The sequence below is a fragment of the Lycium barbarum genome, chromosome 12, assembly GCF_019175385.1.
Source record: "Lycium barbarum isolate Lr01 chromosome 12, ASM1917538v2, whole genome shotgun sequence".
Classification (NCBI taxonomy): domain Eukaryota; kingdom Viridiplantae; phylum Streptophyta; class Magnoliopsida; order Solanales; family Solanaceae; genus Lycium; species Lycium barbarum.
In genome coordinates, this window is record NC_083348.1 from 84,181,741 (window position 1) to 84,252,439 (window position 70,699).

General features: G+C 35.8%; 5 protein-coding genes across 21 annotated transcripts; 1 reads left to right on the forward strand and 4 right to left on the reverse strand.

Annotated features, from left to right (window-relative positions):
* Window positions 1-22,334: 22,334 nt before the first annotated feature.
* LOC132623784 (uncharacterized) lies at window positions 22,335-25,472 on the forward strand. Of its 6 annotated transcripts, none has more exons than XM_060338591.1 (5): window positions 22,335-22,473; window positions 22,648-22,697; window positions 23,044-23,199; window positions 23,903-24,017; window positions 24,735-25,472. In XM_060338591.1, the coding sequence occupies exons 3-5, from the start codon at window positions 23,144-23,146 to the stop codon at window positions 25,041-25,043; spliced, it is 480 nt and encodes a 159-aa protein (XP_060194574.1). In that variant the 5' UTR covers window positions 22,335-22,473; window positions 22,648-22,697; window positions 23,044-23,143; the 3' UTR covers window positions 25,044-25,472. The 6 variants fall into 6 exon arrangements, 5 of the variants coding, with proteins under 5 accessions (XP_060194574.1, XP_060194573.1, XP_060194576.1 ...); XM_060338590.1 differs by having other exon boundaries at window positions 22,336-22,473; window positions 22,776-23,199; XR_009576425.1 differs by lacking the exon at window positions 22,335-22,473 and having other exon boundaries at window positions 22,485-23,199; window positions 23,920-24,017.
* Window positions 25,473-26,538: 1,066 nt separating this feature from the next.
* Window positions 26,539-36,516, reverse strand: LOC132621804 (uncharacterized). 5 transcript variants are annotated; one of them, XR_009575694.1, is made up of 13 exons: window positions 36,352-36,516; window positions 36,111-36,218; window positions 35,082-35,163; window positions 32,586-32,683; window positions 31,951-32,060; window positions 31,645-31,861; window positions 31,209-31,258; window positions 30,938-31,048; window positions 30,394-30,546; window positions 28,409-28,563; window positions 27,866-27,983; window positions 27,577-27,765; window positions 26,539-26,994 (listed from the first exon to the last, which is right to left on the reverse strand). XR_009575694.1 is itself a non-coding variant. In XM_060336231.1 (10 exons), exons 4-10 carry the CDS (start codon window positions 32,656-32,658, stop codon window positions 30,041-30,043), a joined length of 882 nt encoding a protein of 293 aa, XP_060192214.1. In that variant the 5' UTR covers window positions 32,659-32,683; window positions 35,104-35,163; window positions 36,111-36,218; window positions 36,352-36,516; the 3' UTR covers window positions 29,457-30,040. The 5 variants fall into 5 exon arrangements, 4 of the variants coding, with proteins under 4 accessions (XP_060192214.1, XP_060192212.1, XP_060192213.1 ...); XM_060336231.1 differs by lacking the exons at window positions 26,539-26,994; window positions 27,577-27,765; window positions 27,866-27,983; window positions 28,409-28,563 and adding an exon at window positions 29,457-30,208 and having other exon boundaries at window positions 35,104-35,163; XM_060336229.1 differs by lacking the exons at window positions 26,539-26,994; window positions 27,577-27,765; window positions 27,866-27,983; window positions 28,409-28,563 and adding an exon at window positions 29,457-30,208 and having other exon boundaries at window positions 36,352-36,515.
* Window positions 36,517-40,327: 3,811 nt separating this feature from the next.
* On the reverse strand, window positions 40,328-51,345 carry LOC132623247 (uncharacterized). Of its 7 annotated transcripts, none has more exons than XR_009576174.1 (13): window positions 51,002-51,342; window positions 50,694-50,791; window positions 50,215-50,327; window positions 49,899-50,125; window positions 49,410-49,449; window positions 49,227-49,329; window positions 43,978-44,457; window positions 43,692-43,772; window positions 43,141-43,250; window positions 42,854-43,046; window positions 41,596-41,708; window positions 41,296-41,493; window positions 40,329-40,712 (listed from the first exon to the last, which is right to left on the reverse strand). XR_009576174.1 is itself a non-coding variant. In XM_060337975.1 (7 exons), exons 1-7 carry the CDS (start codon window positions 51,025-51,027, stop codon window positions 48,672-48,674), a joined length of 630 nt encoding a protein of 209 aa, XP_060193958.1. In that variant the 5' UTR covers window positions 51,028-51,345; the 3' UTR covers window positions 44,465-48,671. The 7 variants fall into 7 exon arrangements, 1 of the variants encoding a protein (XP_060193958.1); XR_009576176.1 differs by having other exon boundaries at window positions 40,331-40,712; window positions 42,854-43,250; window positions 43,978-44,094; window positions 44,300-44,457; XR_009576175.1 differs by having other exon boundaries at window positions 40,331-40,712; window positions 42,854-43,250; window positions 43,978-44,094; window positions 44,224-44,457.
* Window positions 51,346-59,223: 7,878 nt separating this feature from the next.
* On the reverse strand, window positions 59,224-61,310 carry LOC132622484 (transcriptional corepressor LEUNIG-like). Its single transcript, XM_060337101.1, has 4 exons — window positions 61,085-61,310; window positions 60,878-61,002; window positions 60,209-60,406; window positions 59,224-59,625 (listed from the first exon to the last, which is right to left on the reverse strand). Exons 1-4 carry the CDS (start codon window positions 61,155-61,157, stop codon window positions 59,476-59,478), a joined length of 546 nt encoding a protein of 181 aa, XP_060193084.1. The 5' UTR covers window positions 61,158-61,310; the 3' UTR covers window positions 59,224-59,475.
* Window positions 61,311-64,407: 3,097 nt separating this feature from the next.
* On the reverse strand, window positions 64,408-69,753 carry LOC132621093 (nonsense-mediated mRNA decay factor SMG7-like). 2 transcript variants are annotated; one of them, XM_060335246.1, is made up of 7 exons: window positions 69,543-69,753; window positions 69,407-69,428; window positions 68,453-68,578; window positions 67,791-68,369; window positions 67,550-67,672; window positions 67,234-67,445; window positions 64,408-66,604 (listed from the first exon to the last, which is right to left on the reverse strand). In XM_060335246.1, exons 3-7 carry the CDS (start codon window positions 68,513-68,515, stop codon window positions 64,690-64,692), a joined length of 2,892 nt encoding a protein of 963 aa, XP_060191229.1. In that variant the 5' UTR covers window positions 68,516-68,578; window positions 69,407-69,428; window positions 69,543-69,753; the 3' UTR covers window positions 64,408-64,689. The 2 variants fall into 2 exon arrangements, with proteins under 2 accessions (XP_060191229.1, XP_060191228.1); XM_060335245.1 differs by lacking the exon at window positions 69,407-69,428.
* Window positions 69,754-70,699: the final 946 nt, after the last annotated feature.

The following is a 70,699-nucleotide window of genomic DNA, read 5'->3' on the forward strand; positions in this document are numbered from 1 at the left end:
GGTTACTAATGCAGTTAGCACATCTTTTTTTAATTTAACCATCAGGTATCATTTTTTTCGCGGATTGCCCTTCTTTTGGGGTGGTCTTTAAATTTTGCCCCTCATATTTGTGGTCTTTAAATTATGCCCCTCATATTGCTGGTCTTTAATTTTTGCCCTTCGCATTGCAACACTGAGTGTTCACGCAGAAATCATGAGGTTCTGAGTTCGAACCCCCGCTCAAGCATAAATTAAAAAAGAAAACTGCAAGGCAAGGTTTGGGTCGCGTGTATGCCGGACCCGGCATAAACTTATGAAGGAATTACCAAAGTTATGCCGGACCCGGCATACTCATGCCTTATGGGCAGACTTGGCATAAGTATGCTGGGTCCGACATAACTTTGGTAATTCCTTCATAAGTTTATGCCGGGTCCGGCATAACTTTGAGATCTCATGTCAACTTTTTACAGATTTTTAGTAACATCAAAATGCTCTATTAAAATTCAAGTGGTTTTTGTGTCAATGTGGCCTAAAGACTTTCTTTGCTACATTTCCTGTATTGGATATATTATAACTGCTCTTGTTAATATATTATGGGGTAGTGATAGAAAAAAGTAGTTGTCGTGATTTTGTTCCATTACATCTAAGCCTAGTTTTTCATGAGTATTAACACTATGATAATTGTTGACATCATTTGCATGACGATGAGTGGAAGAGGCCACACACAAAGTTTTTACCATGAAGCCTTTTAGTTTTGTAATAATATTGGAAGGAGGACAATGAAATTCTTCGTAGGTACCCTCATCCGGTGGGGGCATACTTTTAATGGGCAAAATTTTATGCCGGACCAGGCATAAACTTGTGAAGGAATTACCAAAGTTATGCCGGACCCGGTATACTTATGCCAAGTCTGCCCATAAGGCATAAGTATGCCGGGACCGGCATAGGTTTGGTAATTCCTTAACAAGTTTATGCCGTTGGGGGCATACTTTTAATGGGCAAACTTTTATGTCGGATTCGGCATAAACTTGTGAAGAAATTACCAAAGTTATGCCGGACCCGGCATACTTATGCCAAGTCTGCCCATAAGGCATAAGTATGTCGGGTCCAGCATAACTTTGGTAATTCCTTCACAAGTGTATGTCGGTGGGGGCATAGCGAATTTAAACTCTGCCTTGCGATTTTTTTTTTAAATTTTGACTATGTGAGGGTTCGAACCTGGAACCCATGGGGTTTAGCCGAAGGGCAAAACTTAAAGATTTCAAATATGAGGGGCAAAATTTAAAGACCACCCCAAAAGAAGGGCAATTCGCCCTTCTGCGAATTGCCCATCAGGTATCCAGAACTCACTGGCCCAACTATTTCGGGTTCAAATCTGATGGGCCAACTAATAAGGTAAAACACCCATTACCAAAAAGTTTTTCAAAGGTGAAACGCTTCCTACCAAAAGATTCTCCATTCTAAAGGGCTTAAATCGAGATTTAATTAAGCGTGGATGGATCCCAACCAGGGGCAAATTTATGTAGAAAAAATGGTCATGTGAACGCATGGTCACCTGACTAAACTCCGTATATTATGTATATAATTCTTAAAATATATTTAATATTAATGAAGGAATATAAGGTCAAACAAGACCGAGTGGAGCATTGGTTAAGTATTGTGTTTAATCCCTTAAGGTCACTACAAGAAAGTATGGAATTTGCAACAAAATTTGTTGTTGCAATATATTCAATATTGTTGCCACGACCGGTCGTGGGATTGACCCCAACTAAATGCACTTTTGCGTCTTTTTTTTTTTTTTAAATTTCTAAGCAGCCTTTAATATTTTGCTCGCCAAGATGATGTCACTATAAAGTATTATATCTTATCTTAAATGCAATGATGTCTCTTTTTTCTTTAAAAATTTCTAAGGAGCCTTTAATGTTTAGATGATGTCACTATAAAGTTATATATTATCTTAAAAGTAATGGTGAACTCATCCTCTTGAAATTCTGAATTCGCCTCTGATCTAAATCCTGCGGCTTCTCTAGAAATCTGTGTACTTAATGCGTATTGTAGCCTCTATGGAAAATTAAAATAAAGAATTATGCTTGCATTCCTGTTTCAGTTGAAGTAACCTTCAACTGGCGTCCTACCAAAAAAAAAATAAAAAAATAATCAAAGATGACTTCGAGCCAAACTTATAAACTTCTTCTCTAAATTCAGACATATAATGTTTTTAATCTTTAGAAAACAAACTTTTCGGATTTAGAAATTTAAATATACTTCCCAAATCATATATGTGTTGGAAAAATATAAAGAATAAATAAATAAAGTAAAATAATTCGTGCTATATTATGGATATTTTTTATTTTCCAACTAGTAATTTGGCCATTTCATTGGGACGGGCTAGGAAGTAAACCCTTCGAGTAGTTCTTAATTTAAAGAAAAATACAGTACAACAATTTTTCTTCCTGGTAATGAAAAGGAGAAAAAACAGGCTGCACTTAAAAAAAGAAAATATGCATGTGACAAAATCATTAGAATTACCTATCTATTTAAATTAAAAAAGGTCGCCCCAAGGTAATCCGTTATCTGATACTTCATTTGATTTTGTTTTACGGCGTAGTTTAACAATTAATAAAGTAGGAAGGAAGACAATGAGTCCGGAGCCTAAAAGGTATAAAAATACACGGTATTTACCAAAAGGGAATGTCAAAAAATTAATACACCAAAAGGGGTATATCGTGGGCTGACCCACGATATACCCCAATTTTTTTTTCTGTGTCAGATCAATTCAACGAAAAACAAAAATAAAAATAAAAAATTATTGTATAACGTGGACTGATCCACGTTATACAATTTATATTGTATATTGTATAACGTGGATCAGTCCACGTTATACAAGTTATATGTTAACTTGGACTGATCCGAAGAGGGTACATTGGCTCATCACAGAAGCCAAAAATTCAAATGGTCCCAAAAATGCATCGCGAGATTGAATCAAACGCAAGGTGCTATGAGCCCCTCGTGGTTTCTATTGGTCCATTTCACCATGGAAATCCAAAGCTTCAACCTATGGAGAAGTACAAGGAGCTACTGGCAATTCAGTTTGCTGATCAAGATAGTACCAAACCAAGACCTGAAGGGGTCTCACCATGGCGTTCAACAAATGCAGTGTCCATTGATGAACCAAAAAGGTCAAGAACATTGTGCCTGATGTCAGGGAGTGTTATTATGTGGACTTGATCAAAGACTACAGCGACGAGGAGTTTACACAGATGATGTTCCTGGATGGCTGCTTCATTCTTCAATACTTTCACTGCATCGTCACTGGCAATGCTAAGGAGCTCACAATGAAGAGCCATTTCATTCGTCGTGATCTTTTCTTACTTGAGAATCAGTTACCATTTGAATTTTTGGCTTCTGTGATGAGCCAATGTACCCTCTTCGGATCAGTCCAAGTTAACATATAACTTGTATAACGTGGATCAGTCCACGTTATACAATATTATTTTATTTTATTTTTTTTCGTTGAATTGGTCTGACACAGAAAAAAAAAATTGAGGTATATCGTGGGCTGATCCACGATATACCCCTTTTGGTGTATTAATTTTTGGACATTCCCTTTTGGTAAATACCGTGTATTTTTATACCCTTTAGGCTCCGGACTCGGAAGACAATAGAGATTAGAGTTTGAATTCTAATAAAAGAAGTTAGAACAATTTTAAGTATTTTCTTTTCATATGTCCAAAGCTTTGGTGGACAAAAGTTATCACGTACTAGATGCTGGCGTTGGAATAGCCAAGGGATGTGCAAGTTAGTCCTTCACCACCATTACCCAAAAAAGAGTTGTCCTTGAGCTGAAAAAAATTAAAGAGCGGTAACAAGAAAAAACTACAGTTTGCTATTATTAGTAGATCAATATTTGTCCAAATATACATACCATGTCCCACTTGTTTAAACTTGGACGAGTGACATATAAGAATGGGTCAGACTGATTAAGCCCAATTTGATCCATACAAAAATTGGCTGAGATGCAACCAAATGGGTTGATTCTTAACTCTATATATTGAACAAATAGTTTCTCCATTCTTTTACTAAAGCATAACAAGAAAAGAGTTAGATAAATAGAGAGATTTTTTCTCTGACCTCATTGCATTGTTGAAAAAAGGGTATTGAATTGGACGGGATTCGGTTATCTTATGATCCATATCCAACCCATACTGTCTCTCTGGCCCCGAACATATTTGGGACAAATTGGTCATGACATGTACTTTTACAACTTGTCCGGCCTAGTGGTGTGCATGCTTTGGTTAATACCGAATTATCATAAGGAAACCAAAATTTTTTGCACTTCGATTTCTGTATTATGATTTTTGATACGGTATGTGGTATGTATTTTAAGAAAATAAATATTCAGTATGCTATTCGGTATTTATAAAAAAAATCGAAATACAAAATACTTGTAACGAAATACTATATTATTATATGGATAATAATTTAATTAATTTAAATATAAACCTATTAAAAGACCTAAAATCATTCAGACTAAAAGCTTCTTGCTTTTACTACTAAATACAAATTCAATAAGTAATTATCTGTTGTTGAAGTCATAATTCTTCATTGTATGTAATTGAAGGCGAACAAACTGTGGTTACCAACTTATTGTACCCCACAAAATCGAACTTAAATATCGAACTAAACCGAACTAATTTGGTACGGTAATGCTAGATCGTTTTTAAAAACTGAAATTTGAAATTTACCAAACCGAAATTTAAAATTTACCAAACCGAAATTTTTAAAAACGTACGATACCATAAACACCCCTAGTTTGGCCTATCTTTTGGCATACCTAACTTTAAATTACTTTTGTAAATCTAAAAATATGAAAAATCGAATATTGTTCATTAATTTTTTTTTTTTTAAATATGCTGCTCATTAATCTTTTGACTCTAGCTTACCATTATTAAAAGTCTTGGACAGTCCATGGTCCTTCAACAAAAATATTCTGTAATACGTTGAATAGTTTTTAGATAATATTCCTTCAACAAAAATGTTCTGTAATAAGTTGACTAATTTTTAGATAATCTTACTAACTTAAAATATATGTCTAAGTTCATACATGCATGACCGGAGATGATGGAGTCTTGCGTTTTTATAGTTTGACCAGACCATTCTCACAACTATTAAGTTACCATTAGGAATCAATGAATCCCATAAAGTTTAGTAGGCAATCCATTAACTTAAAAATATGGTATCTAGTTAACAATAATATAATTTCTTACATATGCTATATCATCTGATCAAGTCTTTGTTGTTGAATTTTCTTGGTAATAAGAGTTACATAATCTTTTTTTTTTTAAGAAATGGCCAGGGGGCTATTTTATTAAATAATCAGAAATAAAGTCTTGCAAAAAAAAAAAAAAATACAAATGGAAGAGTTACATAATCTCAATGCCCCGAGTTACATTGAAGTAGTTCTTTCTGGTAAATATTTTTTTCTCAAGATTAAATAGTGGGATTAAATAATTAAAAAACTGTTTGACCTTAGAAAATAGTTGATAGCAACAATTAAATCAATATATGATAAGCAGTTAGCAACAATCAAATCCAAATCTAAATTAGATCACATAATCTCAGGTATTTCAAATATATTCAATACCCTTACAGTTTTATTAACTGATTGGTAACTCCTATTTCTTTTTTAAATTTAATTATTTTAATAATATGTAGGCTGATAGCCTAAAAAAGATGGTAAACCCTCTAAACAAATTTAAATAAATCGATAATGCAAATATTTTCTTATACTGTTAATTTGTATAGGGAAAAAGCTCAAATATGCCATTGAACTATCCGAAATGGTTCATTCATGCCACAAACAACTAACGGAGTCCTACTACTACCATTGATGCATGATATTCAACCTTTTAGAATCATATTCCTATATAAACCTCCCTCTTTTCTAATTTTATTTAATAAACTTACAATTTTATGTAACAAACTTATAAGGACAAGTTTGTCCCTTATATTAATAACATTATTATCTTACATGAAAAAACTATACTCTCTTATATAATTGGATTATGAATCTAATCTTCAATTTTCACGTACTTCATGGTTCTTTGAAAAGATTTTAAAAACACATAAAATATGTTTAAGGAAAAAAAGAGACTGGTTTAAAAGAGATATACTAATGACGTATAGCTGTGTGGTAGTACATATGATTGTGTGAATTAAGTGTATGTATGTCTTTTCATAGTGAAATTCGGGTATTATAAGGGATTCTGAACTTAACGAAATGACTTACGTATGCCACTCGTAAAAGGGGGATGAGAGGGGTGGGGATTGGTAAGTAATGAAGGATTTAGATAATACCACGTGGCGAAATCTAATAGTAGTAGAGCTCCATTAGGGGTTAGTGGCACGAATGAACCAAATGTGTTACAGTGATGACATAAATGAACTCAACTGTTAACAAGTGATATGGATGAATCATTATGAATAGTTCGATGACATATTTGAGCTTTTTCCATTTGTGTATGCTAAATATAATAAAAACACGGGGTTATTTCTTGTTGACATATTTATTAGTTTTAAGCATCTTACATGGAATTCAGTGCAAAAGTTGTTTAGAAACCGAAATGGTATTTGCTGAAAATTAATGAGTGGCTGTTCAACTGTGGAAAAGTCTATTAGATTAGCTCAAATTTAAGAAGGTTCACTAACTTTTTTCGTCACTTTGTTTGGTTGAAGCTTTAGAGGTTAAGTATTGCAGTAAAAACCGTTGTCTGTTTGTCACCTAAAAAACTCTAACCTGAACGACCAACTCCTTTCATTTTCTTCTTCTGCTTCCTTCTTTGAATTGGCTTCTATTCTGACTTTGCTTCTAATATGCATTAACACCTCTTTATTTTATTTTGCTTTATTTATTTGTTACTATGAAAAAGGTAAAATATCAAAGGATAAAAGATCTCAAGGTCCTTTCCTCCTAATTTTTTAAACTGATGATGACAAAGTGAAAAGTGACAAGTCTCAACGGGAACTTTTTTTTTTTTTTTTTTTGTGAAAAAGGAATAAACAATGCAAATATAAAAAGTAAATCCTAAATATAAAAAGTAAAATTTACACACAGCGCGCACACATATTAAAAGATACTATATATAATTTCGATAAAATACAAATAAAATTTGATCAACGAAATTAATTTCTACCTCCCACTCCCCACTCCAGAGACAACGTTATAATAATACAGGCTTTTCACCAGAAATAATAAAAAGAAAGTAAAAGGGTAAAAATAAAAAATAAAAAAAGGTTAAGGGTTAAATGAAAATGAGATAAAATAAAATGAAAAGGGAGAACAACCTTTCTTTCTCTCTTCTCTTCTCCCTTTAAATCCAATATATAAATAATATATTTTATTCTCTTATTTTCTTTCATTTTTGCATGGTACTATCACTTACTGCACTTCTTCCCTTACAAAGCTTCCATCTTACATTTCCACCACCGCATTCTCAAGTCTACTCTCTCACTCTCTCAATTCAACTCTCTCTCTCTCTCTCTCTCTCTCTTTCTCTGCATCCTTCTTTGTGTAATCTAAATGGGTTTTTGATTCTTCTTCTTTCCCTTCTGTTTTCTGTAGTTAATTAAGGCTTTGCTTTTGGTGATCATGGCAAGTTTGGAGGCTCAACGCTTGTAAGTTTTTGCGTGTTAGATCGCCAGTTCTTTTATAGCAAAAGCTACTACGCCTCAGTGTTATTTTATACTAACATTTTTAATGATTGATACACTTGATAATCTGTGCTTAACTACTTTTCTTTTGATTTTTGCTGTATGTGATTTTTTCCCCTTTGTTTGACTGTTTTTTATCATGCTTCTCCATTTATTTGTTTGTGTTTTTTAGACTTGAACGTGTCATTCTCAATTACATGCTTAAAAGAGGTTTCCATCAGACTGGTGAGGCATTCTTCCTCGAAATTTGTGCTAAACAAAATCCTGATGGTATATAACTCATTTTAATGCATTCTATTCTTTTAATTAGATACTAAAAATTGATCCACAAAGGAATTAGGATATGTGTTTTAGTAATGGTTGCTGTTTACCTGAAAGGGTTGTAAAATTGTTATGCTTAATTAGTTTGGTAATTCTTACATATGACCATATGGTCGATTGCTGATCATGTTGTTTCCGAAAATTTTGTTAATTAGTTGAGGTCATTCTCTTTGATTGATGTGGTACATTGTAGCTACCTAATGTTGGTTGTTTTTACTATATTAACTGTTAGGTGTGGAATTGGCCAAACAAGTCAATTCTTTTGTTCACATAGTCGTGATGTAAGCGCTTACCTCATAATAGTTGTGATGTAAGTGCTTACCTCATCATAGGAAATTCATTCCTATAAATAGGTAGCTTATGGTTCATTTGTAAGATATCATTAAGATCATTTGCTATACACATCCCAAGAGAGAAAAAATCTAAGAGAAATACTCTTAGTGAAAGGCCTAAGTAAGAGAAGGTTTTTGAGAAAATTTTCTGTGGTAAAATTCTTGAGTGTAATTGGGATTGGGGTTGTGAGGTTGAGTGTTGTAAACACTTGTAATATTTCTTCTTTAATAAGATCTGCAGCAGCAACGTGGACGTAGCTCTCACATTGAGGGTGAACCACTATAAATCTGTGTGTGCTATTTATTCTTCGCTTACATCACGGCGTAAGTAGGTTCTGTCTAAGGAGGTTGGTATTTAAGTGGTCAAGCTGTGACCCTCCAATCTTTCCTGGGAACCTGCTTACAAAGGTCGGATTTGGGATTTAAATCCTAACAACTGGTATCAGAGCAACAGGTTGTGTTGTGATTTAGAAACGATTGGAGGCGAAGATGGTACGACGCACGGCATCGGTAAATTCGATGGTATAGATTTTGCGTTCTGGAGAATGCAAATTGAAGATTAATTATATGGCAGAAAGCTTTATGAACCTCTGAGTCCGAAACCAGAGGAGATGAAGCAAGCAGATTGGGATCTCCTCGACAGACAAGTTCTGGGAGTCATTCGACTGACGCTGTCGAAGAACGTTGCTCACAACGTGGCAAAGGAGAAGACCACCGCAGATATGATGAAGGTATTGTCTGACATGTATGAGAAACCTTCGGCAAATAATAAGGTATTTCTCATGAAGAAACTATTTCATCTAAAGATGATGGAAAATGCTCATGTTGCTGCACACATAAATGAATTCAATACCATTGTAAATCAATTGTCATCGGTAAAAATTGACTTCGATGATGAAGTGCAAGCTCTAATTTTGTTGGCATCCCTACCAAATAGCTGGGAGCCAATGAGAGCAGCGGTTAGTAATTCTGTCGGCAGTGACAAACTAAAGTTCAACGATGTTAGGGATCGTATCCTTGCTGAGGAGGTGCGCAGGACAGATTCGGGAGAGGCATCGACGAGTTCTGCTTTTAATGTTGAAAACAGAAGCAGAAATTATGACAGAAACTACAACCGAAATAGGGGCAGATCGAAGTCAAGGAATGGCAGGGGTCAATCCAGACCAGGACGAACACATGAGTGTTGGAACTGTGGAAAACCAGGTCACTTCAAGAAGAACTGCAGGGCGCCAAAGAAGGAGGACAACAAGGGGGCTGGAATCAACGCTGCTACGGAAGACATTGGCGATGCGTTGTTGCTATCGGTTGACAGCCCGATAGACTCTTGGGTGCTTGACTCAGGAGCGTCCTTTCATACCACCCCACATCATGATATAATGACAAACTACGTGGCTGGGAATCTCGGCAAAGTTTATTTAGCCGATGGAGAGCCGCTAGACGTTGTTGGCACGGGAGACATTAATTTGAAGATGTGAAATGGATCCTCGTGGAAGATTACAAAAGTTAGACATGTTCCAAAGCTGATGCGAAACCTGATTTCAGTAGGTCAGCTTGATGATGAGGGATATGATCTCAACTTTGGTAATGGGTCTTGGAAGGTGGCGAAAGGTGCTATGGTAGTTGGCCGAGGAAAGAAGATTGGCACTCTCTACATGACGGATAGCTGTCGTGATATTGTTGCTGTGGTTGACAACACAAAGAAGACAGATTTGTGGCATTGTCGGCTTGGGCATATCAGCCAGAAGGGGATGAAGCTGTTGGTGACAAATGACTTAATTCCGGAGCTGAAAACGGTGGACCTTCATACGTGTGAGAGCTGCATTCTTGGAAAACAAAAGCGAGTAAGCTTCTCAAATGCAGGCAGGGAGTTGAAGGTCGAGAAGCTAGAATTGGTGCACACAGACGTGTGGGGACCTACCACTATCCCCTCCCTTGGAGGATCACACTACTACGTGACCTTCATTGATGATTCAACCAGGAAGGTATGGGTTTATTTTATGAAAAATAAATCCGATGTGTTTAGTGTATTCAAAAGATGGAAAGCCATGGTCGAGAATGAAACAAACCTCAAGTTGAAGTGTTTGAGGTCCGACAACGGCGGAGAATACACTGATGGTGATTTCAAACGGTACTGTGCCGATAATGGGATCAAGATGATGAAGACTATTCCTGGAACGCCGCAACAAAATGGAATAGCTGAAAGAATGAACCGAACGTTGAACGAGCGTGCTCGGAGTATGAGAATACACTCTGGATTGCCCAAGACATTCTGGGCAGATGCAGTCAATACCGCGGCCTTCTTAATTAACCGAGGACCGTCAGTTCCCTTGGATTTCAGAATTGCAGAAGAAGTCTGGAGTGGCAAGAAGGTAAATCTTTCATTTCTGAAAGTGTTCGGTTGCTTATCATATGTTCATAATGATGATACGGCTAGAAGCAAGCTTGATCCAAAATCAAAGAAGTGTTACTTTATTGGCTATGGTGACACCGAGCTTGGGTACCGATTTTGGGATGAACAAAATCGGAAGATCATCCGAAGCAGGAATGTTGTCTTCAACGAAGAGCTACTGTACAAAGACAAGCTGCAAAAGAATTCAGAATGTCAGGACAAGGAATCGGAAATAGTCGATTTGAGGGACTTTCCGACATCTGAGCCGCAGCCAGGTACAACCGTGGCAGAGGAACAAACAATCCGAGAAGGTGCTGATGAAAGTGCTGATTCTGAAACAAATGAACAGACGCCAATCACAGAACTGCGTAGATCATCCAGGATCACGAAGCCGATTCACAGGTACTCTCCATCCCTCAACTACATTCTACTCACTGATAGAGGGGAGCCGAAATGTTATGAAGAAGCAATGCAAGTCGATGAATCAACTAAGTGGGAGCTGGCAATGAAAGATGAGATGGATTCACTATCGGCAAATCATACATGGGAGTTAGCCGAGTTGCCAAAGGATAAGAAGGCATTGCAAAACAAATGGGTTTATCGGATAAAGGAAGAACCCAATGGAACCAAGCCAGTCAGCACTCCCTTGGCTGGACACTTTCGGTTGTCAAAGGATCAGTCGCCGACAACCGAGGATGAGAAGAAGCAGATGGACAAGATACCTTATGCATCTGCAATCGGTAGTCTTATGTATGCAATGATATGTACAAGGCCAGACATTGCACATGCAGTGGGAGTTGTCAGCCGATTTATGAGCAATCCGGGAAAGCAACACTGGGAGGCTGTGAAGTGGATATTCAGATATCTGAAAGGCAGCTCGAGTTCAGCTCTGTATTTTCGAAAATCAAAAACAGGATTGCAAGGGTATGTTGATGCTGACAACGGTGGTGATATTGATAGCAGAAAGAGCACATCCGGGTATGTTTACACCTTCGGAGGTACTGCAATCTCTTGGGTTTCCAAGTTGCAAAAGATAGTAGCTCTCTCTAGTTGTGAGGCTGAGTACGTTGCTGTGACGGAGGCCACAAAGGAAATGATGTGGCTACAATCTTTTCTGCGGGAATTGGATCAGGACCACGAGGGAAGTGTGCTATATTGTGATAGCCAAAGCGCCATTCATTTGGCAAAGAACCCGGTTTACCATGCTCGAACGAAGCACATACAACTCCGGTACCATTTCATTAGATCAGCTTTGGAAGATGGAGCGCTAGTGCTTGAGAAGATCGCAGGGAGTCAGAATCCAGCAGACATGCTGACAAAGGCAGTGACGATAGACAAACTGAAGCTATGCTCAACTTCAGTTGGCCTGCACGAAGTATGAAAGTAGAAAAGAGCTGCTGCATCGATCAAAGTGTGAAGACAAATTAAAATTAGTCTTCAAGTGGGAGATTTGTTAGGTGTGGAATTGGCCAAACAAGTCAATTCTTTTGTTCACATAGTCGTGATGTAAGCGCTTACCTCATAATAGTTGTGATGTAAGCGCTTACCTCATCATAGGAAATTCATTCCTATAAATAGGTAGCTTATGGTTCATTTGTAAGATATCATTAAGATCATTTGCTATACACATCCCAAGAGAGAAAAAATCTAAGAGAAATACTCTTAGTGAAAGGCCTAAGTAAGGGAAGGTTTTTGAGAGAATTTTCTGTGGTAAAATTCTTGAGTGTAATTGGGATTGGGGTTGTGAGGTTGAGTGTTGTAAACACTTGTAATATTTCTTCTTTAATAAGATCTGCAGCAGCAACGTGGACGTAGCTCTCACATTGAGGGTGAACCACTATAAATCTGTGTGTGCTATTTATTCTTCGCTTACATCACGGCGTAAGTAGGTTCTGTCTAAGGAGGTTGGTATTTAAGTGGTCAAGCTGTGACCCTCCAATCTTTCCTGGGAACCTGCTTACAAAGGTCGGATTTGGGATTTAAATCCTAACATTAACAGTCCTTTACTATTTTGGAGAGATATGTTTGATGAAGTTGAAGTGATGTGATAATTTGATATCGAGCTTTTGAGTAATGATTTTTGACCTTGTGGTTTGTTTCAGAAATCATTTCTCCTGATGAAGCATTTCTGCAAGCTTGGTGGGGTAAATTTTATGAAGCGTACAGCTCTAGGTTCCCTGGCATTCCTGTATTAGTTGCCGAATCCTTTGATAAGGTGTTACCCATGGACCTTTTCTATCCCTTTTCATGTTTAACTGATATGAAATAATTAGGAACTAAATGCTTGATTTTTAAATTCTCAGGTCGCACAGACTCTGGAAACGTTGTGGCTAATAACTGTCCGGCAAATCAATCTTATGCTTCTGATCATACGGGAGTAAACATCTCTAATGTGATCCCCGTGATGGCGTCACCTGTGATGGAATCCAGCGGTCCTGATCTTATGGACGACGCTAGGATTTCAGATCTGATGTCAAGAGACATGCCATCAATCTTACCGTCTCTTGACATGAATGTAATGGATGGCATGCTTCCATTTGCAAGCAATGCTGGATAATAGCATGTTATGCTTATTGCTAAACTGTTGATTCTTTTTCCACGTTTTGATCTATTTTACAATGTCTGCCTAGTCACCTCAATGAGGACAAAGGTCAATGCGGATAAAGGTTGAGCGCTGACGTGATGTGGATTTTGTTCTCCTTAATTGGTCTGTTCATGTCCTTCAGCTATCAAATGCCAATTGTTCCTCCAGAGTGGAATGAAAGAGTATGTTTACATTTCCCCACATTTGCAAGCTTTTTAATAAATAATTAGTTGAAAATAATTGATAAGCTTTTTCTTTTCAGGGTGACAGACATGACATCAACTTGGGAAGACCTACACGTATGGAACCAAATATTCATGTGCCTGCAAACGCGTTGCCTGCTTCACCAGATATTTCTGATGCCGGTCTGTTTGTAATTTAGCTTTAAATATTTTGCGTTTAGTTTATATAAGTTTTTGTCTTTTGCATTTATAATGTTGGATGTTTGAACATTAAGATTATCTGTTAATACCTTTAGCATAAACAAACCATTAGAAGGATAAATGCGCATATATTGAAGAGGACTGGCTCACTTTCAATGTAGCAAATTATAAATCCCTTTTATTTTGGATTATTGTATATGTCTACCATAAACATCAAAATAGTATTTTTGGGCTCCATTTCATTCTCGAGCTTAAAGGGAATATCTTTATATACTAAGATGTCAGCAATACTGAATCAATCCCGACATATATACCTCTATCACTTGGTCATTTTCGAATTGAAAAGAATGTTCAGTTTTTGCTGATATATGAAAACGTTAACTAGGTTTTGCTGATCTACTTGTTAGCTATCAGTCCCTCCAGGACAAATTGAACATTCCTCTGTTTTAGTAGGAAACTAATAACAGATGGATGCGCTGCAGCTCTTGCTATTCGGCTCTTCAACCAACTGCCCTGAATGCAACAAACTCTCCATCCAAATAATGATGTTGATGTTTTGAGTAAGCTGCTACTTAGTTACTATTTTTAAGGAAATAAAGTCGTGCGAAGAGAGAGGGGTCACCTATTATCCTTGAAAATGATGAAGAGGCATGAATAATCTGTTACCTCTTGATAATACTGAGTGAACCTTTGATGCTCTTGTAATACCAGCTTTATCCATGAGTACCCCCTGAGTGTATTGTGTTGAATAACTGCTGATACAAACGTTTCAAAGGGTATTAAAGGAGTATTCGATGATAGTGATTGCTTTCTCCCAATTTATTAAATGCTTGTTGCTATTTCTGCATCAAATAGAGATTTGGGAGAAAAAGCGCTTCTTTTGATAAGGAGGAGAAGAACTCTTCCAGAAGTTGTTATTGTTTTTCCGATTGGTGGGAAAAGGACGAGTATTGCCGTGCACTGGTCAAAGCATAACACGACCATTTAGATGTGGTCTTGTGTGTCTAGCTTTTTTACCCGTAAAGTAATGGTACGTTGGTGGAAGTGGAACCAACAAGACCTTATCAGCAAAGAGAAAAGGGAAGGATCAACCTAAATGGGAAGATTGGTGCAGTCTCATTGATATCTCATAGAGCAACAAGAATGGTATAAGAACTGCTGAAGACTTCTCAACTCTTTTTTTTTTTAAAAACAGCTGTAGTGTCTGGGCCGGCTTGTGCACACCTCGACTAATTCCACGGTGCACTTGCTACCTTCCGAGACTTCTCAACTTGGGACCTGACTTTTATCTCGTTTAGCTAGAAACGATCCAAAAGGAAACTCCTATCACAAAATCGGTTCTTCATATCATGTCAAGTACCTGATCTTTCTTCCAAACAAGCTCATAGATAATGAAGCTCAGGTTGAAGCCATGATAAGTTTCTAAAAGCCATTGTTCTTAACCTTGATAGTGTACTACATTTTTCTCAAGTGTTCCCCGTTCAAGGTAACTTATTTCAAAGTACTCGTCTGCGAGTGGTCAATAATCATTTAATCTAAGTCCTTCTGATTTCACCAAGGTCCAAGAGAAGCTCAAAGTACGTCAACCACTCTACTAGATGTCGGTGTGGAGAAATACATTAACGTCCAGTTAGGAATTCTTTCTCTTTCCCCTTTAACCATTTTAAAAGTGTAAAATATTAATGGAGCACATACTAAAGCGGAAACCTTTTACATTTTCTTCCTACACAAATCTTAATAAATTTGCTTAGCCAATAAAGGCTTAAATATAAAGTTATTAATTGCGTCTTCTCCTACTAATCTTGCGACAACCATTGTATTAGATCAATAAAGAGATAATGGATTTCATAGTGATATTATTTGTGATTAGCAAAACCGAGATCATATTTTCATGAAAACTATCATAAAACGAACTTTTCCATCACGCTCATATAGCACTATGCTCCCTTGTGATATTCATTTGGATTGCTTGTGACGCACCAATTTTATTCACAAATCTCCAATCGTATTCTTTAGCATGAATCCAACCTTTTCGAGGTTGCAGAGGAGCATTATAAAAAGGGATCCCATTGTGGGCAATTTGATAGTTAGATGAAGCACAAGATGTCCTCCTCAAAATGTCAACTCCTTGCTCATAAATAAAAGATCTTGAACATCGGCATTCATTGTGTATCTTCATAGGACTTTCTCATTCATCTTAAGAGATTGTTTATCTTACCATCAATCTACAACACCAGTCCTAATAAAAGTTGCCTACTTTCTACTTTAGTTTGTTCCAAAAGACCTTGAACCTATTGCCTTACATGTAAAGTAAGTTTCTTGTTCTTGTAAAATTGAAGTAAGCTAACAGCTTCATATTGCTTTCTAAAATGATATGGCGTTATATCTACTTCTTCACATTTCAAAGTGTTTTTCTTTTAACTTTTCTCTAGTAATCTTAATATGGTAATCATGCAAGTATTTTAGTCTTACTAACCACGCTCTAATCACTTTCGAACTGAACTACATAGCTGCGTCAGCTTTGTTGAGAATATAGTTAAGTAATTGAGGATGTGCTCTCTCTAATAGCTTAACATTTTACATGAGATGGTCACACACTCCAACATGGTATCATAGCATGTAAAGGTCCTGTGTTCGATCTAGTCAACAACAACAACATACCCAGTGAAATCCCACAAAATGGGGTCTGGGGAGGGCAGAGTGTACGCAGACCTTACCCCTACCCTGTGTTAGATCTCGTCGCAATCCAAAAAGAATTTCCACGTGCTTGACCCATGAAAACGAATCAGGCCCACACGTGAGGAGGAGTGTTGAGAATATAATAAGGTAAATAGAAGTGTTCTCTCTCTAACAAGCTTAAGCTTTTAGATGAGACGGTCACAAACTTCAACTAGCTTGAATGTGCCTAAATAGTTTTTCTCCATCCCCTAGGAATCCTAACTTGGAATGCAAGCTCAAAGAAGCGATAAATGTTATGAGGGCTTGGGAGTAGGGTTTTTTGAGGAGAGGAAGTTTGTATTTGGAACTTTTTAATCATATACTGATATTATGCATGGTTGGAACATGTTGAGGTTAGAGCTGACAAAGATAGAGCTGACAAAGAACTATCTTCCAACAGATAGTTCCTTGCTTATAAAAGGATTTATAGTGGGAATCAGCCGAAGTGTATCTGAACTAAGTCATTTTTAGTGGGACCAAGGAGTTGCGGCTTAGCTTCCTTCACACTCATACATATTATAGAAGTATAACTTTCAGTACTTCAGGCTAAGCAATGAACTTTGAAGTTACTATACTATTATAAAATAAAGTACATTAAATAGCCTACTTTAGGTTGATTCAATCAAGGTCTCATGCTGTAACTATTTTAGTTTAAGGAACATGGTGTTTCTCCGGAATGATACATTGGTAAGCTGTTGCTTAGAATGATATATTGGTGAGTCATGCTGCCTTGATAAGAGTATTGCCTGGATTATATGCAGTAAGAGCTTAATTGTTTTCCATTTATTCTCTGACTAGCCTAAGTTTCTAAATTGAGTTTCTTAACCTTGATCACATAATTGGGCTTATAGAACACTAGCCCAATATGATTAATCACTGGTATAATGTTCACGATGGCTTCTTTAAACAAGTGCTTCTATAGCACATGTGCAGCACCTGCTTGCCCAATATGAGACAATTAAGGATGTTCAACCTCCTCAAAGAAGTGATGACCTCGATACATCTTCAAATTGCCATTGTTCAAGTTCACATCTAAAGGAAAATTTCTCCGTCGCATCATAAGCCAGTGTAGGATCAGAAGTAGCAGAATAAGGGTGTTTCACTTCATCACTCGACTAACCATATGGAGCACATCACTATGGGAAGAAATAGAAGATACTCGACTACTAAAGTCTGAATTTAGAAAAAGTGAAGATGAAGGTCTTAATAGGTGATAAATTCGGCTTCCCTAAAAGTTCAGATTTTTACTAGCAGTTGTTCTTAGAAATTGAAACTCAAATGATGAGGTAAAATACAGGATTTGAGGATAAGTCCAAGTCAGTTAAGACAAAAAAGATATACTAAGAAACTGCTATAAAAATATATACATGTAAAACAAAGTAAACTATTACCTTCGCCTAGCCAACACCCTCTCCAGTCAGTCAAGTACTTTTTCCTTGTTTACTACAAGAATTCTCCTCATACTGTGCCATCTGTTTTGGTTTTGTTCTTGTTTAATTACATTTCTTTTTATGTTTTTTCTTTGTGTTTTCATTTTTAATCGCCTTAAAATCCTCCACGATATTTAAGGTATTCTGGGCATGGCATCCTCTGGGAGATTTCCTCCTCCAGAACCTGCCTTCCACCCCCCCACCCCCCTCTACCAACCCCCAGCTTTAAGATCAATAGAAAAGTGGTTCCCTTATCTTCTTTTTCTGCAACTCTTGTACTTCACTTTCTTTCCCAAGAATAAAATTTGCAGCTACCTTGATCATTAAGCCTCACTTGATATCTTATTCAGCCGAACCCTCTCTCTTCGCACTCATCTGTCCAATATTATGGAAATGCTTCCTCAGGGACGGGCGGATATACCTTTCCCCAAGCGTTTGTCAATTCTGAATTGTGCTTGAACCTGTCTACATATATTTGAATTGAGCTCTACTCCAACTTGAAGCTAGTTTAATATTTGAGCTTGAGTTTGAACTCAACTTTATAATACTTGAGCTGAGCTCAAGGATGAACAACTGAGCCTGGCTTGGGTTAGTGAGAGATTACCTTTAGTAAAATCTTGAAAACTAAGATTATATATAACACACTTCCCCACATTTGGGTAAAGATGCATGTTGCAGGTTGAAGTAAGAAAAGGATGAACATATGATAGCTTAGGAATAAGATCCACCAAAGTAAGTATGCAGCAGAGGCATTCAGTAAAGTTCATAAAATAGAAATTTGATACAATGCACTTTCCCTTTGCATCTTTTTATCTTTTGGATTTTGAAGATGATACTCCGTATGTGCAATTAATTTCCATTGACTTGCTGATCAAGATTTAAGTACTGTGGGTTCTTAGTTCTAGCTCCTGTTTCATTTTGAAGTTCAATTCATTATCAATTGGATGTTGTCCCAGCAACACTAGCCAAACTAACATGGAAGGAAGTAGAAATAAGCGGACAATCTTTAAGACTTAGATTCAGCAAAATGAATGTGATGGTGCTCCTCAGTGCATGTTTTCTTCAGAAGTTCTAGCAGTGATCATGTCACGACCCAACCCCGTGGGCCGTGACTGGTGCCCGAGCTGGGCACCCGTACGTACCTATTTACCAAATCGACATAACCATATCTTATTCGCATTCAGCATATAACAATTGACAACAGTTTTTTTTTTTTTTTTTTTTGAAACGGTCGCGTATATCATACATATCAGACCAAAGCATAAATACATACAAGCCGTTGAGGCTGTCATAGCAAACCACAAACGTAATCGAACATCAGTGACCCACGACCCACATATATGTCTACAGGCCTCTAACAAACATAACAGAATCATATGACGGGACAGGGCCCCGCCGTACCCTTGAATATACATACATATATACATAACGGAAGAATATGTACCAAATATGGGCTCCAGGACAAAGGAGCACTTCAATCAGCAGAATGTGTATCCTAGGCTGGCAGATCACCTCAGTAAACGTCTGTACCTGCGGGCATGAAACGCAGCCCCCGAAGAAAGGGGGTCAGTACGGAATGTGTACTGAGTATGTAAGGCATAGAATACGGAAAATAGAAACGTAACCGGAACAACGGTGCAAGAAAGTAAGTGCAATAGTCAGAATACCAAGATGCTTATTTTCCAAACGTACATCATACTTACCGGTGCCATATGTTGGAAAAGTACCAAAAACGAATAAATCACCTAGAGTACCGCAATGACTACTTCCCAAACACAGATCCTACGTACTGGCGTCATATGTCTCCATATACGTATTCGTATAACCAATCCATATATATACATATCATATACTGCCGTGGAGCGTACGGCCCGATCCATACATACATACCATATTGCCGTGGAACGTACGACCCGGTCCATAATATAGAATACACTGCCGAGGTACGTTCGGCCCGATCCGTAATATAACATATACCGCCGTGGAATGTACGGCCCGATCCATATAAACATATACTGCCGTGGAACGTACGGCCCGATCCTTAATATCTTATATACTGCCGAGGAACGTTCGGCCCGATCCATAAATAATATAACATATTGCTGCGGAACGTGCAGCCCGATCCTTACATATCATATACATACCGTCATATCATCTCATGTCATATCTTATCATATCTTCAAACGTGCTATCATACTTACAGACTCCTTTTAGAGCATTTTCCATGAAGGTTAGAGACATTAAGACTTACCGAATTCTTTTAGAAACACAATTCTCTTACTTATATCAAATACTTATCAGAATACTCGTAACGGGCCATTTATGTCAGATTACACACCCATATCAGAATATTCATATTAAAGCATTTATATCAAGATACTTACATCAACTACTCATATTGAAATACTCGTATCAAAATGTTCATATTAGGATACTTATATCAAAGTGGGAAACACTTATATCAAATCACTTATCGGACTGTTTATATCGTGATAGTCAAATCAGTATATTCGTATCGGGGTTTCTAGATACTTATCTCGGAGGGTGCATGCGAATCAGAACAAACCGGGAACGGTAGCCAAAGGTTTTCCTTAACTATCGTACGGAAATGAACCAAATAGGGCAACACAATTAGGTCTCGGGGACTGTGGGCCCACCCCGGGTCAAGTCGAGGTGGCGGATATGAATCACGGACATTTGGGGTCCATGGAATCATACATGGAAGTTTCGAAGCGATTCGATTACATTTACAAAAGTTTCGGACATTTGATCGCTTTTCAACAAAATATGAGTTTTATAGTTCAATTCAATTGAATGAATAGTACTCGATTTCAAATTCGGATTTCCATGAACAGGATTGCCCCTGGGGCTCAAATATCGACCTGGTATACCTAAGACATGCCAAAAGAAGGAATGGGGTAGCCTTACATACCTTTCGCGCTTCTTACGCTTGCCCAAACTCAAATCCCGTTTGCTCCAAAATCTACATTTGGTCACAATTACCAAATATGAATTTCAAGCTTTTAAGAATCCAAACTTAAGTACATATTTGTCTACCGAAATTTCGGCAGCATTTCCCCTATAAACTCAACATCCCCGAGAGTTAACTCGGCCATAATATATCAATAACAACAACCCAGCAATACCAACAATATCAACAATCACCACAAAACACATTATGACATAAATAGTCTTCTTTTCTATATAGTTCAACAACTTCCATTCCAACTTCACAATTTCAAACCAATACCAACATTCTCATATTCATTTACTAATCAAGATCACTCCAATTCAATTTGGAAATATTTCATATCATTTCTACAATATATTCACAAAATATACAAACTTTTCACCAAAACCATAATTCATCCAAAACTTCTAATCTTCAACATACATATTCATAACATATTTCCACCTTCCAATTTCATCAACCATAATCATAATTCACATCTTAACAACTTCATTTCCATAATATCACAAAATCATTCTTAAGTGACATAATCTTCTACATTCCATATTTCCAACTTCCACCAAATTTATTCAACTTTCATTTCCAATATAAATTTCACCATAACCACAACTAGAATACAACATAAAATTCAACTCATATTATTTATACAACAATATACATATATGTCCACTTACATATATGCACACCCACTTTGCAAACTTCCATATTTCCATAAATTCTACTCATTTATACATACTACAACATAAACAAACCTTCATAACATAATAAAAAGGGATTAAATCTTACCTTTCTTCTTCAACTTCTTCACTTGACTAGAATGCGGAAACGACGAAACGGATGACTTATCTTCCGAAACAATTATACCACGTTGTAGAGGACCCTTGAATTAGTAGGAATACCACAAGAAAATAATTTTTGAAGCAAGATTTTGAGGGGTGATTTTTCTATGGCCAAACCCGAAATGGCCTTATTTTTGCTCTTCTTTGTGTTTTGTTCTTGGTTCTTGAAGTTTCTAATGAATAAATGATGCATATATGGCCCCTTATATTAATTTGGCACATGGAAATTAATCAATTTGGTGGGCTTGGACCAGGTATGGCCGGCCACCCCCTCACTTTGGGCCTAAATTTTTCTTTTCATTTTTTTTGGGCCAACCCGGTTGGTCCCGAGTTGGGCCTAGCCCACTGACCTTTCGACCTTAAAACGTTCATATCTCCTTGTACCGACGTCACCTGGGAACCCACGACCTATGGATGGAAAGCTAACTCAATTATCTACAACTTCTATTTCTTGGTATTTTTCCAAATTCCAAACTTATAATGCCGGTTTTGCCCCTCAAAGTCAGGTCACCCGAAAACGTTTTCTTAAAAATATTCGTTTGGAGGACTTCCACTTTGATTTGGCCCAAGGGTCCTTCTTGAGTTGTGTTTAACTTTATATATGTGATTCATATGACTTTTCAGATGTTCCAAAAAAATCTCGGTGTATGGGCCCACCTCAGCTTACAAATAATCCGACGTTCAAAAATACGGGATGTAACAGATCGTATAGATGAAATTCCAAATGCATTTTAACGGTAGATTGTACAATGTGCCCAAGTAGCTCGGTATTGAAGCTTAGTTGTTGTTGTTGATATATTGTACAGTGTTCCATCAGGTTAGTAGATCTGTTCGTGTTTTTATGCACTTTTAGATCTCCTTATCTGTCTTTTTTAAATTTTAAATTTCCTTTTGATCTTCTTTTTGCATTGTACCCGTAGATCTCCTTATCTTTTTTTTTTTTTCTAAATTTAAATTCCCTTTTGATCTTCTTTTTGCACCATACCCGCAGGGAACAATAGATCTCTCCAACTAGCGTCTCAGCAAGGATGGCCATCTGTTGTGAGTACCTTGAACTTTTGCATCAATAGAAATGTATAGTCCATTATGTCTACTTCATTCCTTTCATATTCAACCCAGGGAGTAGGCTCAATTTCCCCTGCCATTAGCCATCAAGTTGGACATCCCAGTGTAATGGTGCCAACTCAAAAGGAACAGTTTCTGAGAACTACATGTAGCAGAAAGAAAAAAAGGCAAAAAAATTCAAAGTATTTGCATAGGCGAGCAATCAAATGATTGAGGGACAAAATATAGGCTATCCTACTATAGCTTGAATTGGTTCCTGTTGATCTGTGTCTATTAATAATAACCATGACGGTACATATCTCACCATTTTGTCATAATCCAGCCAAGCAACCTTTTCCGAAACCTTGTCGAGCATGCTGGGCAGGTGATGTTAATAGATTTTCATCCAACAAAGATGGCTCTCCTCAGTTCTTGTGATAGCAATGATGAGATTAGATTGTGGGATGTCAATAGGGGTGATTGCAAACTCATTCTTAAGGTTGGTGTCTCTATTTCCATCCTTTCTCTTTTTAGATGTTGATAAAGAGGTATCTCTATTTGACATACGAAGGCTCCATAATTTGATAATTAGCTGGCTTTTTTGTTTCCATTTCAATTTGGAGATTAGTTAAAAACTCAGACCTAGACAAACGATTAATTCATCTTCTTCTTACTCTACTTCCTTCTTAGAATTGGCTTTCATTCTAACTTTCCTTCTGACCTGCAATAAGTATTGACACCTCTTTATTTCGGGACCACCATTTCTCTTCTTCTCTTCTCTATCTAAATCAATTTTTTTACTCTTTTTCCCAACAACTCAATTCGCCCATTCTCTTCAACTCTCTCTCTCTCTGCATTCTTCTGTCTGTAATCCAAGTGGGATTGGTTCTTGAGCCTCTTTCTTAATCTTTCCCCATTGTTCTTGCTCAAACCTTCTATCTCTTCTCTTTTTGTGGTTAAGAAATGCTTTGTTTTTTGTGGTCATGGCTAGTTTGGAGGTTCGACACTCGTAAGTTCTTACATGTTCGCCAGCTATTTTATAGCAAAAACTACTTTGCCTCAGTTATTTTATACTTATATCTTAATATTTTTAATGATTGATACTCATGATAATTTGTCCTTGTCTACTTTTGTTTTGATTTTGAGTGTATATGCTCTTTTTTTCCTTTGTCTGGCTGTTTTCGGTCATGCTTTTCTTTTAGTTGTTTGTGTTTTTCAGACTTGAACTTGTCATTCTTGAATACATGGCTTAGAGAGGTTTCCATCAGGCGGGTGAGGTGTTCGCTCTTGATATTATTGCTAATCCAAATCTTGTTGGTAAGTATCTCCTTTTAATGAATTCTAATCTGTTGATAAATGCTAAAAACTGATATTCTAATGATGTTATGTGCTTTAGTAATGATTCTTCTTTATCTTGAAAGGATCAAAAAATTATTATGTTTAGTTTGGAATTCGTACATATGACGATAGGATAGATTGTTGATCATGTTGTTCTTGATAAGTTTGCTAATAAGTTGAGGTAATTCTCTTTGAATCATGTGGTACATTTTAGTTATCTAATGTTGGATGTTCTTAAAATGCAACTTTCACATATATGAAAGTACTATATTAACTGCCCTTCAGTGTTTTTTTAAATGTTTTTAATTTTTTATAGTATTGGCCTGAGATGAATATACGTTGAGTAACATGGCTAGTGAAGATTCATATACCCGACCCTAACTTTTTTGGGACTGAGGCGTAGTAGTTGTTATTGTATGTATAATAGAGTTGAAGTGAAGTTGCTAGTGTGATGCTGAGGTTTGGAGCAATTATTTTTTATTTTGTGATTTGTTTAGCTATTAATGCTCCGGAAAGATTTCTGTTAGAGTGGTGGAGTGTATTTTGCGATATACTCATCTCTAGCTTCCCTGAGGTTGCTCTATTCACTGCCGAATCCTTTGATAAGTTGTTACCTACAGAACTTTTCTATGCCATGTTCATGTTTAACTGATATGAAATAATTTCAAGCTAAATGTTTGATTTCTAAATTCTCAGGTCGCGCAGACAATGGAGAACATTGTGCCTAATATCAATCCTGAAAAGTCAACTTATGCTCCTAATCATACAGGAGCAAACATCTCTAGTGTGATGGCTCCAGATGGGAATACAGGTTCGTTGCTTGGACAACGGCCGTCTGCACCTGCTGTTACAGCGTCTGCACCTGGCATAAACTTGGGAGGACCTACGCTAACGGAACCAAATATTCATGCCCCTGCAAATGCTTTGCCTGCTTCACCAGAACTTGGCGGTCTGCACCTTTTGATACCTAAACTGATGGGTGAGAGTGATGCAGTTACCAAGTGAAAGTCTGACGACTTGTATCTTCTTTGTTTGGGGCTTATGATATTGTGAAGTGTGCTCTCTTTTCTGAGCTCATATCTAGGATGCCCCAAAGCAACTTGTTGTAACTAGGGGTTATGGATTTGACCAAAAAGCATAGTTTTGCCGTTTTGATGTATGGTGCTTTAGTCTGAGTGTAGGAGTTATGAGCGGAATATAGATACTCTGAAGACTCATTTTTTGCCCTAAGTTCAGATGAACATGTTAAAAGATAGAAAGAAAAAAAGCTTTTGGCTTTAGTCTGAGTGTAGGAGATTTCTTTGTGGGCAAATAGAACCAAATCTTTGTTTTGCCTCCTTGGCCAGAACCTTTTGATGCGGGTTTGTTTGTACCTTGGGCTTGGCTTCAAATATTTCACATGTAGTTTATAGAATCTTTTGTCTTTGGCATTGATACTGTTGGATGTGTGAAACAGTTTTTAAATTTTTACTCCTAAACTCAACGTGCATTAAGATAGTCTGAAAAAGACTTTTATCACTAATAATTCATTAAAAAGGATAAATTGCATACATCGAAGGGCACTGGCTCACACTTAAATTGTAGCTGTAAATCCCTTTTTCCTTTGGATTAATATATGTCTATCGTACACCTCAGAATACTATTTCAGGATATGCTTCATTGACCAGTTTAAAAGGAATAACTTTATATACTCATTTGTGGCAATTAATTTGTATTTGCTTGCTGAATATGGTCTTCCAGTTTCATTTTGAAGATTAGATTCATATCAATTAGAAGTTGTGATAGGAAAAGTACACATGGCGAACTAACGTGGAAGGAAGTATGAACTAAGCAAACAACTTTCAAACTTAGATTTAGAAAAATAATCAGTGTAATTATGAGTGCTTTGAACTAGCATGTTCTCTTCGGAAGAATCACCATGAGAAGTTCTCACAGTGATCATATAGAAAACATTTCAAATACCTTTTATAGATAGATTTCCCAACTAGCTGCTGATGAGGCTTACTTTTTGTTGTTGTTGATAGATTGTACAATGTGCCATCAGTTTTGCAGATCTGTCCCTTCATTTACTTTAATATTTCTATTGTTACTTTTATGCATTATTAGTCCATTATGGTGTTTCAGTTCAGATTCAAATTTACGTTAATTCATTCCTTTCATGTTCAACCCAGGGAGTTGGTTCAAGTCCCGTCATTAACCATCAAGTAGTACAAACTCAAACGGAACATTTTTTGATAACTACATCCTGTCCTCAACTGAATGCTGGAGTAAGTTGAATACTCAAGTAATCATTATTTTCCTAGTGATTGTAGCATGCTGCAATTATTTTGGCGTGAATGAATTGATTTTCTCAATCTCATTTGTGAAATTTTGCACATCAAGTTATCATTAGTCAAAATTAGTACTATAACTTAAATATAAGGAGGAGCTTATAATGCTTCAAAGTGTTTGCAAAAATCCAGCAATCAACTTAGAGGGGACAAAATGAAGACAATACTGATAAGATCAAGATGTTTATTCAAATTCATTTGATTATGCAATTTTAAATGTTATTTAATACAAGAGTCTAATTAACATTTTAAATATCAACTTCCAAATGATAAAACAGAGTACAGGAGTTTGAAACAATGGTCAAAGTTTGTGGCTGATACATCCTTTCCGATAACTCATTACATTGGTGATGCGCCAAGAATATTGTCACCTTCCTTGGTCCCATATGCACCCTTGTTAGTTGTCAGCGAAAGGGTGTATGCTGCTGTGGTTTCATTCAGATATTGTTGTAATTTGGATAAAAGAAAGAAGAATGACTGTCGTATCTTGATCCACTGGTCACATGACTCATTGAAGCTATGGTTCCTTTCGAAGGTGAAACTACCAATGAAGAATTTATACCAGCATGTGCTCTACATGGCCAAGTTATGCTGCTTTGGAAGATTGGGTTCCACAGCTCCAGGAACTGCAACAAAATTCAACAGGTATCAGATGAAGAGGGAAAAGGAAAGAAAAATCAAGGACATAAATATGAATAAGCTTCAACATGAACAATTTCATCTGACACAGCAACTACTTGGTTTGGAGATCTAATATTCCTGAATTCCCCTCAACAGAGAAGTCATTAAGCAACGCGGAATGATCAGACAAGAGTAAGAAAACAAAAATGTTCAGCTGAAATCAATATGCAATCAGCATTTTTTTTATTGAGATAAAAAAATAGCAAGAAAACCGATGGTACTGTCGGAAGCAAACCTCATACCAAAATGTGCACTCTAAGACATATCATTGCGACACCAAAACTCAAAATTGCAGACGTCGCATATTCTTAATGTCTATTACTCCTTTTCCATTTCTTAGCTTTGGCTTGACTAAGGAAGAAGTTCTTTGTTACTTTATTTCTTTTCAGGATGGTTCCATATGTAAGCATCTTAAGTTAAATTTGTCGTTATACAAATATATAGACATTAATTGAGCCAAGTCTACAAAGAAGTTATAGATGAGCTCAACGCTTCAGCATAAGATTTGCAAATTGTGTTAAGCATACCTCATCGGAACCAATCACAAATACTTGAGAGTGCCCAGGGCGGAAAGTGCACGACTGGAACTTATTGCCACTGGAGAACAGTTCAAATATACACTTTCCTTCATTAATAGATCATATCTGTGGACACAGATGCCAGGTAAATCCCACTCATATCCCAGCATATTGAACGAACGTCTTTGACGTGTCCCTCTAAATCAAAGAAAACGAAATCACATCGATACGTTATAGTAGTGCAACAAATAAGAAATTTAAAAAAAGCTTGATCAATGATCAGGAAGAAGCATCTCACTTGTAACTTTTTTTTGGATGCTGCTAGTCTCGACATCAAAGATATTTACAATATTTTTAGTAGAACTTGCCAAAAAGTGCCCAAGGTGAGGTTGAAATCTAACTTGTCTACTACATCCCTGCATTTGTACCAAGAGCTAATCAATACAATTTTTCGTGAATGAATAGTAGCTAATTCTCCATAAACCACCCTGTTTAGAACACCATACAATGCATTGCTGAATGTGATACGGATGTTGGTTCAATTAACATTAAGAAACCCTTTTTATTTCCTACACTAATCATTTGCATGTGTATTCACATGATGACCAACTACTGATCCTGAAAACCTTGAAATAACAAGAAAAACATTCCCACAATCAAATGCAGGAATTCATGAAAAAATAGATCCGACAATGATTTAGAATCAGGTAATTAAGTAATCTCCAAATTAAAATGGAAACAGAAAAAGCAGCTAACTATCAAATTGTGGAGCCCTCGTATGTCAAATAAAGATACCTCTTTATCAACATTTAAAAAAAAGGAAGGAAATAGAGACACCAACCTTAAGAATGAGATTGAAATCACCCCCACAGACATCCCACAGTCTAATCTCATTATTGCTATCACAGGACCTGAGGAGATCCATCTTTGTTGGATGAAAATCTATTGACATCACATGCTCACCATGCCCGAAAAGGTTCTAGAAAGGTTGCTTGGCTGGATAAGACGAAATGGGGAAACATGGTTATAATAGACACAGATTAAAAGGAAGCAATTCAAGAGATCAAACAGTTTTCATTATCAGAAAGGTCCTGATAGCCACAAGGAAAATAAAAGATTATCAATGTTAAAGACTACAAGATATTTTAGCAACAGCATAGTTCCTCAACTGAGACATATTATGGACAGCATAAGTTGATGATATTTGTCATATTAGTGACAGATCTGTTGGGTATCCTCAGCGCAGAGACAAGAATGTGACATTGTCTGAACAATTATTCTTGCTAAACAATAATATACATTCTCATCAAAGTAAAAGCAAAAGAATCAGGATACATCACACAGATCAGAAGAAATAATGTGGACCAAGAACAACAAAATCATATAACGAGTGAATACATATTCTGATTGATTTAAATATGTGCTAACTGTCATTTCTGAGATGGATAGAACATAAAAAAGTTTAACTCATAGACCCATACAACCAAGGATCTGCAATTACAACAAAGAGATAATACCTTGGCTGCATCCCATATCATCACAGTTCTGTCAAAAGAAAATGTTGCAAACACCATTGATTTACCTCATCGGAACCAATCACCAACACTTGAGACTGCCAAGTGTGGAAAGTGCACGACTGGAACTTATTGCCACCGGAGAACAGTTCAAATACACACTTTCCTTCACTAACAGACCATATCCATGCACGATCTTCGCACACGGATGCCAGGTAATTCCCACTCAAATCCCAGCATATTGAACGAACGTCTTTGACGTGTCCCTATAAATCAAAGAAAACGAAATCACATTGATACATTATAGTAATGCAACAAATAAGAAATTTAAAACAAGCTTGATCAATGATCGGAAAGAAGCATCGTACTTGTAACTTTTTATGGATGTTGTTAGTCTCGACATCAAAGATATTTATAATATTTCCGGTAGAACTTGCCAAAAAGTCCCCAAGGAAGTTGAAATCTAACTTGTCTACTACCACCCGGTATTGCTTAGCTCTTGGTACAAATGCAGGGAGGTAGTAGACAAGTTAGATTTCAACCTCAACTTGGGGACTTTTTGGCAAGTTCTACCGGAAATATTATAAATATCTTTGATCTCGAGACTAACAACATCCAAAAAAAAAAAGTTAAAAGTAAGATTCTTCTTCTTGATCATCGATCAAGCTTGTTTTGAATTTCTTATTTGTTGCATTACTATAATGTATCAATGTGATTTCGTTTTCTTTGATTTATAGGGACACGTCAAAGACGTTCGTTCAATTTACTGGGATATGAGTGGGAATTAACTGGCATCCGTGTGCGAAGATAGTGCACGAATATGGTCTGTTAGTGAAGGAAAGTGTATTATTGAACTGTTCTCTGGTGGCAATAAGTTCCAGTCGTGCACTTTCTGCCCTGGGCACTCTCAAGTGTTAGTGATTGGTTCCGATGAGGTAAATTAATGGTGTCTGCAACATCTACTTTTGACAGAACTGTTCAGTGCAAGTAATAAGGTTGAAATCAGCTCTTTTCCTCAAAGCATAGATCGAATTACTTGCACTAGCCAGACCAGCATCTCCTTGGGGGAAGTAGCTTTTAGTATTGTCCTTTGCAATACCAGCAACAGTAGCTTTCTCTTTCCCAATCTACAGCTCAGCAATATATTAAATGAGCAAGAATAAAGTAGATGAAGACCATACAGACATTGTCCAAGAGACTATAAAGGTGACAGACAAGAACTAAGAAAGGGAAGTCCACTCTCCAAAAACGATGTTGTCAACCACCAGCACATGAACGGCTTTAAGAAGTAGATGCAGAAAAATGATCTTACAGATGCCACAGAACTCAATAGAGTTTTCCTCTTTCTGCTACTCGGCACTGCAGGTTGCTTTCCAGAAATTTTCATAATACCTCCTATAGGAGCCATTATTTGCTGGTCAGCTGGTAAATTCTCCGAGGTTCTTTGATTTCTATCACCAAGCATCTGTTCAGTGCCAAGAAAAAGTAAGGCAGGAAAAAGATCTCGATCATAACAGTATAGTAGGATAGCCTATATTTTGAGGCAGGAAAAAGATCTCGATCATAACAGTATAGTAGGATAGCCTATATTTTGTCCCTCAATCTGTTGATTGCTGGACTATGCAAATACTTTGGAGTATTTTGCCTCTTTTTCTTTCTGCTTCATAGGTTCCTCCTTTTAAAGTTGAGTTTTAACTTACGGTTCTTATTTTGACTATTAATGTACAAAGTGTTAACAAGAGATTTCAAAAACCAGAAAATTCTGAAAACCAATTCATGGTCTATTGCACGGCTAAAATAAATGCAGCATCCTACAATCCCTAGGAGTGAAATCATTGCATAAGTATTCAACTTACTCCTGCATCTTTTCCACTCGAGTCAGCTTGAGTGAGCATACTAAAGAAATCACCAGAACTTGCAGGGGCAGGAAGTTTGAGCATATCCAATGTTTGAACTGCTACATTATCCTGTTGAGGAAAGGATGTAGTTCTCAGAAACTGTTCCTTTTGAGTTGGCACTATTACACTGGGACATGGGGAATTGAACCAACTCCCTGGGTTGAATATGAAAGGAATGAACTAACTAAAAGTTATACATTTCTATTGAGCAAAAGTTCAAGGTACTCACAACAGATGGCCATCCTTGATGAGATGCTTGTTGGAGAGACCTGTTGTTCCCTGCGGGTACAGTCGAAGAAAAGATCAACAGAAAGTTTTTTAACAAAACATATAAAGTATGAGGAGATCTAATAGTGCATAAAAGTAACAGCAGAATTAACAAAGTAAATAAAGTGGCTAATCTGCTAACCTGATGGCACATTGTACAATTTATCAACAAGAACAACAAAAAAACAAGCCTCAATCAGAAGCTAGTTGGCAACATCGTAAAATCTACATGTCATGACATTTTTGTGGCTATAAACCATGACACTAAAGATAAAATGAAATTTTCAGTTAATTTGTTCCTAAAAAATATCATTCATTTTTAACAGACAAAACAGGAAGTGTCGCATAACATGACACAGAGGAACTACATGTTTTATGTGTTCCTTGATTTTTCTTACCAAAGTTGGAAGGGCTCTCACGTTCTGACAGGTAACTAACTCCTATTCGAGTGACCATGTACACTCCATTGGGAGGTTCATATGTGCCAACCACGTCATGTTTGATTAATTTGTCATCGCGCACAAGTGGTTTACATTTCGGCACAATATGATTAGGAACATAAGTCGAATTTTCAGGATTGATTTTAGGCACAATAGCATCCACTGTCTGCTCAACCTGAGAATTTAGAAATCAAGCATTTAGTTTGCAATTATTTCATATTAGTTAAACTTGAACATGACATAGAAAGGTTTTATAGGTAACACCTTATTGAAGGATTCGGCAGCGAGTAGAGCAACCTCAAGGAAGCTAGAGCTGAGTATTTCATTAAATATATTCCACCACTCTAACAGAAATCCTTCCGGAGCATTAATAGCTGAACAAATCACAAAATTAAAAATCACTACTCCAAACCTTAGCATCACACCAACACTTCACAACTCCATTATACATGCAATAAAAACTACTACGCCTCGGTCCCAAACAAGTTGAGGTCGGCTATATGAATCTTCGCTAACCATGTTACTCAATGTAAATTCATCTCAGGCCAATACTATAAAAAAATTAAAAACATTAAGAAAAATACTGAAGGGCAGTTAATATAGTACTTTCATTTCATATACATGAAAGTTGCACTTTAAGAACATCCAACATTAGATAACTAAAAAGTACCAGATGATTCGAAGAGAATGACCTCAATTTATTAGCAAAATTTTCAAGAACAACATGATCAAAAATCTATCATATCGTCATGGGTAAGAATTCCATACTAAACATAATAAACTTTTCGACCCTTTCAAGATAAAGAAGAATCATTACTAAAGCACATATTATAATTCATTAGAATATCATTTTTAGCATCTGATTGAAATAATAGAATTCATTAAAAGGAGATACTTACCAACAGGATTTGGATTAGCAATTATTTCTCTGGCAATTACCTTACCCGTCTGATGGAAACCTTTCTTAGCCATGTAATCAGGAACGACAAGTTCAAGTCTGAAAAATATAAACATATAATAGAAAAGAATGAATAAAAACAGTCAAACAAAGAAAAAAAATCATATATGCACACCCAAAATCAAAAGAAAAGTAGACAAGCACAAATTATATCAGGAGTATCGAGCATTAAAAATATTAAGTATAACTAACAAAGGCGAAGTAGTTTTTGCTATAAAATAACTGGCGAACACGTAAAAACTTACGAGTGTCGAGCCTCCAAACTGCCCGTGATCACGAAAACAAAGTGCTTCTTAACCACAGAATAGAGAAGAGAAAGAAGGTTCGGGCAAGAACAACCGGGAAAGATGAAGAAAGAGTCTCAAGAACCAAATCCTACTTGGATTACCGACAGAAGAATACAGAGAGAGAATTGAAGTAAGAGAGTGAAAGAATTGAGTTGAGGTAAGGTGAGAAATGAAAGGTGGAAACTTTGTAAGGCGCTTCTAAGTAGCTTGAAGAGAGGATAGTACAATGCAAAAGCGTAAGGAAAGAAGAGCAAATCATTCAATTTAAATAGAGAAGAGAAGAAGAGAGACAGTGGTGGTCCTGAGGGTACCACATACAGTCAGAAGGTCAAACATTTTTTCCGCTTTGTCAACTAATTAATTTCAAAAACTAGTTACCAAAATGTGGTAGTCAAGTGAATAAGTAGAACTTATTACATAATCCTAACCAGAAAAAATTAATAAGATTATACCGCTTAGGTAAGAAATTAAATTATTGTTAAACAGATATCAATTTTTCTTTAAGTAATTGGATTGCACGACTGGTGTAGTGGGATTTATGAGATCCCTCAACATTTAACTAGAGATCTCGGGGTTGCGTCTCGGGAACGGAGAAATCCTTGGTAAAGAGCGTTTTCCCCTTAAATGGTCCTATACGGTGTGCATCTGGATCAGGCCAATAGGTTCCGGATACTAGATAGTTATACTAAGAAGTATTGCCATTTAAAATCTATCAAGTGGTTATTAATAGTAATCATGATGTGTCTTAATAGTTGTTAGAATGTACTGCAAATTACAATAAAGGAAGGTTTTCATTAGCTCCAATATTACATGTATGAACTTAGATAAATGTGGTAAGTTAGTAATATCTATACATTATGCAAAGATTAACATAGTATTTCTATTAAAGAAGCATTCAATTATCCAGTGTACTAAAAGATATCACTTTGTTGCTTAAGCGATGGAACTATGCGAAGCAACGGATTATTGCTTCACAGCTGAAGTCATGCGCTTCAAACAACGATACGTAAAGTGATCCCAATAACAAATAGTCGATTCTTTGAATCTCATTAAAATCAATAACATCCTGTTGAAGTTAATTTTAATATAAATAGAGAAGAGAAGAAGGGAAATGGTGGTCCCGAGTGTACCGGGGTAAAATAACAATCACACAGTCAGATAAAAAAGAAACTTAAGTTTTTTTTATTATTTGTCAATTTAACCTTTTTTTAAGTGTTCTTTTTATAGAAAACTACCATAACGAAAAACAAAGAGAAAATAAAGAGTCGTTAATGCAGATCAGAAGCAAAGTCAGAATAGAAGTCAATTCTAAGATGGAAACAGAGTAAGAAAACGATGAATTAATTGCTTTTCCAAGTCGGAGTTTTTAGGTGAGAAGCAGACAGCAGTTTTCATTGCAATATTTAACCCTTAAGCTTCAAACAAAAAAAGGTGACGATAAGTTGGTGGATCTTCATAAATTTGAGCTAATATAATAGACTTTTTCACAATTGGACAATCACTCATTAATTTTGTGCAAATACTATTTCAGTTTCTGAGCAAATTTTGCGTTGAATTCCACGCAGATGTTTAAAACTCATAACTACCTCAACAAGAAACACCCTTCCACCCCCCACCCCCCCTCTTTTTTGGCGTTTTGATTTAATGTATCCAAATTGACAGTATAAAAAAAAAGTTTTACATTGTCACTGTAGTTTACCTATTTTACCATATTAGCTACAATCTTTTTATGCTACACTATCAGCTTATTGTAGGCTATTTGTTAGTGTAAAAATAATATTTTTACTACACTGTATAAAATAAAAATTAGGGAGTTACTGTCACGACCCGATTTCTGATCAAGCCGTGACCGGCACCCGGTGCCTTAACTTGACCGAGCGGACATTCTAGGCTTTCTAATATGTTCTTATTCGAATAAAAATGTGCAACTCAATGCAATTCTTTGAAAAGTAAATATAATATTTGGATCTCAAGTTCAAGTAAACATTCTGAAAATTTGTATATATATGTTTATGCACTTTCTTATCAGTGTACAATATAAGCATAATGTCAATACATAACCCAAATTCTAAGACTGTCTATGAAGCCTCTAAACTGAAGATAATGACTGCATAAAAGGAATAACCAAATAAGAATATATGTGTCCCCACCGAAAGGAAGAAGTGGAGCTACCAATAGCATGAAAAGTGAGGGATCTCTAGACTGTAATCTGCTCGTCTGCAAAATTGGACCCTACATTGTAACCCGGACCAACGTAGGTTCCCAAAAGAGAATGTCAGTACAATCCACCGTACTCAGTGAGTCTCAACATCCCCTCACTAAATTTGGAACGAGGTTTAAATAAACATGTACGCAATAACATTAACTCTGAAAGGGAATAGTTCATAAAAAAAACTCATCATGTAAATAATATCACATTTAACCAACCACCACTTAGTATTTCTTATTTAAGTACATCCTTTGCTCTTTATCTTTTAGATAGTTTAGTCGACTGAACTTTTCTTATGCCCAGCTGTGACGATAGTAACCCTTTATACGGCTACCAAATCTTTTGTGCCTCATTATGAAAATATTAGCAGCCCTAGGTAAAACTGCTTTTAAACCTTTATATAGTTACCATTCATGTTGTATCTCATTATGGAATAATTAATAACCCTTTGTACGGTTACTCGTAGCCAATTGTACGGCCACCAAATCTTTGTACTTCTTTATGGAAATATTAGCAACCCTTTGTACTCCTGCTCGTAACCCTTTATACGGTTACCATTTAATTAACATTTGAACTAACTTCAACCATTTAACTTTAACATAATTATGGCACTTAAAGCACATCATAGCGTTCTTCGCTTTAAAGCATAAAAAGTCAAATCTTTACACATGTCATAGCAAGTATAAAGAAACTTCGAATCTGCATCATTTTATCAATAAATATGGGCATGAAGACTCGGCTTTGAAAGCTTAAAAGGACACTTGTTTCATAAATTGATAACATGTATACCTCAGCTCTAATAATCATGGATACTATGAGCTTACTCACTCTAATTAAACTCGCACTGATGTTATCATTGTCAGAAAAAAAAAAATTAAACTCGCAGTATCATTCAAAAACATTTAATCAAAATATTATGGGCATGACTTTCGTGAGAAAAGAACTTAAGTAAAGATAAGTCTTAACTCACCTCAAAGCATTTAACTTCAATTCACTTCTTCAAGTTCCCAAAACATTCAACACAGATTAGTTCTGGCGTGGGGTTCGTTTCCAATGTCCAAATCAGTCACTAAATACCCTACAAGATCAAATAGGGCTATCAAATAATAACTCTTTAATACAAAACTCATCTTTTTCACCAAACATCTTTACAGTATCAACGATGGTTTATTATATGGCACCATAATATCAACACAAAGTGGAACAATTACCTTGGCAATTAGAATTCCAATTCTCATCTTATGGATCATTAGATGGTTTTCTTGAAAATATCATTGGGCGATTAGACCAAAGAGGGAACTGCTACGGCATGGCCTTAGTTGAATATATATTATATATAACTAAAGAAAACTGTATAGGGTTCACTTTGTAAAGCAGCAAATTGGGCCGTTACAACTATTATATTGACATCTTTTGGGTGCACTATATTTCCATTTCCACTACAAATAGTATATATTACTCCCTATAATAATTACTCCGTCCATTTAACTAAATTCCAAATGGCCCCTTAAATTTATTTGTATACTCATATATCGTCTTGGGACTTAGAAGTTTATTGCTCTCGTATAATCGTCATCTAATGAGTATTAATTCAAGACTTTTAGGAGCGTTAAAATAGCTCGGGACTTCACAGTCAATCAATTAGAGAAGTATCAGGGTATTGACTAATTTTGAAATACTTGGATTATGTGACTATTGATAACAAAGATTAAAAGGTATGATATAATTTATATATGATTTAATTGTTGCTACCTACTTACGATTTTCGAAGGTCAAGTATTTTATTTATTTTGTCAACTAATTAATTTCAAAAAGTAGTTACAAAAAAGTGGTAGTCAGGTAATTTACAGCAATAGAACTCATGGCATTGAAATTAGGGGCGTCAATGGTTTTGTAAAAATCGACTTAACCGATCGAAAAGTACCGAATGAATTATTAGAAATTGTTAATAAAACTGACGATTTTTATATAAATTTCTGACTGTACCGGAAAATTGGGTAGATTTTTATTTTATAAAAATCAACGAAAAAAATACCGAACCGTACCGAATACATTTAAATGTGTAAATTAAATCTTATATATTAAATTTAAATTAATTAAAACATTAAGTTTTTCGCCTTGTGCTTGCTGTGATGGAAATGACTACAGGTTGGCAACAAGTAATTCACACTAAAGTCCCAACTGTGAAAGCTGTTATGTTACCTCTATTGAAATTAAATTAGTTCTAGCACCTCAAGCAGTAACCACTAAGTTAGAGGGTATTTCAACGATCTTGAGTAGCAAGCTACAAGGTATTAGATATCTTTCATCTTGTATGATTTAAATTATTTTATTTGATACTGAATCTTATTAGACTTAGTTCTTGTGTCTCATCTTGATTGATTACTTCCACTCATGTGATCAAATTTTTTTGTCTTTATTTAATATTATCTTACATTACTATAAAATAGCGGATGGATCTCGATTCTTATCATGATTCATGTTTTCCTTGATTCTTTACCTTTTAAACTATAAAATGTCTAGAGAGTTTTTTTTAAAGGCTTATCAAAGCATACATGGTATTGTGTACAACTTTTACTTGTGACTTTTATATGACTTTTTTTTTTTTTTTTTAAATACCGAAATGATGGGACGGCTTCAAAAAGTCTAAATTTGGTTATACAAAATAAAATAACCGAAAAATTGATATGGTATAAATTTTATAAAATAACCATTCAATCCGTACCATTGACACCCCTAATTGAAGTTATGCGACCCTTCTAGGGTTTTTACGCTCTAGACCGAAAAATTGATAAGATTATATAGCTTAGATAAGAAATTAAATTATTGTTAAATAGATACTATTTTTCTTTAAGTCATTGAATTGCACCACGGGTGCAGTACATTTTTTTGCGCGGATTGCCCTTCGTTTGGGGTGGTCTTTAAATTTTGCCCCTCAAATTTGTGGTCTTTAAATTTTGCCCTTCATATTTGTGGTCTTTAAATTTTGCCCTTTGCTTGGAAAGATGGGCGAATAGATGAAGTTCTGGGTTCGAACTCCCGCTCAGGCATAAAATAAAAAAATAATTTCGCAAGGCAGGACAGGGGGAGTGTGTGCCGGATCCAGCATACAATCTTTAAGAAAAAGTTAAAGTTATGCCGGATCCGGCATAACTAAAATTCTGCCCCTCAAGGCAAAGTCTGCCCCTTCCAACAGACTTTTAGTTAAACATAACTAAAAGTCTGCCGGAGGGGGCATACAAAATTTAAACTTTGCCTTATAAGACAAACTTTTAGTTATGCCTTATGCGGCATACTTTTAATTATGTTTTATGGGTACACTCTTAGTTAAGGCATTACTAAAGGTTTACCTTGAAAAGTTAAAAAAAAATACATATATATGCTTCAAGGCAAAGTTTGCCCATAAGGCATAAGTATGCCCCCATCGGCATAAGTTTGGTAATTCCTTAACAAGTTTATGACGATGGGGGCATACTTTTAATGGGCAAACTTTTATGCCGGATCTGGCATAAACTTGTGAAGGAATTATCAAAGTTATGCCGGAACCGGCATACTTATGCCAAGTCTGCCCATAAGGCATAAGTATGCCGGGTCCGGCATAACTTTGCTAATTCCTTCACAAGTGTATGCCGATGGGGGCATACCGAAATTTAAACTCTGTTTTGCGATTTTTTTTAAATTTTTTTTTGACTGTGTGGGGGTTCGAACCTGAAACCCATGGGATTTAGCGAAGGGCAAAATTTAAAGATTTTAAATATGAGGGGCAAAATTTAAAGACCACCCCAAAAGAAGCGAATTGCCCGGTGCAGTATGGATGAAATCCCACTACACTTAACTGCATATCTCGCATTCGCGAATGACAAACCATGATAAGGAGTGCTTCCCCCTTAAATGGTCCTATGCAACGTGAATCTGGATTAGTTGGGCCAATAGGTTTCAGATACCATGGTTATATTAAAAAAAGAAAAGGGCTAAAAATGTCCCTAACCTATTGAATTTTGTTCAAAAATACCTTGCTCCCATCTATTGGATCAAAAGTGCCCTCGACATTATCTTTTGGCTTAAAAATGTCCCTAACCTATTGCATATTGCTAAAAAAGGCCTCCGAATCAAAAATACCCTCAATGTTATTTTTTGGCTTAAAACTCTCCCTAACACTAATGGTGTACTATCGAAGGCTATATAACAAGCTATTTGGCATTGTATGATATTGGTTCAGGTGTTAATCCAATGTGAATTACATTACGAACGCCAATGTATTGATCAGACCGCCCATTTAATTAAACATGACTTCCTGATTATTAGTCGCTCATAAAGAGGATCTGCAACCCAATTCAACATCTTTCACAAACTTGTTCTAACCATACCATTTTGAAGCATACAATTAAAAGAAAGTGACCAAGAGACTGTAACATTATTTTCTACCAAAAAAAAATCCATTTTTTTCTTTCCTTTCTCGGTTCGGCAAACTTCTATTAGTCTATTTTGAAGAACAATTCATCAAGTATATTCAACTATTTGAGAAAATCACATCCCAAACCATGCGACAAATCCACAAAAAATCGAAGAAAATTGATTAGAAACCTTTTCAGTTGGAACACCCATAAAATTCAACTAAAATTTCGTGAATAAAGATTGTTAAAAAACCAATCAAATATTAAAGACTCGTCACTTGTTTAATGTATTTTTTATGCACCCATAAAAACTTATTTTCCTTGTTTCTGAAATTTCGAACACAAATTAGTTGAAGTAAATACCGCTTGTTACATATATTTTTTAAAGAATGTTTTCCATGATGTCTAACACTACTAGAAATAGGTTTTTCCCACCGACATTCAGTGAGAAATTTGTGCCATGAAACATAATTTTCCCACCTCATTCCCACCGAACCAGCTCACTAGGAAAGTGCATGGGAAATAGGTTCCCATTGAAACGTTAAGAAATTTCCTAATTTTCCGTGTGAAAACACTACTATTTAGGTTTTTTCCATCGACATTCAGTTGGAAATAACCACTAGACATTTTTCGGCGGGAAAATAGAAATTTTTTAATAGTGTAATTAGCAGGAAACTCCTGAGATCAAAATTGCAAAAAAAAAACAGTTACAATTAATATAATATCAAAGCAAAAAGATAAAAATACCAAATCAGATTATGAACTTCCTCTTTATCTTTCTTAAACAATGATGGTAAAATCTACAAATAAAATTAGTTGAAAGCCAAAAAAAGGGGGGGGGGGGGGGGGTGTTCCAACCTCAGAAAGAAGTGCAGTTAGAACAATATATGTCCAAATGCACCCTTGTTAGTTGTTAGTGAAATGGTGGATGTAAACTGTGGTTCATTCAGATATTGATGTAGTTTGGATAAGAGAAAGAAGAAAGAATGACAGTTGTATCTTGACCAAAAAGAAGAAAGAAAGAATTCAGATATCCATGTCTTGATGCACTAGTGATGACTCACTGAAGCTATGATTCCTTTCGAATGTGAATCTGCTAATGAAGAAATTACACCAGCATGTGCACTATATGACCAAGTTATGTTGCTCTGGAAGTTTGGATTCCACAGCTCCAAGAACTGCAACAACATTCGACAGGTATCAGATGAAGGAGGAAAAGAGAGAAAAATCAAGGACTATTTATGTGAAATAAACTTTAAATATGAACTATTTCATTTGACCCAACTACTCAGTTTGGAGATATAATATTCCTGAATTGCCCTCAACAGAGAAGTCATTAAGCACCGCAGAATGATCTTACATGAGCAGGAAAGCAAAATGTTTAGATATAATGAATATGCAATCAACATTTTCTTTATTGACATAAAAAATAGTAAGAAAAACAACGGTACCGTCGGAAGCAAACCTCATACCAAAATGTGCACTCTAAGACATATCATTGTGACACCAGAACCCAAAATTGCAGACAGTCGCATATTCTTACCCTCATATTATTCCTTTTCATTTTCATAGCTTTGGCTGCCAAAGAGAGTTCTTTGTTTATTTTTTTTCTTTTTCAAGATGGTATTCAATATCTAAGAATCCTAAGATTAATTTGTTGGTTTGCATATATATGGAGACATTAATCGAGTCAAGTTACAAAGAACTTATCTTTGAGTTCAAAGCTTCAGCAAAAAATGTCCAAATTGTGTTAAGCAATACCTTATCAGAACCAATCACCAACACTTGAACGTACCCAGGGTGGAAAGTGCATGACTGGAACTTATTGCCACTGGAGCATAGTTCATGTAGACATTTTCCGTCGCTAATAGACCACATTCGTGCACTATCTTTGCACACGGATGCAAGGTAATTCCCATTCATATCCAAACAGATTGAACGAACATCTTTGACTTGTCCCTATAAATCAAACAAAACAGAACCACACTGATATGATATAGTAATGCAACAAATAAGAAATTTGAAACAAGCTGGACCAATGATCAAGAATAAGCATCTTACTTGTAACTTCTTTTGGATGTTGTTAGTCTCGACGTCAAAGATATTTATAATATTGCTGGTAGAACTTGCCAAAAAGTCCCCAAGTTGAGGTTGAAATCTAACTTGCTACCTCCCTGCATTTGTACCAAGAGCTAATCAATACAATTTTTCGTGAATGAATAATAGATAATTCTCTATAAACCACTATGTTTTAAGAACATTTTACTATGTGTTACAGAATGTGATATGGATGTTGGTTTAAATAACATTATGAAACCCTTTTATTTCCTAAACTATTTATTTAAATGTGCATTCACATGATGACCGACTACTGATCTAGAAAACCTTGAATTGCTTGGAATGAAGAATAAAGAATAATAAGAAAAACATTTCCTACAATCAAACGCAGGAATTCAGGAAAAAACAGATTCAACAATGATTTAGAATCAGGTAATTAAGTAATCTCCAAATTAAAATGGAAACAGAAAAAGCACTAACTATCAAATTATGGAGCCTTCGTATGTCAAATAGAGATAACTCTTTATCAACAGCTTAAAAAAGGAAGGAAATAGAGAGACCAAGCTTAAGAATGAGTTTGCAATCACCCCCACTGATATCCCACAGTCTAATCTCATCATTGCTATCACAAGAACTGATGAGACCCACTTTTGGATGAAAATCTATTGACATCACTTGCTCATAATGCCCGACAAGGTTTTGGAAAGGGTTGCTTGGCTGGATTATGACAAAATGGTGACATACGTATAGATCATGGTTGTAATAGACTCAAGAGGTAAGAGATTATCATTTATGAAAAATCCTGATAATCAGAAGAAAAGAACAAAGATTCTGAAGGTCTACAGACAGCATAAGATGTTTTGGTAACAGCAAGTCCCTCAACTATTGACTCAAATGAAATGTATTATAGACAGCATAACACGATGATGCTGATATTTGATATAATTGCGAATAAATCTTTTGAGCACCCTCACTACAGATATGAAGAATGTGGCAATAAATGCCACATTGGCAATTGTCTGAGCAGCTAAAAAAATATATGATCTGGTCTAAGTACAAGCAAAAGAATCAGGATAATATTAACACTGAAATCAGAAGAAATAATGTGGAGCAAGAACAACGAAATCATAGAACTAGTGAATACATAACCTGGTGATTTGACACTGTGCTGACTGCCATTTCTGAGACATTACAACATAAAAGAAAAGTAACTGAAAGACTCATTCTATCAAGGATCTGCAATGGCAAATAGAGGTAGTACCTTGGTTGCATCCCATATCTTCATAGTTCTATCTAAGGAAGCTGTTGCAAACACGGTTGAGTTTGGTCATAGTTCTATCTAAGGAAGCTGTTGCAAACACCGTTGAGTTTGGTCTAAAACGGACATCTGTAACGTGATGAGCATGACCTTGTCCACTATTAACATTGTTATTTCTCAAATCCCAAATCAGAACCTAAACATAGATCGCAGTAACAAGTTCATCAACAGGAGAAGTTGAGATAAGCATATGACCAACTAGAATCCTGTTGAAAATTAATAAGAAAAACCTTCCTGTCGTGTCCAGCAGTAGCCAACAACTCTCCTTGTGAATTAAAGTGGCAACACAGGAGCTTGCTATTTGTTGCGCGAATGTTATGAATCTCTTTAAAAGTGATACCTGCACAGCAATATGAAGTCAATTATGCTTTGAGCCGATAACTAGCAATTTATCCATCAAGGTTAGAGCCTGACAAAGTCAGAAGCTATAGTGTTTAATCTTAAAATCTAGATGTGACACCACATTCTTTTCTTCTTTTTCTTTCGTTTTAAGAAACAGCTATACTGAACAAATGTAAGATCTTGCAGAATTTTTGTTTTAGAATGAAGCAGGGTATAATGCTAATAAAACCAACATGATTGGGTTTTCTTGGGGTAACATTATTCACAGCATTAGACGCACAACCTACCTTATGGAGGATTAACTAATTCTGTCAACTGTCAATTATCTAGATTGCCACCTTTTTAATATTAATTTTCTTAGGAACCGTTACGCTTGTTTTCACCTGCCTTTCTATTCAGCTCTTTTCCTCAATGCATCGATTGAGTTACTTGAACTAACCAGACCAGCATCTCCTTGGGGGAAGTAGCTTTTAGTTTTGTCCTTTGCAATAGCAGCGACAGTAGCTATCTCTTTCTCAACCTACGATTCAGGAAAATAAATGAGCAAGAATAAAGTAGATGAAGACCATATAGACATTCCATACACATTCTTCCACCAAGTGACTATAAAGGTGACAGAGACAAGAACAAACTAAGAAGGGGAAGTCCAATCCCCTAAAACGATGATGTCTGTCATAGAAGTAGATGAAGGGCTTTAAGAAGTAGATGCAGAAAAAAGATCTTACAGATTCCTGAGAACTCGATGGCTTTCTAGAACTTCTCATAATTCCTCCCATTGGGGCTATTGTTTGCTGGTCTGCTGGTAAATTCGCTGGGGTTCTTTGATTTGTATCACCAACCATCTGTTCAATGCCAGAAGAAGAAAAAAAGAAGATAAAGTAAGGCAGGAAAAAAGATCTCGATCACATCAGTATAGTAGGATAGCCTATATTTTGTCCCTCAATCATTTGATTGCTCGACTATGCAAATACTTTGAATTTTTTGCCTTTTTTTCTTTCTGCTACATGTAGTTGTCAGAAACTGTTCCTTTTGAGTTGGCACCATTACACTGGGATGTACAACTTGATGACTAATGGCAGGGGAAATTGAGCCAGCTCCCTGGGTTGAATATGAAAGGAATGAACAAGACATAATGGACTATATGTTTCTAGTGATGCAAAAGTTCAAGGTACTCGCAATAGATAGTTGGAGATATCCGTTGTTCCCTGCAGGTACGAAAAAAGAAGATCAAAAGGAAATTTATAATTTTAAGAAGAAAGATAAAGAGATCTACAGGTACAATGCAAAAACAAGATCAAAAGGAAATTGAAAATCTAGAAAAGAAAGATAAGGAGATCTAAAAGTACACAAAAATGCCAACAGATCTACTAACCTGATGGAACATTGTACTACATATCAACAACGATTAAGCGTCAATTCTGATCTACTTGGGCGCATCCTACAATCTATCGTTAAAAGTATTTGAAACATCATCTATATGATCACTGCAGGAACTTCTCATTGTGATTATTCTGAAGAGAACATGATTATTTAGCTGAATCTAAGTCTTAAAAATTGTCTGTTTATATCATACTTCCTTCCATGTTAGTTTGCCTAGTGTCTCTTGCTGTGACAGCTTACAATTGATAATGAATTGAACTTCAAAATGAAACTGGAACTAGAACTAAGAAATCACAGTGATTAAATCTTGGTCAGCAAGTCATTGGAAATTAATTGCACATACAGAGTATCATCTTCAAAAACCAAAAGATAAAAAGATGTGAAGGGGAAGTGCATTGTATCAAAGTTCTATTTTAAAAACTTTACTGAATGCCTCTGTTGCATACTTTTTTTGGTGGATCTTATTCCTAAGCTGCCGTATGTTCATCCTTTTCTTACTTCAGCCTGCAACATGCATCTATACCCAAATGGGGAAGTGTGTCATATATAATCTAAGTTGTAAAGATTTTACTAAAGGTAATCGCTCAGTAGCCATTGGCTTAATCACTGAGGGAATGGGTGTCAGCGATAGATATAACAGGTGTAGTTTGATCAAGCCGGGCTCAGTTGTTCATCCTTGAGTTAGTAGATAATGTTGAGTTCAAACTCAAGCTCAAATATCAGCTTCAAATTGGAGTAGAGATCAATTCGAATATATACAAGTTCACGCACGACTCAATATAGTAACACGTGAATTAACAACCTTGAACTCGAGTTCAAGCTCAAACTAAACTCACACACACATACACATATAGTATAATAAACTTATATCTTAGAACCCAATCAGGAAAAAACTTCATATTAATAAATATATAATGATTTTTATTTGCTATAAGTGGATACTAAAGAAAACTCTTAGTACACTTTATACTTATGTCAAAATAATAATCTTCAAGAACATGAGTCGGCCTAAAGGTTACACATGCCTGAATTGTTAAATAAACAAGCTAAGGTTGAGCAAGTTTTGAGTTGTATGTTCGAACAAACGTGTTTCACTTAATATCCCTAATTAGTTGAACAGCTAAGTGTTATCTGATAACTAAGTAACAAGAGCCACCTTAGAGCCATGCAAGCCACATTTATAAATTCTATACTTTAAGATCAGTACATGATCTAATAAGTTCCAACCTACAAACTTCTCCTCCCTATTCCCAAGCCCTCATAACGTTTATCACTTCCTTGAGCTTGCATTCCAGGTTAGGATTCCTAGGAGAAGGAAAAAAGCTATTTAGGCACATTCAAGCTTGTTAAAATGTGTGACCATATCTCATCTTAAAGCTTAAGTTGCTAGAGAGAGTATACTTTTATTTATTTAATTATCTTCTCAACATACACCCTCATGTGCGGGCCTATTATTTTTTCATGGGCCAAGCACGTGAAAATTCTTTTTGAGACTCGATCCCAAGACCTATGTTAAAGTGTGTGACCATCTCATCTAAAAGCTTAAGTTGTTAGAGGGAGCATAATTTTATTTACATAATTAAATTCTCAACAAAGCTGACGCAGCTACATAGTTCGGTTCGAAAGTGCCTAGAGCGTGGTTAGTAAGACTAAAATATTTGAATGATTACCATATTAAGACCACTAGAGAAAAGTTGAAAGAAAAAACACTTTGAAATGTGAAGAAGTAGATAAGACACCAAATCATTTTAAAAACAATGTGAAGCATTGTTAGCTTACTTCAATTTTACAAGAACAAGAAACTTACTTTACATGTAAAGCAACGGGTTCAAGGTAATTTGAAACAAACTAAAGTAGAAAGTAGGCCACTTTTTTAGAACAGAAGTTTTAGATTGATGGTAGGATAAACGATCTTTTAAGATGAATGAGAAAAGCCTATGAAGCTACGCAGTGAATGCCAATGTTCAGGATCTTTTAGTTATGAGCAAGGAGTTGATATTTTGAGGACACCTTGTGCTGCATCTAAGTGTCAAATCGCCCATAATGGGATCCCTCATTTTATGACTACCTCGAAAAGGTTGGATTCATGCTAAAGAGCACGATTGGAGACTTGTGAATAAAATTTGTGAGTCACAAGTAATCCAAATGAATATCACAAGGGAGCATAGTGCTATCTGAGCGCGATAGAAAAGTTCTTTTATGACCATTTTCTTGAAATACAATCTCGGAAACACTAATCACAATAATAGCACTTGAAAATCCATTATCTCTTTATTGATCCAATACAATGGTTGTCGCAAGATTTGTAGGAGAAGATGCAATTACCTTTTCAATACAGAATAACTTTATATTTAAGCCTTTACTGGTTGAGCAAATTTATTCAGACTTGTATAAGAGGAAAATACAAAAGGTTTCCGCTTTAGTATGTACTCCATTAATATTTCACACTTTTTAAAATGGTTAAAAGGGAAAGAGAAGGAATTCCTAACAGGACATTTATATATGTATTTCTCCACAGTGACAACCAGTAGAGTCGTACACGCACTTTGAACGTCTGATTGGACCTTGGTGAAATCAGAAGGACCTCGATTAAAAAATCTCACAAACGAGAACTTTGACATAAGTTACCTTGACTTGAAAATACTTTGAGAAAAATGTAGCACTTGATCAAGGTTAAGGACGAAGACTTTTAGACACTTTATGATGGCTTCAAGCTGAGCTTCATTATCTGAGCTTGTTTGGAAGAGAGATCAGCTACCTGACATGATATGAAGCTATGTTGCTAGGACTCGGTGTCAAGTGTCGGATACGGGTACGGATCTAGAGGTCGGATTCAGCATAATCTAAATTTTAAGATTCGGGGGTACGGATCTAGGTGCGGATACGGGTGCAGGGATTCGGCTAAAATAATTCAAAATTATAAGAAAAATAACTAAATCTATGCCTAGAAATAAAAAACAAAAATAATTTTTTATAGTTATGTTTCATTTATAATTAAATTTTAATTTTTAATTAACTTGAAACTCTTCTAGATACAATAAGTGTCCACTCTTCAAGAGCTTTCCGTTTCTTTCAATTTAGCCTCAAATTTTTTCTCAGATTGGTCCATGGATTTGGTCAAAGTGTCTAATGTCGTTTGACCAGATCCGACACGAATCCGGCGTCGGTGTTGTGTCGTGTCGGACACGGGTACGGCAGCAAAAGTGAAGGGTCCGAGCAACATAGATATGAAGAACTGATTTTATGGTAGGAGTTTCCTTTTGGATTGGTTGTAGCTAAACGACATAAAAATCAGGTCCTAGGTTGAGAAGTCTCAGGAGGTAGCAGGTACACTGTGAAATTAGTCAAGGTGTGCACACGCTGACCCTGACATCACGGTTATTTCAAAAAAAGAGTTGAGAAGTTTTCAGCAGTTCTTAAACCATTCTTGTTGCTCTATATATGAGATATCATGAGACCGCACCAAGCTTCCCATTTAGGTGCTTCCGTTTTCTCTCTGCTGATAAGGTTTTGTTGGTTCCACCAATGTACCATTGCTTTACGGGTAAAAGCTAGATACACAAGACCACATCTAAATGGTTGTGGTACGCTTTGACCTAAGCACTGCAATAGTATTGTGTCCTTTTTCCACCAATCGCAAAAGCAAACAACTTCTTGAGGAGTAATTCTCCTCCTTATCAAAAGACGCGCTTTTTCTCCCAAATCTCTATTTGATTCAGAAAATAGCAACAAGCATTTAATAATTTGGGAGAAAGCAATCACTATCATTGGATACTCCTTTAATACCTTTTGAAATGTTTGTATCAGAAGTTATTCAACACAATACACTCAGGGGGTACTCATGGATAAAGCTGGTATTACAAAAGCATCAAAGGCTCACTCAGTATTATAACAGATTATTCATGCCTCTTCAACATTTTCAAGAATATAGGTGATCCCTCTCTCTTCGCACGACTTTATTTCCCAAATATAGTAACTAACTAGGTAGTAGCTTTCTCAAAATATCAACATCTTTATTTGGATGGAGAGTTTGATGCATTCAAGAGCAGTTGGTTGAAGAGCCTGATAACAAGAGCAGCAGAGCATCTGTTATTAGTTTCCTACTAAAACATAGGAAAAATTAATTTGTCCTCGAGGGACTGATAGCTAACAAGTAGATCAACAAAACCTAGTTAATGTTTTCATATATCAGCAAAAATTGAACATTCTTAATCTGATTACATGTGCATCTTTCAACAATGCAATTTTTCTTTTCAAGTCGAAAATGACCAAGTGATGAGTTATATATACTGGGATGCTGATCATATTCCCTTTAAGCTCGAGAATGAAATGGAGCCCAGAAATACTATTTTGATGTTTATGGTAAGCATAAACAATATGCCAAAATAAAAGGGATTTATAATCTGCTACACATTAAAAGTGAGCCAGTCTCCCTCAATATATGCACATTTATCCTTCTAATGGATTGTTTATGCTAAAAGTAATAGCAGATTATCTTAATGTTCAAACAGCCAACGTTACCAAATACCAATGCAAAAGACAAAAACTTATACAAACTAAATGCAAAATATTTAAAGCTAAATTATGAACAAACCCGCATCAGAAAGTTCTGGTGAAGCAGGCAAAGCGGTTGCAGGGGCATGGATATTTGGTTCCATTTGCGTAGGACCTCCCAAGTTAATGGCATGCCTGTCATCCTGGAAAGAAAAAACTTATCAATTATTTTCAACTAATTATTTATTAAAAAGCTTGCAAATGTGGGGAAATGTAAACTTACTCTTGCATTCCACTCTGGAGGAACAATTGGCATTTGATAGCTGAAGGACATGAACATACAACATACAGAATTAGAAGATTCTGATACGCAAACTCAACAACCAAAGTAATGGTTTCAGATACAGAACATGCTTTGATTATCAAGATAATGTGAAAAATTTATCTCATATTACAGGCCAAGCAATTGGTTCTAGTTACTAGACTAAAGAGCATGTCTTAATACCCAAGTTTTGCAAGAACGTCTTGGCATCTCATATATCAGAAGGTCAATGGCAATACACAGACAGAATAAGAACGCGATTTTGGCCAATCTTCTTTTGTTGCCTCAGCCGCTTAAGAAAATGATAGCAGACCAATTAAGGAGAACAATATCCACACCGCGTCAAGCGGTCAACCTTTATCCTCATTGAACTGACTAGGCAGACATTGTAAAATAGATCCAAATGTGGCAAAAATAAACAGTTTAGCAATAAACATAACATGCTATTACCCAGCATTGCTAGCAAATGGAAGCATGCCATCCATTTCATTCATCTCAAGAGACTGTAAGATTGGTGGCATGTCTCTTGGCATCAAATCTGAAATCCTAGCATCGTCCATAAGATCAGGACCGCTGGATTCCACCACAGGTGATGGCATCACATTAGAGATGTTTAACCCTGTATGATCAGAAGCAAAGGATTGATTAGCCACAATGTCTTCCAGAGTCTGTGCAACCTGAGCATGTAGAAATCAAGCATTTAGTTAGCAATTATTTCATATCAGTTAAATATGAACAAGGCATAGAAAAGGTCCATAAGTAACACCTTATCAAAGGATTCAGCAGCAAATACAGGGTCATCAGGGAACCTAGAGCTGTATGCTTCATAAAATTTACCCCAAAACTCTTGTAGAAATGCTTCATGAGGAAAATTGATAGCTGAAACGAACCACAAAATCAAAACCATTACTCCAAAGCTCCATATCACATTATCATATCACTTCAACTCCATTAAATATATCTCTCCAAGAATAGTAAAGGACGGTTAATCCAGTAAAAACATCCAACATTAGGTAACTACAATGTACCACATCAATCAAAGAGAATGACTCAACCCATTAACTAAATTTCAAGAACAACATGATCAGCAATCCACCATTTGGTCATATCCAATAATTACCAAACTAATTAAGCATAAGAATTTTACGACCCTTTCAGGTAAACAAAAATCATTACTAAAACACATATCTTAACAGCTTTTAGCCACTAATTAAAAGAATAGATTCATTAAAACGAGTTACTTACCAAAAGGATTTTGGTTAGCAGGAACTCCGGGGGAGAATGCCTCACGAATCTGATGGTAACCTCTTTTAGACATGTAATCGAGAATGGCAAGTTCAAGTCTGGAAAAAAACACAAACAAATAAACAGAAAAGCATGATTAAAAACAGTCAAACAGAGGGGGGAAATCGCATGCAACCAAAATCAAAAGAAAAGTAGACAAGCACATATTATCAAGTGTATCAATCATTAAAAATGTTAGTATAAAATAACACTGAGGCCTAGTAGCTTTTGCTACAAAATAACTGGCGATCTAATACGTAAAAACTTACAAGCGTTGAGCCTTCAAATTGGCCATGATCACCAAAAGCAAAGACTTAATTAACCACAGAAAAGAGAAAGGAAAGAAGATTTGAGCAAGAAAAGAATCTCAAGAACCAAAATCCCACTTGGATTACACAAAGAAGAATGCAGAGAAAGTGAGAGTAGAATTGAGAATGAGGTGGTGGAAATGAAAGATGGAAACTTTGTAAAGGAAGTATAGTAAGTGACAATACTGCAAAAGTGAAAGAAAATAAAAAAGAAAATTATATATATATTGGATTTAAAGGGAGAAGATAAAATTTGTTCTCCCTTTTCATTTTATTTTCTCTCATATTTATTTAACTCTTAACTTCTTTTATTATTTATTTTTTACCCTTTTTCTTTCTTTTTGTTATTTCAGGTGAAAAGCCTCTATTTTTTTCAATGTTGTTTCTGGGGTGGGGTTGGGAGGTTGAAATAAACTTTTGTTAACCGAACCATATAATCAGTAAAATTATTAAAGTAATTAAATTTTAAAAGGAAAGAACGAAAAAGGAGGTATCAATAAGTTAAAAAAAGTGTAACGGTGTTGAATAAGTCTGAAATACTTTTAAGATTATGTAATCTAATTTAGAATTGAATTTGATTGTTGCTAACTGCTTACCATGTATTGATTTAATTGTTATTATCAGTCATTTTTTAAGGTCAAACAGTTTTTTTAAAATTCCACTACTTAATCTCCGAAAAAGATATTTATCAAAAAATGGGAAGTATTTCAATAAAAGTCGGAGTATTGAGATTATGTAACTCTTATTGCCAAAAAAACTTGCAACGGCAAAGACTTGATAAGATGATATAGCTTAGGTAAGAAATTAAATTATTGTTAACTAGATACCATTTTTAATTAAGTTATTGGATTGCCTACTAAACTTTATGAGATTCATTCCCACGACTTCATCAGCTCCATCATACATGTATGAACTTAGACAAATGTGGGTGGTTAGTTAGTTAGTAAAAATATTTCTGTTGAAGAAGCATCAACTATCCAAGACTTTAAATAATGGTAAGCTAGAGTCAAAAGGTTAATGAGCAATAAATATATATATATATATATGAGCAATGCTCGAATTTTTAGTTTTTAAAACTTATAATAACATTTTAAAGTTGGGTGTCAAAAGATAGGCCAAAAATGCAGTAAAATTACTAGTCATGACCCAATTCGTTGAAAGTATGTGGGGGGGGTTAATTGTCACCGGAGAGTCAATAATCGAGTACGGGTCAGAAGATAACCACCCCTATCGAATTCATTTTTTTGTGCGGATTGCCCTTAAAAAGCACTAGTCCTTAATTTTTACCCCTCAAATTGGCGGTCTTTAATTTTTATCCTTCGCCAAATACTCTAAGATTCTAGGTTCGAATTCCATTTCAGTAAAAAATAAAAAAGAAAGAAATTTCACAAAGCAGAGGTTTGGATTCGCAAGGTAGAGTTTTGCATGCAGGCAGAATTTTGAATGTAAAACTCTCCCTGCAGGTAAAGTTTTGCCCTGCAAACTCTGCCTCACATGCAAAACTCTGCCTACAGGCAGAGTTTTGCATTCATGTATAAGGCAAACAGAGTTTTGACATGCCTGAAGCCAGAACTCTACCTTAAGGTAGAGTTTGCCTCAAAACTCTACCCGACTCAAACTCTACCTTAAGGGAGAGTTTCAAATTCTATAGCAAAATTCTACCTGAGGCGAAGTTTTGCAGAGATTTGCATGCAAATCTCTGTCTTGCGAATCCAAACTCTACCTTTCGATTTTTTTAAAAAAAATTGACTGAGCAAGGGTCGAACCCGAAACCAAGGATTCTAACGAAGGCCAAAAATTAAAGACCACCAATTCAATGGGCAAAAATTAAAGATCACCCCAAAACAAGGACATTCTTGCAAATTGCCCTATCGAATTCAATAGTGGGGTGTTGCACTTTGACTCTATTTTGTGCTAATCTTTAATTTTTGCCCTTCAAAATTGAACTTATGTCCACAATAACATAAATTAAGCATCATAATGTCCACAAGTTATGTCAGCTCTCTTAAAGAACTTATGCCCCACTAGACATAAGTTCGAGAAGGGCAAAAATTAAAGACCACCCCATTTGAAGGGAAAAAATTAAAGACCAATCTATTTGAAGGGCAAACCGTGTAATAAGGGCAATTCGCACGAATGCCCCCAACTTGGGGTGGTCTTTAATTTTTGTCCTTCGGCACTATAAGTAACAAAAAATGGCCGAAAATACCCTGACATCGATAAAAAAAAAATAAAAAAAAATCAGCCTACCTACTCTTATCTATGACCTAATTTTGCAAGGAAAAGTTTCATCAGCATAAGTTGTGTACGAATTAAGTTATCCGACATAACTTCATTTCTACATAACTTATATCGGACAAGACAAAGTTTTTATAAACTTATACCAAACGAATTAGTTACTACACAACTTATGCCGGATAATTTCATTTCTACAGAACTTATGTCAGGCAAGACAAAGTTTTCTCTAGTTTTGTAGACCAGCGAATAAGGATATTTTGGCCCACAATTTTCATTAAATGGGAAGCAGGGACAAAAATTAAAGACTAACGATTTGAGGGGTAAAAATTAAATACCAGTCCATATGAAGGACAATCCGTGAAAAAATTTGAATTCAATACCACATCTTCGAATTGGATCAGAGAAAAATGGCCCAATTTATGTGATACACTTTTCTTTTTAGTCGGTTCCAAAAAGCATTTCATTATTTAACAACAATTTAACTTTAAACTTTTTCTTTTACGCTTAACGAGATGATTTATAACCACACAAATATTTTTGGCTTGTTCTAAACTACAAGATTCAAAAGTTTTTCTTCATTTCTTAAACTCGGTACTCAGTCAAACTATATCACATAAATTATAAATTAAGACGGAGGGAGTATGTTTTAGTAAGAGAATTGAGAAATAATTTCTGCAAGATGTAGAGCCAAGAGCCCATTTGGGGGCACCCAGCCAATTTTTAAACCATTTTTTATGGATCAAGTTGGGTTTAATCATTTGACCCATTCTTATTGATTACTCATCCAAGATTGGACACATAAGACACGGTGTAAGTTTGGACAAATATTGATCTACCAAAAGCTAACAGTGTAAGAGTTGTTATTTTTCTTTTTACATCTCTATAATTTTTTTCTTACTCAAGGCTAACTTTTTTTTTTCCAGTAATGGTGATGCAGGATAGGGGTGTTGTTTTTTAAAAGTCGACTGAACATACTGAACCATTCCAAATCGTTTTAATAAAATCGTACAAAAAGGCAAGCGTAAATTGTTTTGATTTTCCATAGAGGTCACAGTATGCATTAACCATAAAGCAGATTTTCATTGAGGTTACAAGGCTTGGGAGCCCTTCGCCCTTGACCAAAGGTGACGCTTTGATTCCTAAAATGAAGAACATCTCGATAGGAAGCATTTTTTCCTCTTAGTGGGCCTACTTGGCTTCCGAATCAGTCGGACTAGTGGGTTCTAGATATCTGATGGTTAATTTTTTTTAAAAATAGATGGGGTAAGTGCACCAACAGTCACTTTTAGCGTTATTCTTTAAAACAAATCAAGCATTTGCAAGGTATTTAGAACACAGCCACTACTTAAGAAGATGTACAACAATGCACTTCTTCAAATTACATGACATTGTCTTGATGGTCAGTTCTTGAAGTTCAAACTTCAAATATTCCGTTCTTGCAGTTCAAACTCTAGACCAGAGTCATAAAATTAGAATTGGAGATCGAACTTCAATACGTACCATATGAAGTTTGAACTGTAAAATTCAACTGCTTTTTTCTAAATTATGTTGATCATCTTCTTACTCTAGTAAGAGCAATTTATATGCGCAATCGAGGCAACCAAATTTTATTATATGTGCAATAGGATGTGTCTCCTTGCGTCACCTCAACTGTATACTTGGAAAGACAATTAATCAGGTTGATAGTACTTGTTTCATCACTTGCTACTTTGTAAAAAATGGTTTTTCAATTTGCCTTTCCACAAACGAGCTTCTGCATGTAAGATAATTATCTTTTTTTTTTTCTTTGAGCAACATGATCAAGTTTGAAATATACACTCTTTTGAAGAATCATAAGAAGATATACTATTTTTTCAATTGATTCTGTTACTTCCAAGAAAAAGATACCATCAATTGAGATGGATGGTTGAGTGAGAGAGGGAGCAGGAGGAGGAGAAGAAGCAGCGCGACGAAGAAGTGATTACAATTTAAATACATTGCAAATGCTGACTATGTTTTAAGCAGCAGTCCTAAAAGTGACTTTCTCCCCAATTTTGTAAAAAAGATTTGCTGAGATTAAATGAGGAAAGCAACCATGTTCGGCACTAATTTAGAGGCCCAAACAGTTTCCGGCAACATGAAAACCAAAGGATACATTTGCATTAGTTAATGTGGCCTACCTTTTTTTTTTTTTTTCTCTCTCTTTTCCTTTTTCATTAGATGGGAAATGAAGCTTTTGCTGGTGACACAAAGCAAAATTCAGGAAAGTAGCTAACAAGGGAAGTGTTGCTTTTGCATTGTTTAAAATAAATTTGGGTTAGCATAAAGAAATCTTATACCTTCAAAGAAAGGAAAGCAAATGGAACCACTTTTCCTTGGGCATGCTTCAACTTGGTAACTTATGACTCCTAAGAAAAGCATCTTCTTATCTGTAGGGAATAGGGAATAAAATCACAGGACAAATAAATAAAAGAGTACAGATCAAGGGTATGCAGTTCCCATAGGTACATAATGATTTTCTGTTAACATTTGAGATCACTACCTAAAGAAGAGAAAAATGAAATTCTTGTTGCAGCTTCCCTGCTGTTCGTGTTTCTGCTTCATTAAGCAGAAAAAAGGGAACTCGAAAGAGAAGGAACGGAAGGAACACTAAAAGAGCTGTTCAGTTCAGGAACATTTTACAGGACCTCGAGGATGGAAAAGATTGAGCAAAGGATCTATGTCGCCCCTTATGTTGCTTTTCCGACAAGGTTGAGCTTTTAATCATCATGATTGTACCATGCAAAATGTAATCTTAAGGGAGAAAGGTCATTACATGTACTGATAAATCTGATTTTAAAAGCTTCAACTGGTCTTCTTGCTTGTATATTCATCTTTGGGTGCTAAACCTATTTCCTTCATTTGATGTTCAATGTACAAACCCAATCTCTGCTAGAAACCTAAAGGACAAACAAAAGCTACGCATTAAATATTTGCAGTAAATTCAAACTATTATGAAAAAGTTGGCAGTTGATTCATAGGCAAAATAATCACAACTGGTAAACAGCTTTTCAATAATGACCCAATGAGTTATCAGACAAAAAGAACCTCTAGAACTAGATGATTTCAGACCGCTCACACCGCACATAAAAAAGATTATTAGACTGGCACAAGATTCACATCTATTTTCTTCCACGACTTGTGACTGCATGAAATGATTTTGATTCAACAAACTTCAATATGGCAGAATGTAAAATAGCTACTTGATCACTATTAGTGGCGGATCAGGATTTTCACTCAGGGAGTTCGGAAAAAATCAACAGAAGCTAAAAATAAAAAATAATGTTGTTTCTGGGAATCAAACCTAGGACGCTAGAGGCAATTTTGAACACACTGGACCACTTGAGCTAACTTTTTGCATTTGTTCAGGGTATTCGAAAGTTAATATATGTACATAATCACATAAAATCTACCCTATACATACATTGTGATTTTTTGCCAAGAGTATTCAGGTGAACACCTCCCACCCTCTAAATCCGCCCCTGATCACTACTGACTTCGATTTGTAAGCTACGGTCTACGAGCTGAAAGTCAAAACATATATTCAATCTATAACTTAGAAATTTATCCTTTACGTGAAATTATGTGACTACTAATAACAGAGATTAAAAGGACAATCTAATTTAGATATGATTTAATTGTTCTTACATGCTTACTATTTTGGGAGGTCAAACATTTTTTCTATTCTGTCAACTAATTAATTTCAAAAAGTAGTTACCGAAAAGTGGTACACAAGTAATTTATATCAATAGAACTCATGGCATTAACATTAGGCGACCGTTATTACATAATCCTAGACAAAAGATTGTAGACGATATAGCAGGGTAAGAAATTAAATTATTGTTAAATAGATACTCCCTCCGTTTCAATTTGCTTGTTTGATTTTAACTTGAGAAGGAGTTTTAGAAAGTAAAGAAGACTTTTGAATCTTGAGATCTTAAACTAAAATTATGTAGAATGTACAAAATGACCTTTAAATTTATAATCTTAAACATTTCACGTGGAAAGTTGAAAGTAAAAAGTTGTCAAAAAAGAAAAAGGCATTCCTTTTTTAAACAGATTTGAAATGGAGGGAGTACCATGTCATAAGTCATTGGGTTGCACCTCCAACGTAGTGGGATTGGTGAAATTCCTCCACACTTAACTAAACGTGTCGGTTTCGCGCTTTGGGAATAAGAAATCCTCGGTACGCAGTGCTTCCCCCCTGAAATGGCCCTATGCAGTGTGAATCTGGATTATTCGGGTCAATAGGTTCCAGATACGAGATGGTTATACCAAAAAAAACAAAAAAAGAAGGCATTGGATTGCCTATTAAAATTTGTCAAATGATTATTATTTATTAATAGTAACGATTTTGAAATGTAATGTAGTTGTTAGAATGTTCTGTTGGACTACAAATTACAACAACGAAAATTTACAACTCATAACTACCTCTAAGACTTATTTATTAGTAATAGCTATATTTTTATTTTTTTATTTTTGATAGCTTAATTATTTATCAAATTACCATCTATAACTTGTTTTTGTAACTGCAGTGTATTTCCCTAAAAATAAGGTACCTCTCTCCTACTTACCCACAATCTTTTTTTTTTTTTTTTCAAATATTTTTCTCTCACATCTTCAATTCACAACCGTATTTTACTCCCATTATTCTTCACCATAATTAACACGATTTCTTCTTCTTCCTTATCAGTTACCCAATTTCCACAGGTAAATAATTTTCGTTATGTTATTTGTTGTATTTCTCTTCAATTGTTCATAAATTTCATCGTCTTTACCTTTACTTTTCATTCAATTTTTTATATATATTTTCAGCCATTGTTAGAATATCTTCAACAAGCTCTAACTCTCCATTTTAATGGCGGATATTGATACTCTAAGCAAAAATACACCAGTGGCGCCATTCGTTTGCTAAATCTCCATGGATAGGCCGAAATAAGAGGAAAATCCTTCTTATGTTTGCTAATCATGTGGTGTTGTTTATCTTATGAGTGATGAAGAATAGTATTGATTATAGCAATATGATATTGTAGCATCATCTAGGAGCAACAGAATAGGTTGTTGTTGTAGAAACACCATTGATGAGAGTTGTGGAGCTTCATGCCCACCAAGTGTTTGATAAAATATTTTAGTATATTTCAGTGTATTTCTGTGTATCAACAAACAGTATATCTAATTTTTTAGCATATTTCAGTGTATTATTTCGATGTATTTAATTTTATTTATATATATTTTTTTTTTGTATAGAGCCTATTTTTACTCTACTTTGTTTTCACGATTTTTGTATTTCGCTGTATTTCAATGTATTTCTGCATGTTGTATTTCTAATTTATGAAATAGTTTCTAATATATTTCATTGTATTCCATTGTATATACGCATACTACAACTTTGTATTTCTTAAACAATCAACCATATTTTATTGTATTCCAGTGTATATTTTTCTATATTTGGAAGCTTTCAGATCTTTAGTGGTTTTTTAATTCAAAAAGTTTTGATTGTGATAAAAGTTGAGAGAGATTCGTGAACTGTTATGGAATGCGTGAAATATGGTTGATTTAATTTAACTTACCATTTAAAAAGAAAAAGAAGAATCTGTTCCAAAAATATAGCCTATTTTTACTTAACCCGATTTGTATTTCCGTGTATTTCACTGTATTTCAAAAAAATTGTTCCATAAATAGCTCCTGATACCACTGGAGCGTGTTTACTGTTCACTGTATTTCTTTATATTTCAAAAACACAGAAATACACGCGTTTTTAAATAAAAGTGGCTACGCTTGGTAATTTTGCATTTTATAGTTATATCTAGTTAGAAGCCAATAAAAAGTAGTTATTTAGGTAAATTTCACTTACAACAAAGGTTTTCAGTAGCTCCAATATTGCATTTATGTTATTTAATACACAAGTCTAATTAAAACTTTAAATATCAACCTCAAAATGATAAAATAGAGTAGAGGAGTTTGAAAAAATGGTCAAAGTTTGTGACTAGTACAACCTTTCGGATAATGCATTACATTGGTGACGCGCTAAGAATATTGTCACCTTCCTTGGTCCCAAATGCACCCTTGTAGTTGTTAGCTAAAGGGTGTATGCACCTGTGGTTTCATTCAGATATCGATGTAATTTGGATAAGATAAAGAAGAAAGAACGACTTTATATCTTGATCCACAAAGAAGCGTCATCGCCATATCTTGATCCACTGGTCATGACTTACTGAAGCTATGATTCCTTTCGATTGTGAATCTGCTAATGAAGAAATTATACCAGCATGTGCACTATATGGCCATGTAATGTTTCTTTGGAAGATTGGATTCCACAGCTCCAGGAACTGCAACAACATTCGACAAGTATCAGATGAAGAGGGAAAAGGAGAAAGAAAAATCAAGGACTATACATGTGAATAAAGAAGCTTCAAAAATGAACAATTTCATCTGACACAACTACTCGGTTTGGAACATCTTAATCCTGAATTCCCCTCAACGGAGAAGTAATTAAGCACCGCCAGAATGATCAGACACGAGTAGGAAAGCAAAAATGTTCAGATGAAATCAATATTCAATCAGCATTTTCTTTATTGAGATGAAAAATGGCAACAATAAGAATGGTACTCTCGAAAGCAAACGTCATATCAAAATGTGGATTCTGAGACATTATTATAACACCAGAACCCAAAATTGCCGACTCGCATATTCCGACCCTCATAGCATTCCTTTTCCATTTCTTAGCTTTAACTGACCAAGAGAAGTTCTTTGTTTCTTTTCTCTTTTTTAGAATGATTCAATATCTAAGCATCCTGAGTTAAATTTGTTATTTTGCAAATATATAGAGATATTAATCAAGCCAAGTCTACAAAGAACTTATCTATGAGCTCAAAGCTTCAACAGAAAATGTCCAAATTGTGTTAAGCATACCTCATCAGAACCAATCACCAACACATGACCGATCCCAGGGTGGAAAGTGCACGACTGGAACTTATTGCCACTGGAGTACAGTACATGCATACACAATCCTTCACTAACAGACCATATTCGTGCACTATCCTCGCTCACGGATGCCAGGACATATCCACTCATATCCCAGCAGATTGAACGGACGTCTTTGACATGTCCCTATAAATCAAAGTAAACGAAACCACATTGATACGATATAGTAATGCAACAGATACAAAATTTAAAAAAAGCTCAAACAATGATCAATAATAAACATCTTACTTGTAACTTCTTTCGGATCCCTTGAGTCTCGACATCAATGATATCTATGATATTATACAGTCAATTTACCGGTCTAAAACTATACAGTCATCAATGGTCAATTTTCCTAATAAAACCGCGACGAATCTTAGCCTTTAGAAGTTTAACTAAGAGACTGACCGTGTACTTCACCGGCTTCATCTTTTCTATCAAGCAATATTACAAACCTTACAACTAACGAAGTAAATTACCTCCCCTTCTAACTATTGACCGAAATGATTGATCAGAAGACTCTTAACAGTTTTGAATTACATTCACATGTAAGCAAAAGAAGTAATACAACAACACAAGTCAAATCTTCAACATGGAATAACAAAAGTTGAAACATACCTGCTCAAGAAGTAGAACGAGGAAAGCAACATGGAGAGTCAAAGAGAAGTCACTTGAGGAAAAAGCCAAGCAAGACTCACTACCAGCATTAAAAATGCAACCTTTAGCGTATTCCAAGTAGGACCCTGAATCCAAAAACAAAAAGAATGAACTAGTTGATCAATGAATTTAAAGTTGAAACGTGAATTGTAAAGGCCAAAATTATACAGATGTTGACTCCTGGAGCTAAAGCTCCAACAAGAACTGCTTTTGTTGATGATAATTCTTCTCTGATCTCCATCTTTGTGATTTGCGAGTGAGGGGTCTGATTGTGATTTTGCACTTTTTAACCACCTAAAACAGGAGGAAAATAATGAGGAAGATTAGGAAATTACGCAGTAAATTGGATAAGTTACACCTAGGCCCAAACTAACTTATTGCCCCGCCTATTTTCTGTTTTTTTGCCCGAACTGTGCTTCAATTGGGGTGGTCTTTAATTTTGGCCTTCAAATTGATGGTCTTTTAAGTTTTGACTTTCGCCTAATACACTAAAGTTGTGAGTTTGAACCCCAATTCAGTAAAAAAAAATATTACAAGGCAGAATTTGACAAAATTTTGCAAATTTATTCATACAAGCCAGAATTTGAGCCTTAAAGACAAAAGTTAAAAGACCACCAATTTGAGGGACAAAAATTAAAGACCACCCCAGCGAAGGACAATCGTGCAAATTGGCCGCCTATTTTTAGGGGTCAAAGTTCACAAATGGCCTCAATAGAAAGGAGGAGTGGCCTTGATTTTCATTTTTTTTGCGCGGATTGCCCTTCTTTTGGAGTGGTCTTTAAATTTTGTCCCTCATATTTATAGTCTTTAAATTATGCCCCTCATATTGCTGGTCTTTAATTTTTGCCCTTTGCGTTGCAACCCTGAGCGTTCACGCAGAAATCATGAGGTTCTGGGTTCGAACCCCCTCTCAAGCATAAATTAAAAAAAATTGCAAGGCAAGATTTAGGTCGTGTGTATGCCGGACCCGGCATACTCTGCCTTATGGGCAGACTTGGCATAAGTATGTCGGGTCCGGCATAACTTTGGTAATTCCTTAACAAATTTATGCCGGGTCCGGCATAACTTTGGTAATTCCTTAACAAGTTTATGCCAGGTCCGACATAACTTTGGTAATTCCTTAACAAGTTTATGCCGGGCCAGCCATATTTATGGATAAACTTTGAATGGGACCAGACCAGTAAATCATAACAAACCAATAAAGAATGTGGATGTTCTGTTCTACCTAAATGTATCTTAATGCATATTCAGGTCTTAAAATGTTGCAAATGTACCTCAGTCTGTTCGTATTTGCACTTACCAAGTTGTGCAAATTGACACATCCTACGATGCACCAGTAGATAAAATATAAAAATAATATCAGCCTTTTATGAGCATGCTTTGTTTCTGCCAATGTATGATCTGTTTCTTTCCCAGCGTTACTGCTTTGCAGATGTTAAGTTCAATTTGGTTGCCAATATGCGGAGTTTGAACTAACCAAATTTGGCTTATAAAACAAAGTCTATGTCTTAAGGAAAAGTTATGCCTTATGGGGCATACTTTTAGTAATGTCTTACCTAAAAGTTTGCCCCATAAGGCATAACTAGGAAAAAACTTTTAGTTAAGGCTTAACTAAAAGTTTGCCCATAAGTATGCCGGATCCGGCATAAACTTGTGAAGGAATTACCAAAGTTATGCCGGATCCGGCATATTTATGCCAAGTCTGCCCATAAGGCATAAGTATGCCGAGTCCGGAATAACTTTGGTAATTCCTTAACAAGTGTATGCCGGCGGGGGCATAGCGAAATTTAAACTCTGCCTTGCGAATTTTTTTAAATTTTTGACTGAGTGGGGGTTCGAACCTGGAACTCATGGGTTTTAGCCGAAGGGCAAAATTTAAAGATTTCAAATATGAGGGGCAAAATTTAAAGGCCACCCCAAAAGAAGGGCAATTCTGCGAATTGCCCCTTGATTTTTGGGTCTCGCTTATCAAAAAATTTAAAAGATGGCCACCGCTTCATAAAATTAGCTAGACAAATCTTTTGTTATACATTGACATAAGTGTGGTCATAAATTAATTTAATTTGTCATACATTGGCATAAGCGTGGACATAAATTAGTTTTGGTTATAAGGTAGAAGTTCAAGATATTTTAAAACAGTGAACCTGCTCAATTGATCACAAATATTGCTTTGTTGCTTGATGGACAACAAAAGTTCTTCCCAGAAATTTTTTCAAGTTAGGTCATTTTTTAAAGACTTTATCAAGCAACGACAAAAATTCAAGACGAGGCACCTTTTGAAACACGGCGCGTCATTTTTTAAAATTTTAGACTGCTTGTTAATATTTAGCCATCGTCTGAAATTCAATTGAGACCCCTTCTCAAGTGGAAATAGAATATAGACAAGAATACTCTTAATTAAAATGCGGAACAACTCCAACACAAGGTGTTGGGGTTTAGAAGAGTTGACAAGTGAAATTTCCACAAACTGTGTTGCAGCTTTTCATGTTTCGGCTAAGGTTATTATTGTCTAAATTAATATTCGCAGTAAAAGCGACCTTGAATATTTTTGTAATATTAGTTAAATGCTAATTTGCGGTCAGAAAAGTAGCTATTTGCTCATGACTTCGGTTATATTTTGACTACTTAACATAAATAAAAGGAGAAAATCGACAAATAATCACGTTTCAGACCACTACTTAAAATTAATATTTCAAAGTAAAAGTTACCTTGAATATTTTTGTAATATTAGTTAAATGCTAATTTGCGGTCAGAAAAGTAGCTATTTGCTCATGACTTTGGTATATTTTGACTCCTTAACATAAATAAAAGGAGAAAATCGACAAATAATCACGTTTCAGACCACTACTTAAAATTAATATTTCAAAGTAAAAGTGACCTTGAATATTTTTGTAATATTAGTTAAATGCTAATTTGCGGTCAGAAAAGTAGCTATTTGCTCATGACTTCGGTTATATTTTGACTCCTTAACATAAATAAAAGGAGAAAATCGACAAATAATCACGTTTCAGACCACTACTTAAAATTAATATTTCAAAGTATTGGCAGATAGTCTCGTTTCAGACCGCTAATTAAAACTAAATCATCATTTCAAAATTATTCAAAATTTAGTTATTTTTAATATGAAAACAATATGGACATTGACACTAACACGAAAACCCTGAAAATTTCAGATATACCACTGAGCAATCGGGAAACAATGACTATAGGAGATTTTCAAGAAGTTTGAATCGTTTCTTTCTCGAACTCCATAAGAGTCATAGAGTTGTATGTATTCTCACTTAATTTTTAACTACTAAGGTTCATATACTTGGTTGCTTGAACTAATGCCGGAGCCACGAATTCTAGCAAAGTAATGCCACATTTATCACTTGTCAAGGAGATTCAATAATGTAATATATACACAAAATAATTACCTTTACTCTATTCTATAATTTTCCGACGGAGGGGTTCAATTATACCCCTTCTCAATAGGTAGTTCCGCCACTGCCTTGAAACAATACGACAACTTAATAGAAATGAGTTAAATCTTCGATTACACAATCAGTATGCTCATGCTCTATACTTCAACAATTCTACAAGTTACAACATTCTTGAAAACACTTTCTCATTTCACAACCAACCAAATGCATACATTTCTATTTTTCATCCATCTAAATTGGTACAATTTCACACTTAGAAAGTTTGTGATGCCGCAATTCATGTATTTATAAGTCTAGAAGTAAGGCAATGCAGGTGGAAAAATGCCTGATAGACATGAGTATTTATAGAGCTTAGTTTCCCATAAAATTAGGACCTTTATATTGAGACTCTGGTGGCATTTGCCATTCTCTCTCTTTGAGATAGTTAAGAAGCGTTGGCTGCTCCTGTCTCAAGTCCATCCCAGTGCCACATACATACGGGAATGCTCTTTGGTAACCAAGAAAATGTTTATCCATTCTTTGTTCTTCTGCACCATAGGCAAGGGGGGGACTTGGATGCAACTGTGGGCTCTCCAAGTATACCATGGGACTAGACGCCAAGTGATTTCCCCACTGATCTAAGACATCAAACCTGGTAAGATTGGTCGCGTTCAAGTTTCCATAGGTTGCTGGTGCATTTGAGTGAACAGGCCATACCGGGTTGCTGACTCGCTCAAAGTTTTGACTGTTTCTGTAGTGATACAGCCATTCAGATGAACTCATGCCAAGTAGTGGAGGGTACCCCTCAACAAAGCGTGGAGCACCTGCAACAAAATCAAGCGGTCCACGAACTGTAGATGGACTTGAGTATCCACTCACTGGTGATGCGCCAAGAATACCGTCCCCTTCCTTGGTCCCAAATGCACTCTTGTCAGGGAAGACGGGTGAGTTTCCCTTAAACCAAGAAGCATCTTCGGGTAACAATGGAGCTGAGGGCACTGGAGTAACATAAGGAGGAGTATCATGAATAGCTGCAGAAACTGGCATGGAACAAACTTTGTGATCTCTAGTTTCCTTTAAGGAGAGACCAGATAAAGATTCAGAAGCTAGTTCATCAATTGGGCTTAACTGCTGCTTATTTAAATTCCTCTCGTTTCTTGGACTTTCCTTCTCAAGGACCCAAGCATTCAGAGATGGAGGTCCGGCAGGGAAAGCTGCAGATTGCTTGCTGTACCTCAAGTTTGTACTTTCGGGACGGAAACTGAAAATATCATTCTGTGGATGACTTTGCTCAGAAATCAACGATGTTGCACGGCGCAAAGATTCATCAGAAGTCACAGTTCCACTGGTAACATTGATGGAGAATTGATGACATGAGGTATATATTGGTTCTGAGTTATGCCTTGTGATGGGCTTGAAAAGAATAACTTCTTCCTCATCTGCGCTAATGGATTGGCAAGGGTGATCTTGACTCTCTCCGTTTTCCTTTGCCATTCCACAATTATTCTGATAGGACTCTTTTAGCTGAAGAGTCGAACCAGATTCAGCTACTCCTGACTTTCCCTTATCTGCTAATTCAGAATCCACGATGTGGAATCTTTTGCCTGTTTTATCACAAGAGATCCATTTTCTTAAGTGACTGGATCTGTGAGCCAGTTTAGTTGCTGCACGAAAGATACGCCGTGAACGACACACACTCTTAGTACTGAAATTATCTATGCAATCCAAATGGCTCGTGAAGTCCAAAGACTTGTGAACATGGGCCATGGGATCAAACCCCCTCAGTTCATGGTCTTCCCAAAGAGCAGTACGTTCTGGAGCAAGTTCATTCTCACAAGGATCAAGCCGATTCAGAAGATCAGCTAAAGCACCAAAAAAGTAAGACATAGCACTCTGGACCTTTTTATCTGTTGCATGTGCTTCTGCTCTATCAAGTATGTTCGCTAACCACTCTACAAACACACAGATGGTGGGTAAAAGGGGGCAAGTGTGCCTTGTTGTGGCTTTCTCGACAAGGCGACCAGCACAAATAAAAGTAGCAGCTACTGCCAGTTCTGTCAATGCAGATTGCTGCTTGTTATCTTTCTTTGGATCCCCACTCTCAGTCAGGCTATGGAAGATAAAGATGAAAACAGAGACAAGTTGAAGAGCACGATAAGGGCCTTTTCTCAATGGATCCATTAACTGATATGACTCCAGAGCAGCCTTTAGTTCATCATCACCCATTACAACCAGACCTTCCAATTGTCCCACAGTGGATGCAAGAGTAGATTGAAAGTCTTCCAAGCTGCATTCCAGAAACGTCTGAAGTTTTAGAGTTTCTAACATAAACAATCGACATGATATGTGAAGGAAGCCACTAGAATTTGCTTATCAAGATCTAGAAGCACTAAGTTATATCCAGAACAAAGTTGAAGTTTGTAGTAAAGGGGAAAAAACTTCAATTTAGTTCATCACACAAATAGCTGAGGTTACCAATGACAAAACAATCTTCCTTCACACAAATACAAATAGAAAACAGCACATCAGTGCAATCCTTATATATGCTTCCAATTTAACAAAAGCAAGCAGATTTGTCGATGCACCAATCCGAACCTGATCTTTTTTTACATGGAATAATGCTTAGAAGCAACGTAAGTAACTATATCAGTGAAACTTAACATTTAAAGCAAATAGAAACCTCGGTATCCAGTATTTAATGCCTACAGTGCAATGTTTATACTTGGAAATTACTGTTGAAAACATACACATTTTTAAGTAGGTTAAACAAGCAGGATAAATCAAGCAGGGCTAGATAATTTCCTCCACAAAGAACTACAGGGCGGAAAGGTATTAAGTGAAAAAATAATAGATGTGATACATGAGGACTATCTCAATTGTCTACTTGAATAACTTGAACGAGTAAATGATGCGTACCTGGAGTGCACAAGAAAGAAACTCATCAATCTGACAAACAGAAGCCATATATCAGCTTTCATAGAGGTAACAGTTTCAGTGGCTTCTGGCATATTCTTGTTTGAGGAACCGCTAGTTGCACCATGTTTAGCATCCATGGAACACCACGCTGATGGTTTTAGCAAATCAAGGTGAGCTCCACTGGAATATGAATGCAAAACAGATGACCTGTTCTGCAGATGTGCAAGAAACAATAAAAGTTGTTTTTAGTCCTCTAGACTCAAAAGGGGTCACAGCAGATGGGGAAAAAGGAGAATGGAGGCTAAGAGAAAATCACCTCTTCAAAGAGTAGCATAAGATTGTTCCAGGCATCAGGGAATGGTTCCTTAACAGCTAAACTTCTAATGCAATGGTATAAGGCAAGGAAAGGGTCACCAGTGTATGTTGACAATAGTGCAAGCTGCAAATGAAATCAAAATATCATAATAAGAGCCTCGAAGCGGATTTTGTCTCAACTTTGATGCAGGAAACAAGAACCGACAATCTTGTATCTTTAAAGGTTGTAAAGATGAATCTACCTGATTATGTGGATTTCCACTGTCTGGCCATATCCTAGATGCTTCAAAGTAGTATGTGGCCGCTAATGACCACTTACATGCATCCGGTTTCTTACAAAGTTCACCATATCTGGCCAGGTCTCCCAGACAAATTAGAAAACGGTGGCATGCATATTGGCATTGAGGCAGCTTCAGCGAGATGCTACCGTTCCTACAGAGTAACAGTTCCCCGGGGAGCCCACAACTTTTTCTGAGTTTTTTAGTTAACTCCTGATAGAATTCGGTAGCTTCAGATAGAAATGACCTGAGCCCTTCCATATGATTGTCAATCTCTCGGGCAGCACTTGAATCACCTTCTTGTGCTTCAATTTTCCTTTTCTCAGAATTAGCCTGCCGAATCCTTTTACGGAACTCGTCAATGTGTTTATAGTGAAGTTTCCACAGAGAGAATTCAACTTCTTGAAGCCCCACTACTTCATAATTATTTACAATAATATTCTCATAGCTGCTACGGGCTTTGTGGTACAATTCTTGGACATCTTTGTGCAACAGGCCTTTAGAGTAAATTGATGTCAAGAGTTGCTTTTCCGTATTGGCAATCTGCAACATGGATGAGATAATTTTTCATCACAAGGAGCACAAAAACGGCAAAGTAAAACATCCTAAACAGATTCAATAGTCACCTCAAGAAAAGTATTCAATTTTTCCTTCTGATCGTTAAATGTTGCAGCTGAATCGGCATCCATGACTACTAAGAACAGACTTCAGTACCAATCAATATCTCATTGATGATGCCAACAAAAATGTACCTACATGAGCGATCAAGTACCTCTTTAATGAATGCACCAGCAACCGAAAGAAAGAAAGAAAAGGAGATTTGAGTACCAAGAGAAGATCTATTAACTTCCAACATACTAGTTTTGATCTTAGGATGTTAAAACTCTCGTTTAACTAGTTGCACAGCAACATCACATCCATTTTGTAACTTGTGGAATTTTGAAAAGCTTATTCACAGGTCAGTTAATTCAACTACTTACTATTCAACACCCAAAAATATCAATGCCTTGACTTAATGGATACTGGATTATCAAACCAAAAACATATCTTTTCTACTGAATTTTCTATGAAAAAAATACACCTTACATATCCATTTAACTTGGCAAGCAAAATGATTCCCAAAAGCCAGTAGCCATTACTCCCCAAATTCAGTACAAAGAAAGTAAAAACAAAAAAAAACTCAGGAAGATGGCTTCCCTTGTGCCAATTGCCATATAAAATTCAAAAAATGAACAGTTTGAAGTACAAAGTCAACGAAAACCTAAAACAGATAAGACTTTCAGATGACTTTCTAACTCCATACCATAAGCAACACAAAGGAATTAAAAAAAAAAAAAAAACTGATAATCAACATCCCAGAAAGAAATTGACAATGATCAGTGATCACCACCATAGATGAATTCATTTTAAAAACTAACCTTGAAAATGATGCATTCAATTATCCCATGTCAATGAACAGAATTATCTTCAAAGAAGAATTTTTTATTTTATTTTAATACACAGTAAAACTTGATTTTAAATTCTTCAAAGAAGAAAGAATGAAAGGGGGGGGGGGGGTAAGAATGATGAACAGTAAGTACCTTTAGTAACTTGTAATTAAACCTAAGAGATAAGAATTTAGACAAATAGTCAAGCAAACAAGAACCAAAGGAAGCATAAATAAAGCTACTTTATTAGATGAAAAAAGTCAATACTATGAAAGATACATCAAAATACCTCAAGAATTCTTGAAAACAGAAATTGAAACACCCCACACGTGAAATTCACAGCAAAAACTTAGAGAAGCAGCCAATAGAAGAAAGATGTAGTTTTGATAAGCAGAGAAGAAAGGGAGGGAACAGTTGGACAGGGGAAAAATGGCTGGACAAAGAAAAGTGAAACAACAGAATTTTGGACAACTCTTGGTATTAGTAGTGAAACAGACAAAATAAAAAGGTGGCTGTGTGTATTAATGAGTTTAAGAGCCCGTTTGGATTGGCTTATAAGTTGGCTTATAAGCTGTTTTCAGCTTTTTTGAGTGTTTGGCTGGCCAGCTTAAAGTCATTTTATGCTTAAAATAAGCTCAAAAAAATAATTGGACCCATTTGACTTAGTTTATCTAAAGCAGCTTATAAGCTGAAAGCAGCTTATAAGCCAAAAAAAATAAGTTGAACTACCCCAACTTATTTTTTTCAGCTTATAAGCTGCAAACAGCTTTAAGCTGTAAGCCAATCCAAACGGGCTCTAAGAGTGAAAAGAATAAAATGCCCCCTCTTCTTGTACTGTGTTTCTTTCTTTTTCTTTTTTCCTTTTTTTCATGACAATAGTGTTTGGATCCATTTATATACTGTCAAAACATTATTATTTATTATTGTGGATGTCTATTTTAGAAGAAATATTCAAGTCACTTTTTTCTATAAATATAGAGGTTCTCCTTCATTGTAAATCAATACCTAACAAGAGAAATAAAGATATCTCCTCTTTTCTCTCTTTCACCATAATATTCTTCTTGCTTGCTTTATTATTTCATAACACGTTATCACCACGAGACTCTGTCATCTTGGGCAAATATTTTACAAAGATCGAAGAGCAAGATAAGTATCTTACGCGATAGTTTATTATTATGTCAAAATTCAATTTTGTGGTATTTGTTTAACCACTGCTTTCTCTATTATGAAGTGATTTTATTGAGTAGATTCAAGTTCTACCAAAAAGTTTCGGAGCTTGATACGGCGCACAAGAATCTCTTTGCTACGTAAGTTAACCAAATTGGTTACCAGAGTGGCAAAACAATGAGTTGAAGGTATGCACTATTAATTAATAATAGAAGACAAAGAAAAGTTACTTTATACATGAGCTTGCTTCCAAGAGGTCTCTGTTTTGCACTTACATAA

Bases quoted from the DNA above. Each gene is read 5' to 3' on its own strand.
- LOC132623784 (XM_060338591.1), top strand. From the start codon at position 23,144: ATGATGAGATTAGATTGTGGGATGTCAATAGGGGTGATTGCAAACTCA. The intron at 23,200-23,902 runs GTTGGTGTCTCT...CTTTTCTTTTAG, and splicing joins ATTGCAAACTCATTCTTAAG to TTGTTTGTGTTTTTCAGACT. The intron at 24,018-24,734 runs GTAAGTATCTCC...CTAAATTCTCAG, and splicing joins TGCTAATCCAAATCTTGTTG to GTCGCGCAGACAATGGAGAA.
- LOC132621804 (XM_060336231.1), bottom strand. From the start codon at position 32,658: ATGGCTAAGAAAGGTTTCCATCAGACGGGTAAGGTAATTGCCAGAGAA. The intron at 32,061-32,585 runs GTAAGTATCTCC...TGATTTGTTCAG, and splicing joins TGCTAATCCAAATCCTGTTG to CTATTAATGCTCCGGAAGGA. The intron at 31,049-31,208 runs GTGAGTACCTTG...TTTCCTCAACAG, and splicing joins ATCAAGGATGGCCATCTGTT to GATAATGTAGCAGTTCAAAC.
- LOC132623247 (XM_060337975.1), bottom strand. From the start codon at position 51,027: ATGGCCAATTTGAAGGCTCAACGCTT. The intron at 50,792-51,001 runs GTAAGTTTTTAC...GTTTTTTTCCAG, and splicing joins AATTTGAAGGCTCAACGCTT to ACTTGAACTTGCCATTCTCG. The intron at 50,328-50,693 runs GTAAGTAACTCG...GGTTCGTTTCAG, and splicing joins TGCTAACCAAAATCCTTTTG to CTATCAATTTTCCTCATGAA.
- LOC132622484 (XM_060337101.1), bottom strand. From the start codon at position 61,157: ATGGAGATCAGAGAAGAATTATCATCAACAAAAGCAGTTCTTGTTGGA. The intron at 61,003-61,084 runs GTATAATTTTGG...TTTTGGATTCAG, and splicing joins AGCTCCAGGAGTCAACATCT to GGTCCTACTTGGAATACGCT. The intron at 59,626-60,208 runs GTATGCTTAACA...ATGTTGTTGCAG, and splicing joins TGGTGATTGGTTCTGATGAG to TTCCTGGAGCTGTGGAATCC.
- LOC132621093 (XM_060335245.1), bottom strand. From the start codon at position 68,515: ATGGATGCCGATTCAGCTGCAACATTTAACGATCAGAAGGAAAAATTG. The intron at 67,673-67,790 runs GTAGATTCATCT...TTTCATTTGCAG, and splicing joins GTGGAAATCCACATAATCAG to CTTGCACTATTGTCAACATA. The intron at 66,605-67,233 runs GTACGCATCATT...TCTGGAATGCAG, and splicing joins TTCTTTCTTGTGCACTCCAG to CTTGGAAGACTTTCAATCTA.